Here is a 60,948-nt window from a genome sequence, read left to right as displayed (position 1 = left end):
TTTCCCTTCTTCTCTGGTTTTGTTTGGGTTTTGTTCTTGTTGTTTCCTTTGTGGTCGTTTTGTTCTTGTTTTGTTTTGTTTGGGTCCCGAATGGTCGACTCCTGGAACCTCCTGTGCTGCTTCCATAAGCAATATCTGGACAGGACATTTAGTCTGCAGGGGAAGAGGGATCCCAGGGGTCTTTGCACAAGCACATGCATAGCAGAGGGCCCAAGCTGGGAATGGGTGATGGGCAGGCCTCACACCTTTGAGAGTACTACCTGTAGGCATCCTCAGGCATGCCTGCATAGTACTGTTCCTGCTAAGCAGAGACCCATTCCAGAGGTGGGGCCTCTATCTGAGGGGCAGGGGAAGGAGCCTCTCAGTGGGATGTATGGAGGTGTGGTCGCCTGGGTGAAGTGGCAGGGTATCAACAGAGTCAGTCTTGAGCCTCTGATGTTGAGAAAGCACAATCAGCCTGGGGCCTCGGATCCTTTGGGGAGCAATGTGGGATCTTGAGGCAGAAGGGACCAGGTCTATCTGGGATGGGAGGTGTGGAAGACATCCCACCTGGTGATAAATTAGACCCGTGAGGGCAGTGGATGAAAGGGGTTCCAGGAGGGTGGCAAGTTTGAAGAGAGCTGGCTGTGACAGTGAAGTGGAGAAAAGGAAGTAGTGGCCTTCCACGTGTGCTCTGTGTATCCGATTAGGGTCCTCAGTGGACATCTGGGTCCTGGTTGTGTGCTGCCGTGGGCCTTGCCTCCCTCAACACAAATGCCTCTCTGTACGGGTAAGGGCCAGGACCCCTACAGGCCCAGGGTCCCCTTCACCAAAGGGCAACATCCCCTGTCCAAATCCCACAAGTACTAGTTGAAGCCACTTAACTCAGAGAGGACAAGTCTTCCCAACCAGTCTGAGAGATGTACACTGGGAGGTGGTGCCTACATAGGTATGACCTTCACCCCTCTGAGAAGCAGGAGGCTCCAAGGTTAGAAGTACCCTGGGTGGATGATTGGCTATTGAGGAACTCAGGTAAGAGTCACTCTGCTTGGGACAGGGCTCAGAGAGGTGCCTCACCTTATGCAATAGGGCTCAGAGAGGAACCTCAGCTTATGCAGTAGAACGATTGGATCACAGAGTAGTGGGTCCAAGGCAAACTGGTGAAGACACCCAGGAATTTCACTTTCTAAATGATATCAGACAAGGCCACAGAGGGCAAGGCTAGGGGCTGCAGAGATTAGGAGGGCTAAATGGGGCAGCATGTGAACTGTAAGACATGGCCTTAGTGACTGAGTAGGACATCAGCGAGTTAGAGTTCCCAACCAGACACCAGCCTTAGGTGCCTTGTTTTACAGGTATTGTATGTGTGTGGTGGTGGTGGTGGTGTTGGGAAACAGCAGAGGGTACTGATCTTGAGAGGTAGTGGGTCTGGAGCTCCAAGTCCAGTAGAGAAATGGGGCAGGTCAGGACATTGCTGGCATGCTCTTTTCCTCATTTTGCTCCAGCACAAGGACCAGGACACCAGGCCGGCCACACCCTGTGGAGTCTGGGTCCCTCTTGCCATTGCCATCTTACAGGTCTACCCGGCATTTCTACTTTCAGGAGTCCTATCTAACCCAAGAAGTTTCTAGCCATGTCAAGCAGGAAAAGGCAGGCCACTGCCAGTGCTGGCGGGCACCGAAGGATGGATCCAGATCTCTCCTCGAATGACAGCCAGGACCGAGGTGCAATCTCTGCAGGTACAAAGCAGAAAACAAAAACCAAACACACTAGCATCATAAAGCAACACAAACAGACTGTCCAGAGGAGCTGCTCCAGAGGAGCTGCTAGAGGGCTGTGTCCACCCCCAGGAGACATCCTAAAATCCCTTGGCAGGTGGAACCCTGAGTGAGTGTGGTGCATGGAAATTTTTTTCTCCCAACAGTAAGAGGTTTCAGATGCCATTAACTGTTGCTCAAGCTTGTTTGTGGCTTTCGCTTTCCCGACCTGATATTCCCACTCCTCATGAAACCTACAAGGCTCATAAGACAGTTCTTTCCAGGCAGTATGCAGTAGGCCTCTCTGGGAACACATGGGTCACATGTGGAAGGCACATGCAGGTGCCTACACAAGGTGATCCAAGACTCAAGCCTAATCACTTTTGTGTGTGTGTGTGTTTGTGTCTTTGCTTATGTGTGCACACTTCTGTGTCCCCCTGTAACACATTCTCTCCCCCCTTGTAGCTGGGTGTGTCTGTGTGTTTGTGGATGATTCCGAGTTCCGTGTGCCCCCCTCACACTGGTGTGTATTTGTGTGTGTGCTCTGTTTGTGCATGTACATGACTTCTTTTGAGACATAAGTTAGCATTGGTGGCTGTGGGATCCAGAAACCCCACAGTGAATCTGTTTTCTGTGAGGGGTGATGGGAGCAGCACACTTTGTCTCAAAATATTTTCCTCTATGTCTTTAATACAGCCGGCAAAGAAGTCCTTGATGCTGGCAGGGAGGACAGCATTTCCTCAGGAAGAGAAAGGAAGAGGGCCAGGTGATCACATTTCCTCCCCCCAACTCATAACACTCATTTAGAAAAGTCAGGCTGGAAAGATGGTTCAGTGAAAGAGTACCCAATGTACAAACACAAGAATCTGAGGTCATATCCTCAGCCCACATAGAAGAAGCTACACATGGCCACTAAATACCTTTGAGGCCCAGAACTGAGGGCTGAGGTGTGGCAGAGAAGTTCTTTCTGGAGACAGCCTAACAAAATTAAAGGAGATGTAAACAAACCAACGAGTGCAGTAGTTGTAAGGTGTGTGATCACAGGAGTGTGTTCGGTGCATTGAGCTAGAAGGCCTAACCATGTTCATGCTTCAACCCATCAGAATTCAGTGTGCTACAAAATGCAAGATGAAAATCATATGCCGACAGCTAACCTCAATTCCTGTCACACAACTTTTTTGATAGGAATGAGTTAAGGATAGGTAGAGGAGGACCCACCCCTACCCTGAACACTCACTCACTCACACACACACACACACACACACACACACACTTCTACCTCTTATGACAGCACATGTGTACACATGCATGTCTCTGGACATCTGGAAGAGTCAATATCTGCTCTTGAACTGTGAACTGCATATAGGCTGTTTGGCACTCTCCACTTCTGCTCAAGCAACAACGGTGGCCCTATGTACATGTTGAAGTAAAGAGTTAATGTGATTTCTTTGCAGGAGGAACAAACAGGATTTACTCCAACAATTTGAAGGTATGTTCTAGGAGACATTAGGAATCTGAGAAAATTGTTTGAGCCAAAGAATCCAAGGCAAGGGAGTTGTCACGTGGCAGACAAGAAAAGTGTGTTTACTGCCTTGTTCTCAAACACTTGGTTTCAAAATAGTATGTATTAGCTTGCCAAGTGTCTACTTCACCTTAATTGTCCATATGAGGAGTATGGCACCTGCAGTGTGACTATTCTTACCTACTCACGTTCAGATATTTTAAAATTAGATGAAATTACCTGTTTTCCAATTACACAAGTGATCTATCTTTTTCTCTGTTTTAATTTTATTTAGTTTTTAAAATTTGGATATTTTAAGTATTTACAATTCAAATGATTGTGCCTTTCCCGGTCTCCTTCACTCTCATTCCCCTTCCCCTTCTCCCTGCTTTTATGAAGATTCTCTTACTCCCACCCACCAACTCCCACCTCATATGCTTGGCATTCGCATACACTGAGGAAATGAGCCTTCATTGGACCAACGCCCTGCCCTTTCATTAATGACAGATGAGGCCATCCTCTGCTATACATGTAGCTGGAGCCATGGGTCCTGCCATGAGTACTCTTTGGTTGGTATTTTAGTTTCTGGGAACGCTGTGTGGGTGATTCGTTGATATTGTTGGTTCTGCCTATGGGGTTACAATCCACTTCAGCTCCTTCAGTCCTTTCCCTAGCTCTTCCATTGGGGACCACGTGCTCAGTCCAGCGGTTTGCTGCAAGCATTCTCATCTGTATCACTGAGGCTCTGGCAGAGCCTCTCAGGAGACAGCTATATCAGGCACCTACCTGTCTGCAAGCACTTCTTGCCTTCTGCAATAGTGTCTGGGTTTGATGGGTGCATACGAGATGGATCTCCAGGTGGGGCAGTCTCTGCATGACCATTTCTCAGTGTCTACTCCACTCTTTGTTTCTGTATTTCCTCCCGTGAGTATTTTGTTCCCCCTTCTAAGAAGAAGCAAAGCATCCACATTGTTTTTTGGCCTTCCGTCTTCTTGAGGTTCATATGGACTGTGAATTGTTTCTTGGGTATTGCTAGCTTACGGGCTAGTATCCACTCCATTGTGAGCACATGCCCTGTGTGTTCTTTTGTGATCACTCCACTCATTTATGTTCTAGTCTAGTTCTTCTTATTCGGGAGTGTGAGCTAGGAGAGGGCCACTCCTTTTTAAATACCTGCCCACAATTTATCTTGCAAAAAGCTAACACAAGATGTAGAAAGCTTAATTCAGTAGTGTTAGCCTCTGAATATAGTATGACCAGTTGAGTCCTGCATCCTGCATTTAGATCTGTCACAGGTTAGTCACATGAACTATTGAAATCAAATCACAAACTGTGTGCCAGCTGGGAGGTCTGCATGATTTTCTGATGGGGAGTTACACCTAGAAACTATTCAGGACTCAGCATAGGAAGCTAGTGTATCGTGGTGGACTGCATTTGCCTGGTGTGTTCAAGCTTCGGTCTACCATCCCCAATGCCACAGACTTTCCCATGAGCCAGTTTCCGTTTAAGTCATTCAGGGTATCTACCCTATCCAATTTGTCAAGAAGTCTCAATGGATACAGTAATTACAACATTTGTCATCTCGCTGTGCAGTGCTCTCTGAGCCTTTGTAGATTTTTGTAAATGGACCACTTTTGTGTCTTGCCACAAGCAGCCCAACAGTCACTCCTAACGTGTCTTTGAGCTGGAGCACACTAGGACATTGATCAAATTCATACTTTATAAATGACATCTAGAAGATGTAAAAAGAAATTTACACAGTGGCTTGATTCCCGTTTTGTAAGTCCCCTCTGTTATGTTTTCTATATAATATCGAGACACTGAAGTCCAACTCTTCAATTTCACAATAAGGTCAGAGCCCCTGAAATTCTTGGATGAAAGAAAGGAGGCAGATAACATTTGCATCTGTAGATCTTTTCTGTCTGTTGAGGGACTTTTGCACTAATGCTCAACAAGATGATGTTCCCTTCCAGAGCCAATGAAGAAGGTTCTTCAGGAAGACAGAGAAAGATTCTCAAGGATGGTTACATCATCTTTCCTAGCCATGGAGGTCAAAGTTAAGGACATTATACAAACCCACTGTGTACAAAGGTGAGGTCCTGACACTTTGTTTCCAGAGCTGTTGAAGGTTGTCTTGTGAGCTCCATAAAGGGGAATAAAGCAGTGACCAAGCTGGCTAGAGGCTTTCTTCCCAATTGTGTTTGCTTTGGTGTGGCAAGTGGATTTGCCTTGGTTTTTCTGTAGAACAGACTTTGTTTTTTCTCATAGCCTCTCATGGTAACTGAAGTCAGCTGTGTTTCCTAAGGATGAATTAAAATGTCTTTACACTGTTTTGACACTGGGCAGTTGAACCAGTGTGCCAGTAAGGAAGGCGTGTGTATTGTACAAAGGTCCTGGGTGCATGCAGCCTGCATTCGGGACATACAGCCTGCAGTCCATTGTCTCTTCAGTGCCAAATGGGATGAAAATTGCATGCCAAGTGTCACAGATTTCAAGAGCAGTGTTCACAATGCAGGTGTCCCAAAATCCTCACTGGAGAGTAAGATGGTGTCCACAGACTTCTCTGACTGTCCGGTGTGTCCATCCTCATTCTACCTCTCTTCATGAAGAGAAGAGAATGCACAAGCTGTGCCCATCAGAGAAGGATACTTGTGGAATGTTAGTACAGCAATGGTTCTTCTTGCAGAATTTTCTAGCACTAAGAGCTGTGAATTGATTTCTCTCTCAGACAAGACAGGACAGATACTGTCAGTGTGATATGAAATAACCCATGTAGTTTTCCGTTTCCCTGTCAGAATATTTTAGATGCCCTTTCCCAGTCCTCCATCGGTAGATTTAGTGAGGAGAGGTCAGTCAGGCCTTGAGTGAGCTTTCTTCATGTGGAGACAGAATATCACAGTGTTTACTGTTGTCTTCTACAGGCAGAGACTTTACCAAGACTATTCTCTTCAGGTTGCACATTTGAATAACAAGTTAATTGCGGATGCAAATGATGTCAGGAAAGAGGTGGAAAAACTCTCTGTGAGTATCAGGCTCAGCGTTGAAGGAGTCCATTGTGCCAGGACCAGGTAGCAGGAGAGGCTTCCTGCAGCAGGCCCACAGGGAAGGGACAGGACTTGAGCTCAGGGAGACAAGGAGGGTGGTTGATGCAGTGAAGAGAATTGGGCCATCCTCCCTGGTTTGTTCTTCTTCCCTCCTGTGCAGAGATGATAAGGGTAAGGGGGTTTAGGAGCCAGCATGGTGGGCGTATCAGTCAGGGGATGAGCAGGTCCTTACTGTCTGCAGAGTGCAGGGGAAGGTATGGGATTGTGTCCTGAGGGGGGACACTTCAGGATCCACAAGGTGCAGATGGCAAACAGTGGTAGGGCCCCAAGTAGCCTTCTGACACAGTGATCAGGGATGCAGAATGAGAGCAGTCCCTGTGGCTGTGGCGGAGCAGGTGGGGCCTTAGCTGTCCATGGTTGGAGTTCAGACCAGCCCTGTCCCAGAGGAGAAGAGGGAAAGGTCTCCATGCAGTGATGGAACGGTGATGGCAACCGAGTCACGGTTAACCTGGAGATGAGAATGGGGTTTTGGGGGCAGGTAGTGGACTCACTGCTGTCTCCAGGGTCCTAACAGTCCAGAGATTGCAGCAGATTTGGAGGCCTCTCGTAGGTAGGTTTTCCAGTCTTTGGTAATTAATAGCAATGTTTTGAGTACTGTCAAGTAGGAAAAGTTCCCAGTAAATGAGTGGGCTTCAAATTATGAAGGTTATTGTCCTACCATTAGGTTAATCTCGTAAATGTGGTCACTGTTTTCATTGAAAATCAGTACCTGTATTGCAGTCTGTCTGTCTTGCATATATACAGTACGAACTTGTATTTCTGTAAGCTTTGTGCTTTTGCCCCCTGGCCTTTTCTTACATCTGATATTGTCTTTGTAGAACATGTTTCTGGAGCAACATAAGTTTATTCATGAATCTCTCACTCTTCAGAAGAACAGAATGGAGGAATTTAAATCACTCTGTGAAGAATATTTGGAGGTCTGTTGAACATTTTTCAAAGCCACGTATACAGTGGGGAGTTTGTAGGGGCACACTAGATATCCTGGTATTCCTTCTGTACTTTGGATAACACCTTAGGAAAGTTACCTGCAAGCCCCTTTCAGCATTTTCCTCCTGCTCTATGTAAACCTAAGTACAAAGTCAATTTTTAGTTTTAGGATTCACTCCTGGTTAGGAGAATCATTCGAGGCAGGACGGGCTGCCTTGGTAATTTTGTGTGGAGCTGTTCATAATGTAAAGGGCAGGGCCATTATGCGTGTCGGATCATCCCCTCTTGCCTCACAATGCATTTTCCTTAAGGTATCTCGTGCACACATGCACACACGTGTGCCTGTCTGTGCGTGGTTGTTTAGAGGTCAGAGGTCTACCTTTACAGAAACTCCTCATCATATCTCTTTTTCCTTTAGCTTTACATTTGTGTGATTTTAATTTTGAGGCAAGGTCTCACTGTGTACCTTGGCTGCCCTGGAACTCACCATATAGACCAGTGTGGACTCACAGAGATCTGCCTCTCTGACTCTGACTCCTGAGTACCGGGATTATAGGCATGCACCAGCGTGCCAGACTCCATCATATCTTTTGGTAACATGATGCCTCACTAACAGTCCACCATGCCTCGACTGGCTGTTCACCGGGACCTAGGGATTGGCCTGTTCTGCTCCAGGTCTACTTGCCACCATGCCTGACTTTTAGTATGATTGCTGAAGAGCTAAGGTTCGCTTTTTGTGCTTGCAAAGCAACGTAATGGTGCATTTTTTTTCCGTCAAGAAATACTTTTACACACCAAAGCTGTCTTCTACACCCTCTGGATATGTTCTAAAGCAGAGTATTGACAAGAATATTTGTACTTCCTTAACTTGCTTGGTCCATTTACAATTCCAGTAATTGTTAGGACTGAAACATGACTTCATGTTAGAAGTATAAGACAGCTCCCAGTGAGAAAGTAAGTGCAAGGCATAGAGGTTGTGAATTGAGAGTTACCCTCCATAATAGTCTTTGTAAGTTCTTCCTAGGCACGTTGATTGGCCTATGCTGTCTTCAGGTTTTTAGCTCTCATACAAAGCAATTAAATACTGGATGTTCTACTTTTGTTCAGACTCAACGTGAATTGGATGGCTCAAGTTGCAGTTAAATTTTGTTTATCCAGAGTAATTCAGATGACCCGAAACTATGGAGTTGACAGAATTCATCCTTGCTTTGTTATGATTCTCTTCTACAACCACCCTCCCTGCCACACACCACACACCACACAGAAAGAGATAGAAAGACACACACACACACACAGAGAGAGAGAGAGAGAGAGAGAGAGAGAGAGAGAGAGAGAGAGAGAAAGGGGGAGGGTTCTGTCCCTGCTGAAATATCATTCTTTTACTACACAGTGGACCAGAAACCTGTTCGCCCTTTCCAAACTTGAGAGCTCTCTAAGGTTCCAGTTTCTGTGGTCACTGCATCACGAGACTCTGGAAGAAGTCCTGCAAAGTTTGTAATTTTCCCACAGTATTTAGCAAAGCCATTTAGATGTAGTGTGTGCCATTTCAATCAGGGATAAAGCGAATGTGAGCATGGAGGCTTTGGTTTTTAAGTTCCTGGTGCACAGTGGTCATTGTACAGGACAAGCTATTCCAGCTTGCAAATAGTTGGGTGAGTGGCCACGAATGGGCTCATGCTTCCTGTTCTCTGGTGTCATTTGGCTTTGTTGGCTTTCATCTGTCCTGTGCAGGGAGTCATACCAGGCTCTCAGGCATGGAAGACAAGCACCCTTCCCCTGGGCCACCTCTTCAGCTATTACCTCACAATCTGAATGTTTAGCAGTGGGTTGAGGAGTGGCAGAGACTGTGCCACATTGGTGGGTGTTTCGATCTTCATGTTGTACAGGGTACATGCTTCTTTTGGAGTCATTACACCATCTCTTTTGCCACATTTGGTCTCTTTGAAGTGTTGATGTTCGCATTTGTAAAGAAGATGAGCAGGGCTGATTTCTGCATGTGTCTTTCCCCTCAGAAATTCCAGGTGCTGAGGGATTCTCGGGGAAATTCCATTGCTGAGGAGCTGAGATGTCTCATAGTCACCCTGGAAAGAAAACTTCTGATGATGCATGTAAGTACCGAGCCTTTCACATCGAAAATGGGGGGAAGCCCAACCCCGGGGTGCCCTTTATCTCACACCCATTTAATGTTTTCTTTACTTAACAGAGCCAGCCAGAGACTGCTGCCACTCCCCAGTCTCTCCTGGATTTGTTATTCTCATAATACTTTGGAGCACAAAAGTCAGTATGAAGGGGACAGAAATCAGCTGGGTGAAGAAGCTACTTGTGGTGATGTTTGCAGCATCGTCGCCTAGATTTCTTGAGGTCTCTTCCTGTTCCTGGCGATGCCCCTTGGGTAGAAACAGCAGGCTTTCCTTAGTAAGATTGAAATTAAGGATTAGCACACACTGGAGTTGCCATGGGGGATTTTCATACCTGAGTATCATTTTTCCAAATGAGGAGGCACACAAGTGAACCATCCTTGTCATGTCCAGATAAATAAGTAAGAAGTTGCAGTCTTCTTTTATATCCTGTTCTTAAGTGTGTTCAGTGATGGAGCCTGTAGAATTGACTTTCAGCTTCCAAAGGGAGTATGCTCTTTCAAAGACTCTGCCACAGAAAGAGTTAAGCTAGTAGAATTCATCAAACTTCCCTAGAAAGAAAGATGCACCTAATGTGACCTGCATGTGTGGAAATGTCATTAACAGAAAACATTCACAAGGTCTTTCAATTAAATGTCGCTCTCAAAGTAAGATGTGATTCTGAACTGGAATACACCTTACCTGGCCAAGGGTTATTAATTTCCTCACTTCTGTGGATAGGAATACCTGGAAAGGTTTTCTCTTGAAATTTCCGGCACATGTAGTCTGAAATCATCAGGGACATATGACGTCTCCTCTACAGTTAAAGCTCCTGTCCTGTCATTTCCTGTATGTATATCCTGGGAAATCTTTACTTGGCAGCATTTGATTTAATAAGCATGAGATTGTTACAGACTTGTTGGGGTGAGTCGTTTTATTGTACTCTGTGGTTCTCTGACGTTCCTGACGTTTCACCCCCTAGCAGGCAGAAACGGCCCCGTGGGATAGTGGGAAGTGGAGGTGTGCTATCACCTGCGTGATCCTGCATGGACCCAGGTGTAGTCCAGGCCACTTGTCCCACTGTGTCCAGTTGAGGAGAAGCATTGAACACAGACTGGGTTCAGACTCTCCCATTTTCTACAAGTGGAACTGCATTCCTCCAGTGGGAATGAGGGCTTCCCTGCTTGGGTCACATTATTGTCTAAAATTATTCACACCCACTTCCCCCTTTGTGCAAACTGCCTATGAGCCTGCGGGCCTTTAGGATTATTTCTTTAATAAAAATAATAATAACAATAATTTTGTTTTTTATTGTGTAGTATTATTTTCAGGTATGAATGTCTCCTACTTGAGATATTGTACATATCCTTACCAGACCTGAATATCCTACATAGTGTTTTCCCAATGGTGACTCTGTTTCATTCCTCCGTGTGTGGGGGGGGGGATGGTGGGAATGTGAAATTCCTTTTGTGTGTGGTGCACAGAGGCACCTCCGTATGTAGGGGCCAGAGGTACTTCTGATACCTGGTTTATTTTATGGAACAAGGTCTGCCTCTCTGAAGGTGGAGCTCATCAACTGGCTTAGGGTGTTAGGTCATTGGGCTCCAGGGATCCACCTGTCTCTGCCCCCTAGTGCTGCTGGTCCACACACTCACTGCTGTGCTGAGATTTTCCTTTAAAGTTTTATTTTGGTTATTTTATCTATGTGGATCTGTATGTGTCTGTGTGTCTGTCTGTGCTTCTGCTGTCAGATGCCCACAGAGGGTGGCAGACACCTAGAGGGGGAGCGGTTGTGGGCCACACGATGGTTGTGGGGATTTGAACTCAAGTTTTCTACAGGAGCACCATGTGCTCTTAAGCTCTGACCCATGACCAAAGTCCCCGAGCTGGGGTTTTCAAGGGTATTCTTGGAATCTGAACTCAGAGTCTCATGCTTGTTCAGCAAGCATTTACCTGCTGAGCCTTGTCTCCCAGGCCCCATGGACATATTTCTTTCTTAGGCGTTTGAGCTCAGATATTTTTCTGTTGTTGTTGTGCCCTGTCCACAAGGGTTCTGCATACCTAATGTATTCTGTGACCCTTAGTATTACATTCTGCAGCATCTGAATGTGTGGCTGTCTGTCTGCCTGCCTGGGTACAGCGCAACTCCTATGACAGTGTCCGACTCTGCTGGGAGCACCAAGGTACTTCACCCACGGATCTCCAGGGAAATTGGAAGCCATAACAAGCAAGGTTCTCTTTTTAATAGAAAAGATGTCACAACGTGTCCTGTGATGCAGAGATTGAGAAACCGGTCGTGATCAAACAGCCTGGAGTTCTGAGCCAGCTGTTGCTCCTCCACATCTCCCACACGCAGGAACGGTGGTACCTGAGAGTCTAAATGATCCCAGCTCCCACCTCATGCCCAAAGGAAAGTATGGGGCACCCAGCATATGGGCCACTCTCACTGCAGTTCTGACCCCATTTCTCTTTCCATTCCTCCAACTGCATCCACAGAACCCTTGGAACCACCTGGTGGTGGGAATGAAAGAACAGCTCAGAGAAACCAGCCTGTGGGCCTCCTGCAAGTCAGCACCTAACACCTTCCTCAAGCCCATGTTCCTGCAACCAGGCACCCTTCACGCCCACCATCCAACCCCTTCCTCTGTCCAAAGGAAAACCTAGGGAGAACTAGCCTGTGGGCCATCCTCACCCAGCACCTAACACCTTCTTTCCCTCCATGTTCCAGCAACTAGGCCCACTTCCCCTCCTCCAACACTGCCACCATCATACCCACCCCAGGCCCCTTCCTGAGACCAAAGGAAACACTAGAGAAGCAAGCCTATGGGTTTCTCCAACAAAGATTTAATAAGAACACAAGTGGGGAAAGCAAGGAGCTATGATGCTGGACAGCCAGGCAGGGTCATCTGTGGGAAGGGTTGGGTGGGAAGGACTCATGGATGAAGTGTGATGCTTAGATGGGGCTGGCAGATGGGCCGGCCAGCAACACAGAGCCAGTCAGTGGCAACAGCAGCAGCAGCTAGCAGCTAGCGATGACAACGACTGTGAGGATTACTCTGAGCCCAGGCCACGTGGGAGATGGTGAGGAACTGGGACAGTTCTCTGAGCAGCACATGGTTGTAGACAGCCATGTCCAGCAGCTCCGGGATGATGAGCCTCTGGGCGCCTCAGCATTGTGTCTGATCCCTGCCAACTCCAGCAGCCTGTGGGTCAGGACCTCCAGGCTGGTGGTCAGGAAGATGGGTACCTTTTCTTTCAGCAGCAGGGGCATGGCCGCTCTCAGGAAGATGGTGCTAGACTAGGCTCACTGAGTTCAGACCGGCTCTGGAGGTGCAGCAGCAGCGAGATGATGAGGATGACTGTGGACTTCGAGGGCTGCTCAGCCTGGTCCTGGACATGCTGGGCTCCACCTGGCCGTGCTCATCTGTCCTGCTGGGCCTTGGACCTGGACTCTGACCCCTAGGCCCAGCGTCTTCCTCTGTGCCAGGCTGTGTATCATAGCAACCTTCCAGTGATCTCAAAACACTCTTGCCCTCCCATTGTGATTGATAATGTGAGTGAGTGTGGTGTGTGTGTGTGTGGGGGAGAGAGAGAGAGAGAGAGAGAGAGAGAGAGAGAGAGAGAGAGAGAGAGAGAGAGAGAGAGAGAGAGAGGTTAATGTGTTTGGTTTGTGTGTGCCTGTGTGTGAGTGTATAAGTGGGTGTTCTCATTACTATTGATGATTTGAATGTGTGTGTCAGGTGTGGGTATGTGAGAATCAATGGAATACACATGAAACACAATAAAAGACATTTGGGGAAAGAAGGGGAAGAGCTGGAAGGAGATCAGGTTTTATGAAGAGTGGCAAATAAGGAGTGGTGAATTAGAACAAAGAAGTTTGGAAATGCTCCAGTAAAATCAGTTACTTAACATGGTATGTCTTGGTCAATGTCCTATGGCTGTAAAGAGACACCAAAACCATAAAAACTCTTACAAGAGAAATCATTTATTTGGGGGGGTGGCTGGGATGTTGCTTATAGTTTAAAGGGTTTAAATCCATTGACAGCATGGTAAGAAGCTTGCAAGCAAACATGGAGCTGGAGAGGTAAACTGAAAGTTCTGCATCGGGATCTGCAGGCATCAGAAATAAATGCTGCAGAAGGCCTGTGTTGACCTTCTCTGATCTCAAGGCATACTGCTAGTGACACCCCTTTGGTCCAAATTAAACCCGAATCTGGCGTACTTTGTGTAACAACTAGGCCACATCTACTCCACCAAGGCCACATCTTCTGATCCTTTCCAATAGTGCCACTGCATAGTGTCCCAATATTCAAATCTGTTAGCATATGGAGGCCATTCTCATTCAAACCACCACAGTATCTGGTTTTTTTTTTTTGAAAAAGTCATCACACGATTCCCACAAACCTTTAGAATTTAATCTCTGTATTTCTTGAAATGCACAAACACAAACCCAGCAATAGCACATGGAAAAAATCCAGTAGTTGACTGAAGGATAACAGGGACTCTAGGGCATTATCAACAATGTATTATCTCATATTATCAGGATTTTTTTTAAAAAACAGGAGGACTTTTAAAAAGTAAACTGAACATGGGCTGGGTACGTGGGCAAAGTGCTTGTTTCACAAACATGAAGACAAATTCAGATATGCCAAACCCATGCAAAGCCGAGTATGGTGGCACACATCTGCAATCGTGTCACTCCTGTTGTCAGATGTAAGATGGAGAAAGGAGCTTTCCCAGAAGCTCATGGACCGTCTGTCCTGTCACACATGGAAATGAACAACAAAGAGATGCTCTTAAATAAGACGGGAGGCAAAATTGTCTTTTGATTACTGTGGGCCATGTTTACATAGGTTCTCCCACATGATGCACACACAGCATATACACAGAGGAATGCATATATATATATATATGCATTATATATATATATGCATTATATATATATATGCATTATATATATATATGCATTATATATATATATGCATTATATATATATGCATTATATATATATATGCATTATATATATATATGCATTATATATATATATATATATATATATATATATATATATATATATATATATATATATATATATATGTTCATAAACCCCAAAACATCTCCACAAACTAATAATGTGGAAGCACACACTCTGGAGTGGTGAGGTTGAAAAACTGAGTTTGCTGCTTGGAAGATGAAAACCCAAATTGGAGCTTTACAGGATATCAGGCACACAGTAAGATGTAGATTAGCAAAGAGTTGAAAATAAAAAAGCAAGAGCTGAAAATATTAATCACAAAACAGTCATTCATGGCTTTATTATGTGTTGAGAGGCTCACAAATTCATTTTGCAAGTATTGTTTAATTTTAAGCTTTTTCCAACTCTTCTGTTTGATTTGCAGGCTCCACACATATTCAGAACCAGACTATAAATGTTATCAATTTGTACAGAGAAAGAGAGAGAGAATTAAACAGGGAGTATGTAAAATCAGAACTCAAAAAGTGTTGTGGTAAATTTTGGAAAGGGAACCACCAACCCTCGCTGTCTCAGCATCGTAGAGCCAAATGGCTTTTGTGGGGTGTGGCAATGGGTTCCAGGGCACCATGCCACTCTACCCCAGCTACTCTGTCCCTCCCAGCAGCCTCTCTCCTGTGACACTCTGGTGACACTCTGCTGTGAACTCTGCTCCAATAGCCAGCAACCACCACAACTGTCACAATTGCCACTAGTTATTGTGACAATTCCCACTAGCCCGACAAAATCAAAACTCTAGAAACTTGCAATTTGTCAATCAGATTTATATCAGTAAATTCTCACTCCATAAAACATCCACACAATAACTGTGCATTCTTTCAATAATGTTGAGAATTAGAGTCTATTTTCTAAATTTTGCAGAAAAAGAGACAGACTTATAAGAGTTTTCTAAGTACCAGCATGAAGACTAGAATGTAAAAAAACCTGGATTGGGACCCAAAGATAACGGACCACGCCCACCCCCACCAAACACAATGGTGTTGGGAATACATGCCCTTAGTGGGGTTGGCTTCCTCTAATCCTATACTCTTGTAAGTTGAATTGGCCCATAGGATCTCAAGAGAGCTAATACTTGCGGCCAAAAGAATATCTTCTTATGGACTTGTTGTAGTAAAAATTAAAAAAAAAAAAAAAAAAAAAAAGACAGCAATAGGTTCCAGCCCACTATTGCTCCATGCTTCCCCCAGCTCTCTGACCTGAGCAGTCTCTCCTATGCGAGTTCCGGAGCTGAAGGTTTTTATAGAACTATCCTAAATTCATCTCGAAGAATGGCGGTCTCCCTCTTGTTAGTGTCTCTCCCGACTGCCCCTCTGGTAGCTGGGAAACCCAGGAACTCTACTCACATTCTCTGTGGCCACCCCTTGGACTCAGTGGTGGCTACCCTCTCACAATTCCCTTGGCATTGAGTCACCGCGTAAAGGAAAACACCACACAATAAATTCTGATCCAATTGGCATGGTTAAAATTTACCCACTTAAATAAGTACAATTCCCTCCCTTATAAAAAATTCATAACAACCTGTACGCATATAGAGATGTGCTGAGAGAAAAGACTAAGTCTGCTTCCTCAGCCCCTTCCTCCTCTCTCGTTCCTGGTCTTTTCCCTGCCTACCCTTCCTTCTCATTCAATGGTAGGCTCAACACACCTTGTTGTATAATGACATCATCCTACATGGACTGACGAACTAATCGCTAAATGTCACGGTTGCTATTAAAAAGGGCATTAAATACCACAAATCAGAAACATACCAAGTAGATGTAGTTAACTATTGTTTTCATTTTTACGTGCCTTCACGTGGTGAAGAATATTAATTTTTCCACTTCAGTAATGCTGATGACTCGATAGCTTGATATATTCAAAGCTACGTTGGTACCCAGAGAAAAATACGTATTATATATAAAAAGATAAAACAAAAACTATTAATTAAGAATATTAAACAAACAAACAGAATGAAAAGAGACCAAGAGAAGCACAAGAATCAGAGGCCCACGTGTTCATACACTCAGGAATCCCATAAGTACACTAAAGTGGAGGCCATAATATATACACAGAAGACCTGGTGCAGCCCCTGGCAGTCCCTGTGCGTGCTGCCTCCATCTTTGCAAGTTCATACGAGCTTCAATCCTAGTGATTTGGAGGGCCTTGTTTTCTTGGTGTCCTCTATCCAGAGCCTCTGGCTCTTACAGTCTTTCTGCTCCCTCTTCCACAAAATTCCCTAAGCCCTGAGTGGAGGAATTGTATGGAGACATATCATTTAGGACTGAGTGTTCCAAGGGCTCTCACTCTCTGAATAATGTCTGGCTGTGGGTCTTTGTATTTGTTCCCATCTCCGATAGGAGGAAACTTCTCTGGCAATGGCTGAGCAAGGCACTAATCTATGAGTAAAGCATTTAATGACGTTTTTGGTTGTGTGAGTATTTTGAGTTTTGATTTTGTTTGTGTGCTTTTAGAACAGTAGCACTCAGTTTGACCCTAGGAATCTGGGCTATCTAGTCTCAAGTCTGTGGTCACCCAGGCAGTGTCAGGTATGGGTTCCATCTGTGGTGTGTGCCTTATGTCAGACCAGATATTAGTTGGTTACTCCCACAGGCTTTGTGCCTCCCTTCCCCGAGTGTATGTGGTAGGCAGGACACCATTGTAGATCAAAGGGTATGTGGTTGGGTTGGTGTTTATACTCCTTTTAGTGGTGTGCAGGGTCGGTGTTTACATTTCCCATTCAGTAGTGTGCAGAACTGAAGAAACTAGAACGTAGGAGTGATGGGGTCTCCAGGTAGGCACCAACTCGAGTTTTTCATGTTCAGTGAGTTGTGTAGACATTGTCTTCAGCAGAACAGTCTTGCCATTAGTTTTTGCAGAACAACCTAGATATTCTTGGCAACAGCTTGGGTTGTTAGGGGATTTCCATGGGGCCCTTTTGTCCAACAACTCACTTAGACGTAACATAATCTGCGGACTCAAAGCTTCATTTGGTGGTCAGAGACATCCATGGTGGCTCTGTCCCCCACATTGTTTGATGATTTCATTGAGATATCCTTCCTATATGTATTTATTTTAGGAAGCTTGTACTGTATTAGTTTTCCATACTACCCCTCAAATGGCCCTTAATTAGAGTTCTCTCTTTTTCCACATTCACTCCTACATCCCTCTCCTACTCCTCCCCACTTGATCCTCTAATTCCAGCTAATGCATCCATCTGTAACTATTAATTTTATTTCCCTTTCCTAATGAAATCTCTCTGTACCTTGCCTCTCCCCAGTCTCTTACTCTATATGTAAACTCTGTGGTTCTATGAATTGTATAATTATATATCATATTTGTCTTTCTGGGTCTCCGGTACCGCACACACGATGATTTTTTTTATAGATCCATCAATTTACCCGCTAATTTCATGATTTCATCTTTAAAGACTGAGTGATAATTCATTGTGTGAACATATCATATTTTATTTATCCGATCTTACATTGAGGGACGTCACTAGGATCTTTCCAATCGCTCACTGTTAGATAGAGAGCAGCAATAATCATGGTTGGGCAGTTATCCCTGTGATAGACTGGGGCATCCTTTCGGTGTATGGATGGGCAATTATCCCTGTGATAGACTGAGGCATATGTTGGGTGTATGCCAAGAAGTGGTGGTATAGCTGGATCTCGAGGTAGATTTAGTCCCAATTTACTGAGAAACCTTCGGATTGCTTTCAAAGGCGGTTGAACACATTTTAATCCCACCATCAATGGAGGAGTGCTTTCTGTGTTCAACATCCTTGCCAGCATGAGCTGTCACTTGTGTTTTTGATCTTAGCCATTCTGACTAGTGTAAAATGGAATCTGGGGTTGTTTTGATTTGCATTTCCCTGATGGCCAATGATGCTGAACATTTAAGCACTTCTTAGCCATTTGAGTTCCTTCTAGTGAGAATTCTGGTTAGATCTGTACCATTGGGTTGTCTGTTTTCTAGATATCCAGGTTTGTTTGTTTGATTGATTCTTTATATATTTTGAATCTAGGCCATTGTGTGGGCACATACCTTACTAAACTGAAGAAAAGTCAATCTATCCACACTGACCGTTTAAGTGGGTAACACTCATAAGAGAAGATAACAACTCAGTATTATGAGAGGTTACAGAGAGGGTACAATCTGATAAACTGACTCAGGCAAGCCTATTCCCTCCTTCCCACAAGTAACCAGTGCTTTTCCTTTTCTTTTTAACAAAGTATTTATTGTATGCATACCTGAGCAAATGTATGTGCACCACATGTATGTAGGAGCCTGAGGAAGCTGGAAGAGGCATGGATCTCCTGAACTGAAATTACCGATTGTAGCACTTTGCCACGTGTGTGCTGGGAGCTGAACTCGCATGCTATATAATAGCTACAAGTGCTCTTAACTACTGGGTCATCTCTCCAGCTCAGGAAAGGGAGTTTTACGACAGGAGGACTAGGCGGGAAAGCCATTCCTCTGGCCAAAAGTGTGGATTAAAGGAAGATGCTAGAGAATCAACTTATCAATACAGAAGGAAGTGTGGTCTAGTCTTGTTTTATTCCTTGTCCTTGGGTCATTTGCCAAACTGAAGAGTCTGTGAAGACTTGTTATGGAAAACCTTGGTGGGTACTAGGCACGTAGTAAGGAAGGCATCAGCAATAGGGCAATCTCTCTACTGGGAGCGGGGCTTGAGCAGGCAAAGTTAAATCAGCCTCAAGCGCATGCGCACTGTTCCAGCCAATCAGAGACGCACATACGCCGGAAGGCGGGGCCTAAGCTACTAGCGGCTATTGGCTGTGAGGAAAAAGAGGTTCTGTGGAGAGGGTGAGGAAGCTTCAGAGGAAGGTGACTCAGAACTACGGACTCAGAAGTACTGACCCTAAGGCAGTGGTAAAGGACCCTGTGGGAAGAGGACTGAGGGTAGGGTTGATTCAAAGCTGTGGCAAAGGACCCCGGGGTAATGGAAGTGATGCTGCTGCCCTTGATTCGAGGCCGTTGAGGGCGGAGGCTGGGGATGGGGAGCAGGTGAGAAAGAGGCTAACCTGTGAGGTTATGTTCTGGAGTCTCACTACAACCTGGGACTGGACGAGGCCCCCGAGGATGTTGTGGAGAGGGACCTGAGGGATAAAGTCCCGGTAGGACTGAGCAGGAGTGTGTGGAGGGTGGCAGGTGAAGTGCTGGGTACCTACAGGCCGACCCTTTGCCTGCCACTAGCTTTCATGGGTCGCTGGATGCCCTGAGGTGCGCCTAGATTCTATTTGGGGAGTACACTCTCAAAGGAAGGTGCCGCCTACAGGCAGAAACAGTTCTTTTCATACAGTGACAGTGTTTCTGACCAGATACTAGCACCAAGTATCCGGAGAGAGGGGGTGGGACGCTGGCTTATGTCGCCTGAACTGTGAGGAGCAGAAGGAACTAAGGATGGGGTGGGGGTAGGGTAACTCCCCATTTCGCCCTTGGCCCAGGAAGGATGGGACTGAGGGGCTGGGACAGGAGACCCTTGCAGGTTTCCGGAGAGGGGGGTGTTGGATTCTGTTTTTGTTTGCTGACCCCTTCCTGTTCCTCCAACACAAGTAGAAAGGGACACTCAGGCCTAACTCCGTGGAAACCTGATACCCGTTCCCGTGGCTTTCATTTAACTTTTCCTGATACCTATAACGTATCTTTGCATATACAATGTTCATGATTCCTGTCTAGCATAGGGAGACTACGGTCATGGCATCCAAAATCAAGGGCAGACCTCCCAAGCAACCAAAGGTGACTCCTGACCTGCCATCTGAAGATGTACGGCAGCTACGTGAAGATAACCCAGGTACAACACAACAGGGTGGGGGCAGGGTGAGGGAGGAGGCACATAGAATGTAGATCAGTTGCTTAAGGAGCAAGAGGCTCTAGGTTCCTTTCCCAGCACTGCCTAAGACCAGATATGGTGGCCCAAGCCTCTAATCCACAGGAGGTGGGATCAGGAAGATCATAAGCACAGGGTCATCTTCACCTACACAGCAAGTTCAAGGCCAGCGTAGACCACAAGAGACCTCGTCGAAAAACCAGAAAAAGTCAGGATGCCAACAAGATAGTTCCTGCCCTGTCCTCAAAGTATATAGTCTGATGCAGTTAGGTGGAGTACGGGTCATTTATTGGGAAACACATGGCATTTCTAACATAAAAACTATTTTCAGAAAGCGTTTGTGGGACTTATGGTTCCCAAGTGGTGTTCTTACCCTTTAGGGGAGCTGCAAGGGCCATAGAGCTTCTCCTGGCCTGTGCAGTTGCTATACCCAACAGGTCTCAGTAAGGACATGGTTTACAATGATGTAAACCTGGAGGCCCTGTGCATAACTGTCACCAAGGTTTCCTTAATTGTATCTCACCCCCACATACACGATTCCGTTTATATGTGTTCTAGAAACTTTGATGTATACGTCTAGTGCAAACCCGCAGTGCAGGTATTTCTTCATGTAGGATGATCAAAATGACAGAAAATACTTGGAAGTTATTCTTTTTTCTTTCTTTCTTTCTTTCTTTTCTTTTCTTTTTTTTTTTTTTTTTTTTTTTTTTTTTTTTTTTTTTTTTTTTGTCTATGTAGGAAACACTCCAACCCTTGAAACTGAAGAGGAAAGCAGTTCTTCCCCTGAAATAGGCGGACCAAACCCAGGTGATATGTTAAAGGAATTTTCACGGTTGGTAATGTACTTCCACAAAGCACACTTTCTGTGTAAATTCTGAGGCAGAGGACACTCCTTTCCACAAGAGACATGGTGTTTTAACTACATTGGATTCAGATCCAGTAGGATTGCTTTCAGGCTAAAAATACAGACGATGGCAATAAAATATCCTGCTCTATCTTTAGGACCCATTAACAGTTTTATAAAGTTGTTTGCAATTAATGTACACCTATGCCAGGCGGTATTCACCAGTAGGTAATGGAAGTGCACTTCACAACTTGTTCTTGTACACTCCCCGTGACAGTGCTCTTTACTAATTCACTTTTATTTTTGATTGTGCATGTGACCTGAGGAGTATTGTGCTCACAAATGTTGGTTCTACTCTCTTTGTTTGCTTTGCTTTGCTTTGCTTTGGAGATCTCACCGTGTAGCCCTGGCTGGCTTCTAACTCAGTATCAGACCAGGCTGGCCTGCCTGTTGATTCACAGGGATCCATCGGCCTCTGCCCTGTAAGTGCAGGGTTAAGTTAAAGGCATGTACCACCAGGGCCAAAAGTGGTGGGATTTTGTTTTGTTTTGTTTCACTTATTTATATACTGTGAAATCTCAGAAAAGTGGATGAAATTATCCATATTCCAGATTTTGTCACAAATAAATGACAAAATACACACACACAATGCAGAATTAAAGTCAAATGTTAATGTGTGAGCACTGTATAATCAGAATGAGTCTGGCTCTGAGTTGCTATGTCAGATATTAGTCAGATGATCTGTGTTGAAGGTAAAACTCAGAAAAAGTCAGAACCCATTTATAGGTTTTGATATAATAGACCTCTGTTCAGAAGTTGTCCACGATTTATGACAGGGTTTTAGATGAGTGGGAAACAACTTGCCTAGTATGTTCATCCTGGTTTCCATCCTCAGGATGGCAATAGAGTTATGCATGAGTCCATTCCTTTTGTTCCTTAAACTCTTCAAACTGTGCAGATTTCTGTTCTGTTTTTCTAAAAACCCCAAAGACTACATTAAATACAGTGTTTCATCTCACCATGCAATCATCTCTGAACATTTGAAGCCTATGTAAATGAAATGCTCTCACATTTTTCATAAATCTTCCCATCAGTTCTGCTTTATGTGTCCTTGAACTGGAAGATACTTTGTACATTGATTAAACTTAGACTGTAAATGATTTCTTACCTAGAAATTAAACAATACTTTGGAAAATATTTGTGTACATTTTGGAAAAATCTCTTTAGCTATGTTTTACTTTTAAAGTGCATGTATCTTTTTTTTTTTCAAATTGCAGTGGTAGCTGCTATAAATTTCCAATGACAAGAAGGAGTGGCTTTTTAAAGGGTGGCTACATGTTGGTACCAAAGATTTCTCTAACAGGAGTGAAGTAGTATTTACCTTATTAACGTAACAATAAATATTTATAAGGATTTTTAATACAGGGAGTAGTAGGAAATCTCTGAAGGAAAGGAAGAGAAGCTGTGTGCTGAATGTAAGTAAAAGTGTCCACAACATTGAGTGGAAAATTAACCACTTCCTGAAAAGCCAGCATGAGCGAAGGTAAGACCCTTGGCTTTTCTAATTTATTCAGCTGTTAGTACCCGGGAATAAACCAGTTGCTAAGGACTAGCTGCTGTTTTACGTTTGTTGGAACCTCTAGTGAAATCTTCATATGTTTTGGGTATTTTTATAAAAAAAATAACTACTTTCAGACTACACTGCCACATTATAACAAGAGTATTGCTTAGCAGTCAGTAAAGATGACCTATTTTGTCTTGTCAAATTAGTACGATTGAATTTATTCACCATAAAGAATTTGTGTGTCACCCTTGAATGTAATGCCTGAGTTAACGTTGAGTATCCTAAAACACGTTCCATATAGCATATACTCAATTGTATGAGACAAAAAAACGAGATAAATCTTAGAGAAGAATAATCTATACACTTATGGAACCTAGTTGAGCCTTTAGTAAATTTAAAAATGCAAGAAAATATGTTGCAGCAAATATTAAAAATGGAAGGCATACCCCTGTACCAGCCCCCGTGCTCTCATTCTGAGGACACCGCTTTAGTGTAGAGACAAACGCACGGACTCTGTCACTCGGTCCACAATCCACCCTCTAATATATTTTCTTTCTTGGGCGGTCTTTCCATCCTGGGTGGATAAGAGCGCCCCGGTGTTTTCTTTCCTCCACCGCCCTGCACTAACATTACTCTAAAGCCTGATAGCTTTTCAAGTAGGTTTATATATTAAATTCTCAATCCACAAACCCTCTGCAGGATATGATTATACCCTAGGGACAAAGACACAAAGTGTCCTGCTATATAGATAAAAAGACCCATAGAATCCCGTAAGACTATTCATGTCTACTTATCACCATTCCAGTCACCAGGATACAGGTCTGCTTTCTCCAGCTCCATCTTGATTTCCTTTTCCTTTCTCTCCTCCCTTCTGGTTTTCTAGCCACCCCCACCCCTGCCTACCTCTCCACTGTCTAATCATGTATCGCCTTGACATAAATCTACAAAAATATGTTTTGCCCTAAGTGAGGAAGAGTGAGTAAGCCTCTGCAGAATTCTCTAATGCTCATGCATATGCATCCTCACCAAGCCAATTCTTCAGAAGAAGAAAAATAAAGGAGAAGTTGTGCTTGTTGGGAAGAGGAATACTTGTGGGATGTTAGCCAAATACCAATTATAATTCTCCCTAAGTTTTATAAACCTAAGGTATTTGAAGTGACTTCTTCCTAAGCCAGTGGGAAGCACTACTGTTAGGGTAAAACCACATAATGGGCCTCATCTTCCGTTTCCCTGTCAGAATATTTTAGATGCCCTTTCCCAGTCCTCCATCGGTAGATGTAGTGAGGAGAGGTCAGTCAGGCCTTGAGTGAGCTTTCTTCATGTGGAGACAGAATATCACAGTGTTCACTGTTGTCTTCTACAGGCAGAGACTTTACCAAGACTGTTCTCATCAGTTTTTGACTTTGGTTCTGATGTGGAATACAGATGTTGACCAAATCAAGAATCAGGCCGAAAAACTCTCTGTGAGTATCAGGCTCACCTTTGAAGGAGTCCATTGTGCCAGGACCAGGTAGCAGGAGAGGCTTCCTGCAGCAGGCCCACAGGGAAGGGACAGGACTTGAGCTCAGGGAGACAAGGAGGGTGGTTGATGCAGTGAAGAGAATTGGGCCATCCTCCCTGGTTTGTTCTTCTTCCCTCCTGTGCAGAGATGACAAGGGTAAGGGGGTTTAGGAGCCAGCATGGTGGGCGTATCAGTCAGGGGATGAGCAGGTCCTTACTGTCTGCAGAGTGCAGGGGAAGGTATGGGATTGTGTCCTGAGGGGGGACACTTCAGGATCCACAAGGTGCAGATGGCAAACAGTGGGAGGGCCCCAAGTAGCCTTCTGACACAGTGATCAGGGATGCAGAATGAGAGCAGTCCCTGTGGCTGTGGCGGAGCAGGTGGGGCCTTAGCTGTCCATGGTTGGAGTTCAGACCAGCCCTGTCCCAGAGGAGAAGAGGGAAAGGTCTCCATGCAGTGATGGAATGGTGATGGCAACCGAGTCACGGTTAACCTGGAGATGAGAATGGGGTTTTAGGGGCAGGTAGTGGACTCACTGCTGTCTCTGAGGCTCTTTCTTCCTGGGGGAGGATGGAGCAGCTCCGCCTGGAGATTCTAAGTTCCAAAGGTGGGAGAGCAGAGGTGGGAATACTGAGGGAGATGAAGATGCTGTCCTTCCCAGGTCAAGTCAGGAGCATGGTCTGTGGAATCCCACCCATTGGGTCCCATTCATGGTCTGAAGCATAACTTCAGAGTTAGTTATGCTAACTCTGAAAAGTAATTTACACCCGTGCCTCCATTTATTGGGAGAGGAAGGAGAGGGAGAAGTCCCTATTTCACAGAATGCTTTCAAAAGTCTCTTTTAGGTGTACATTCTGAAATTGGTCTGAAGTAAGACTTATAGAATATAACCCTGTTAGCATGGCACTGTGTGCAAATAGAGTGGGTTCTTTTGTGGGGACTTGACAAATTATGGGGACAACTCAAGGTAGGCTCTAAAAACCCTGAGAGTGAGGCAGATTTGGGGGCCTCTAGTAGGTAGGTTTTCCAGTCTTCGGGAACTAATCGCAATATTTTGAGTACTGTAAAACAATATTCCTAGGAAGCAACTGGAATGTCATAATGTCAAAAATACTTTTTTCAAACTATGGTGTCTAAATGAAATATTGAATTATTTTTGGCAAGCTGTTCATTCTAATGAAATGTTATGTATGGCTTTATGTTTGTAGAAAATTGTTGACGAGCAACAAAAGCTATTTGAACAATTTCAAAGAATTCAAAAGCGGAAAATAGAAGAATTTAAGGAGTTATGTGATCGACATGTGAAGGTGTGTTGGACATCTTGTTCAGAGGGAAAATAAAGATATTGGCTCTCTTTCCTTCCTTACTGACATAGGGATTATACCCATAAATTTCCTCGTTCTTTTTCTTTTCTACTTCTTCTTCTTCTCTTCTTCAACAGTGTTACCATGCCAGGTAAACCTAACTACTAAATGAGCATCTCCTTTCAGAACTCATTCATGGTGGTGGGTTCCTTTCAAAGAGAAGTTGGTACATTGGTTTCAACATTACCCAGAGTAATACTTACAGAGTTTGGGGAAACGCTGAATTTTATAGCATGGCTTTCTCCCATAATCAGATTCCATCTGCATAGTGACAAGTCAAGGTAGGGAGTCTGTACATCCTTTGTTTCTTGACTCCTTGTGCCTTTTTGCATTATTGGACTGTAATTACATTCTTTTCCTGTGGACAATTAGAATGGTAAGACAAAGCCCGCAAGCATGATGGAGCAAAACAAAAAGTGAAGGTAACAGTTAGCATGTTGAGAATTATCTACTGTTTTAAGTACATCCTATCAAATCCTTCTCAGCCTCATTGAACATGGCCAAGTACATTCATGTAGTTATTCTGGGATTAATGAATTCTTGTATGCTCAAATTCATTTTCTGAGTTGTTGTTTAATGCCTGCTGTTCCTGTTAAATTTCCTTCATCCAAGCTAATTGATATAGGTCCAAGCAGCCTTCCAAGAGTCACAAGAATTCACTCTATGTTTTATAATACTTGATGAACACTGGGATATGTGTGTGCAGAACAGCTAATTCAAAGTGCTTCTGAATAGTGGGTATCAGGCTGTATGTAGTCCTTCTGGCGGGGAGGCAAAGCTTTTCAAAAATCACACTGCAGGTTTGAGGTAGCTGTTAGTCTGATCCTCATTCAGGGCTGCACTTCCTGAGTACTCTCCATTCTCTAGGTATGATAACAGTGTGTACTACAGAGGCCTCTCATCCCTCATCCTGCCTTCCTCCCACTTTCTCTCCCTCCCCACTCTTCCTTTCTTGTCCTTCTCCTCTGTCATCATCTTTAACTTCATCGTATTGTCTTCCTTCCCCTCTTTCTCCCCGTACCCCCTTCAGTGTGTATGCATTTACTATTCTGCCTGTGACATTCAGTTATTATAGCCGGACTGCATATTATAGCATCCCCATACAGCTGTACTACTCCTGTCTCTTGCTTTCCTGCTGAAACACTAATCTTTCTAAGGAGACATAGGCATTAAACTTCATTTAACCTGCATAGCTCAGCAAGTTGGTCATAAGCTCTGATGCTAAAGTTTTGTGTTACTTCTGGTTCTGCGTTCACCTGAGTTACTAAAATATGAAAGACATCATTTAATAATGGTTTTATAATTTTTATACCATATATCACAAGAGTTTGTTTATAGACAGTATCTCTCTAAGTAGCCCCGGATATCCTGGAATTCACCATATAGTGGCTTTACTTGAACTCGTAGCAATCCTCCTGCTGCTAGTTTCGAGTGATGTAATTACAGGCACATATCACAAGGGCTCTCTGCTTAGTACAACAGTTTTGATGTAGTGTGTCCTAATCCATTCATTGCTGAACTTTCAGTCCTGGTCATAAACATAAACGTAGATATCATGATCACACAAAATTCTGTGTCTCCACTTGTCGCCATACTATACTCAGCAATTCAGTTCCATATTTCTGTGAAGGACATTTTGATTTCCATAGAGTATACAGTGTACTTTTAATATAGAATGATTAATACCTACGCCATTTATTGTAATACATACTGTTTTTGAAGTGTAACTGTTCCCAGGTGCGAACGGAGATGACCAGTGGTTGCTTCTACTTCAAACATGGCTTTTGGTTTTTAGAATCTACAGGCTATTAAGCGTTGTCGCCGAAAAGCTATTGTTGAGGAAGCCAGGAAACAAATGAACTCCTTGGAAAGGAAACTTACTGAAAAAACTGTAAGTAGAATAATTTTGAACTGGAGTGTTGGGATTAATTTGAACACTAAATGTTTCTCTCCTATGATGCATGTCACATCTACAAAAATATTAATTAGGCCTGTGATAACTTCAAGGTTCATGTAAACCAGCAGGAAGAAAAGGAGGGTGTTCAACCATCTCTTCTGTCCCTGCTATTCTCATAACGCCTTGAAGAAAGAAGCTCAACCGCCATAATCAAAACGTACGATAGGAATGTTTGCTTGACCTAAGGAGACATGAACCAGCAATTGCAGTGATTATAAATTCCTTGTTCACATCTGTGAGGTGTCAGAAAAACTTGACTGAGAATGTTTTGTTTTTGAAATTTCCGGCACATGTAGTCTGAAATCATCAGGGACATATGAGGTCTCCTGTACAGTTAAAGCTCCTGTCCTGTGATTTCCTGTATGTATATCCTGGGAAATCTTTACTTGGCAGCATTTGATTTAATAAGCATGAGATTGTTACTGACTTGTTGGGATGAGTCGTTTTATTGTACTCTGTGGTTCTCTGACGTTCCTGACGTTTCACCCCCTAGCAGGCAGAAACGGCCCCGTGGGATAGTGGGAAGTGGAGGTGTGCTATCACCTGCGTGATCCTGCATGGACCCAGGTGTAGTCCAGGCCACTTGTCCCACTGTGTCCAGTTGAGGAGAAGCATTGAACACAGACTGGGTTCAGACTCTCCCATTTTCTACAAGTGGAACTGCATTCCTCCAGTGGGAATGAGGGCTTCCCTGCTTGGGTCACGTTACTGTCTAAAATTATTCACACCCACTTCCCCCTTTGTGCAAACTGCCTATGAGCCTGCGGGCCTTTAGGATTATTTCTTTAATAAAAATAATAATAACAATAATTTTGTTTTTTGTTGTGTAGTATTATTTTCAGGTATGAATGTCTCCTACTTGAGATATTGTACGTATCCTTACCAGACCTTAATATCCTACATAGTGTTTTCCCAATGGTGAATCTGTTTCAAACCTCCGTGTGTGGGGGTGGGGGGAATGGTGGGAATGTGAAATTCCTTTTGTGTGTGGTGCACAGAGGCACCTCCGTATGTAGGGGCCAGAGGTACTTCTGATACCTGGTTTATTTTATGGAACAAGGTCTGCCTCTCTGAAGGTGGAGCTCATCAACTGGCTTAGGGTTGTTAGGTCATTGGGCTCCAGGGATCCACCTGTCTCTGCCCCCTAGTGCTGCTGGTCCACACACTCACTGCTGTGCTGAGATTTTCCTTTAAAGTTTTATTTTGGTTATTTTATCTATGTGGATCTGTATGTGTCTGTGTGTCTGTCTGTGCTTCTGCTGTCAGATGCCCACAGAGGGTGGCAGACACCTAGAGGGGGAGCGGTTGTGGGCCACACGATGGTTGTGGGGATTTGAACTCAAGTTTTCTACAGGAGCACCATGTGCTCTTAAGCTCTGACCCATGACCAAAGTCCCCGAGCTGGGGTTTTCAAGGGTATTCTTGGAATCTGAACTCAGAGTCTCATGCTTGTTCAGCAAGCATTTACCTGCTGAGCCTTGTCTCCCAGGCCCCATGGACATATTTCTTTCTTAGGCGTTTGAGCTCAGATATTTTTCTGTTGTTGTTGTGCCCTGTCCACAAGGGTTCTGCATACCTAATGTATTCTGTGACCCTTAGTATTACATTCTGCAGCATCTGAATGTGTGGCTGTCTGTCTGCCTGCCTGGGTACAGCGCAACTCCTATGACAGTGTCCGACTCTGCTGGGAGCACCAAGGTACTTCACCCACGGATCTCCAGGGAAATTGGAACCCATAACAAGCAAGGTTCTCTTTTTAATAGAAAAGATGTCACAACGTGTCCTGTGATGCAGAGATTGAGAAACTGGTCGTGATCAAACAGCCTGGAGTTCTGAGCCAGCTGTTGCTCCTCCACATCTCCCACACACAGGAACGGTGGTACCTGAGAGTCTAAACAACCCTTTCACTATACCCATACACTCAGGGACTCCTCACTTAGCTCCCTCAACCAGGACTGGAGATATCTAATTGTCTAAATGACCCTTTCACTACCTGCAGAGCCCCAGGCTCCCCCAAGCTGCCACAACCAGGACAGGAGACTCATAATAGCACAAGTGCACTGTAAGCTGTCTCTGTGGCTCAGCACAGGCCAGATCCTTCCCGAGGCCCTTAAGCTAGCACAGGTAGCCTGTCCTCAGAACCCATCTTCTTTGAGGCAATGATATGTGCCCTGGGTGGCACCTGCTGTAATTATTCTTCCTTGTGCACTGGAGTTTGTGGTCCATGAGGAAACTCTTTTCTGACTTGCACTGTTTTTAAATATATTGGCAATAAACTGCCTGGCATCAGACCCCCTGAAGTTCGATCCCAGCTGACAATGTTGACCTGTACCGAGTTTTTATTCTCACCTTTTTGCTGAGCACTGCTTGCGGGGACACCTACTGAGACCCCCTCACCACTGTCTGCTGTACAAGCCAGTCACACTGCATATCCAGAGGTAAAGTCACGGGCAGTTTGTGACTGACATGTGAGCTGGTGAGTTTTAGAGCTCACAACTGTCGCTAAAATATCTACTCAGTCATGAAGGTGAATTGTCTGAATGCCGGGCAGGTTGGGCACACAGCTGAATGTCATCCTTGTGTAGTGAGGCCACATCTGTCATACTTCACAGCGTAGCCCATAAGAAGAAGGGCTACAGCCCTTGGCCTTGCAGAGGATACAGACCAGGGATGTGCTCTTTTGCTCCTCCACAGAAGTAGGTTTTCAGGGAAATGATGCAGGAGTGGAACTGTTTGCACACAGGCCAAATATCTGTGTTAGAGGGGAACTATTGCTTCTCACTGAGCTCTCTTCTGTGCCTGCTGGATCTGCCCATCAACAGTGGTGTCGCCCTATTAGTACAGCAACGTAAGGGAAACTTCCTGGGAAACACGAGAATGCAGCAGTCAGCAGTATGGGAGTGTCAACTCTGCCATAGTAAGTGATCTGAGATGGAAAATGGGTGTGGGTTCCCTGCATATATATATATTGGAAGCACAATTGTTTTCTTTTGGGTTTTTTCAAAATACACTACAACCCCAGAGGTAGTTAAGGCTTCTAGCCCCCATCATTTCCAGTGGATGTGCCTAAAAATCACCATCACCATCCCATCAAGCCCGAGGTGGAGACATCTGTAGGTCAGAGGGGTTTTCTGGATGTGGGAGGCGATGGATGATGGGAAGCACAGGTTTATAGAAAGTGGGGTGAAGATTGGCTCTGTTGCCCTGCAATCTTGCCTTTGTCCTGTGCACTGAGGCTATGGGGTATGAGTCAGCTGAGTTTGAGCACTTTGGTTAGGCAATACACTGTCTGGTTCTTGTATGGTGGCCTCTTTTCCAGACCATGACTAGATGGCCTGAGCCTCCTGGGCACCAACTTCATTTGAAACCCTGAGAGCCATAGGAAAGGGGCAAATAGAATCAAATTTGCCCATTTATGGAACTTTTGATGTGTGTAATCTCATAAGGGTAGGAAGCACTGTTTTTGCAATAACTAGCAATTTGATATAGTTTGTTTTTTCACCGTCTTTCCGTTCACAAGATGTATGTACTTCATCAGGAAGTGCCAATTCACCTGTGTTTTTATTATACCGAGTGGCTAATGATACTGTCATGGCAAGATATTCAGGTCTCTTGTTGGTGGTTTTCATGTCAACCAATGAATACACATGTTTGCTTCAATACCGGTTAAAAGAAAATCATCTACTAAATGCTATTAGAAGTTTAGTCTTGCTCAGGAATACAAGGACTTAATCATGGTCATGCTATTGATTAGAATCATTTAGTATTCATTTTTGGTTGACTAAGTCTGTGTGTAAGTGTGTGCAGGTGCATTTGGATTCCCAAGTATGGCACAGGATGGCCTTGCAGTAACTTGGAATTGTAATTGCAGGGGATTGGGAGCCACATGAAGTGGGTGCTGAGAACTGAACTCTTGTATCCTGCAAGCTCTGTGAGTACTCTTAATTACAGAGCTATCTCCCCAGTTCCCAAACTATCAACCGAGTGTGTGTGTGTGTGTGTGTGTGTGTGTGTGTGTGTGTGTCTGTGTCTGTGTCTGTGTGTGAGATCGATTTAGCTCATTTGAAACCAAAAGTACATATGTGATATATCACTGCTCTATAGAAAAGGCTGTCATTTAAAAGAGGAATTAGCATACTGGCTTTTTTCAGAGGGAGGGAAGGAGAGAGGGAGGGAGAGGAGAGAGATCAAGTTATCGATGATTTTTAAAGTGATATATAGATGTCTTTATGTGTATGTTTGTTTTGCTGGGAAATGAAGTCAGGTCCTCTGCAAGAGCAACAGGTGCTCTTAACCAGTAAGCTTTCTCTCAAACCCCCACTTATGCGTTTAAATGATACGTCTTCATTGTGCGATACCTTTTGGGGGGGTGTTCAAGCTGAGAGTCAAAAAGTAACACAACCTTTACTTGTTGAGTATATTTGATTTTTGGATCACTAAATAGCAATGGATTGGCTTTTATGATTTGGAGGACAGGACCCAAGCTTATCACACCATGAAAAACTGAGGAAAAGACAAGAGGATTTGTGAAATGGAAGTTAGCTACTGTTGTGCATCTTGGCAAAGTATCTTCAGGCACATAGATCTCTACTAGGTGCAAATATATAATCCTTTACATATGAATTTAATAATGTACACTCCCCTCTTTGCAGTTATTACGGGCTTTGCTTGGGTTCTAATTAATCATTTGGCGTAATTGAGACAGTTCAAAATAAAGTAAAAGTAATTCCTTCTTTGTTTTTAAATACTTGGTATAAATTGAAACACTTGCACGCACACTAGTTAATTTAAAGTGCCTTTGAGTAGTGCTTGTCTTGCTAGAATATTTCATGAAGCTCTTTCAAAATCAATGTGCATGTGATTACAGATAGTCTTTTTTCCCCCTGAAATTATTCACAGTGTTCTCGTCGTGATAGGACCTAGACTGTAAGAGGGGGACAGTTCCTGGGTTCCCTTCTTAGTGCTTTCCCCATTGCCGTGATACCCTAACAAAAGCAATTTGCAGAAGGATTTATTTTGTCTCACAATTATAGTCTGCCACGTGGCAGATGATTTGTATGGGGAGTTTGAAGTAGCCTGATCACATTGCATACTGGAGTAAAGAGCAATGGATGCATTCCTGCTAGTGCTTGGCTCACATCACCTGCCTAGGGAATGGTATCACACACAGTGGGCAATAAGTAGGCTGGCATCACCTAACACAGTCTAGAAAACTGACCCCACATGGAGAGATGTCCAGAGGCCATCTCCCAGATAACTCTTAACTTCTGTAAAAACGACAGCCATCATAACAGGTCCCTTCCTTCATGTCACGCCACTTATACTTTCAGTGTGTGCCTCGTTAAGCTTCCTTAGCTCCAGTTTTTCCTTTCCTCCCACCCTGCAGGAGGGAGGGTGATCTCTCTGGAGGACCTGACAAGGATTTCACACTTTCTTAAGCTCATCCCCTACTAGACAACCCCACTCCCTTTCTCTCTTCTCCTACTGGAATATTTTTTGACAATATTCTTTTGACAACTCAGTAGATCTCAAGCTGTCTTCTTGCCTAAGCAGACGGGGTAACCTTCGTGTTGTTCTTAAAAGGTGGGGGTCGCCCAAGTGCCAATCAGCAGACGAGGGAATAAGTAAAATGACCTATGCGTGCAGTGGACTATTTTTCTAGTGTGGGGAGGGATGGGGGAGCACTAGTTCAAGCTGCTATTTGGGAGAGCCATAAGAATTTTCTTTATTGTGGGTGAAACATCTTGAATCGAGGATGCTAAGAGAAAGATACATATACTCAAGAGGCCACCACCTTTTACTGAGCGACTACCTATAGGGACTGTCCAGCCTAGACAGGAGCTGATGTGGCCAAAAGCAGATTAATGGCACAGAAACCTGTAGCTATCTGTGGGGCACTTGCTCGAGATGCTTGGGGCTCTGAGGTTGAGTCTCCACACACAAAACAGGAGAAAACCTTCAGGCTTACCTTGGTGCCTCCGGTACTGTGGTAAGGAACAAGGAGCATGTGCTTAATGTGTAGGGGTACCAAAAGCATCTCAGCAGCCTAAAATTGTGACTTTCACCAAAGCATCACTGAGTCGCTCCCCATTACATCTCATTTCCTAGAGGAAGGCTCCTTCAGCAGTGCAAGAAGGAAAGGGTGACAAAGCCACCCTAGCAAGGGCTGTCCAGAGGCCCACTGCACACTCACTCACATTATCAATCGCAATGGGAGGGCAAGAGTGTTCTGAGATCACTGGAAGGTTGCTAGGTTACACAGCCTGGCGCACAGGGGGACGCTGGGCCTTGGGGTCAGAGTCCAGGCCCAAGGCCTAGCAGGACAATTGAGCACGGCCAGGTGGAGCCCAGCATGTCCAGGACCAGGCTGAGCAGCCCTCGAAGTCCACAGTCATCCTCATCATCTCGCTGCTGCTGCACCTCCAGAGCCGGGCTGACCTCAGTGAGCCTGGCCTAGCACCATCTCCCTGAGAGCGGCCATGCCCCTGCTGCTGAGAGAAAAGGTACCCATCTTCCTGACCACCAGCCTGGAGGTCCTGACCCACAGGCTGCTGGAGTTGGCAGGGATCAGACACAATGCTGAGGCGCCCAGAGGCTCATCATCCCGGAGCTGCTGGACATGGCTGTCTACAACATTGTGCTGCTCAGAGAACTGTCCCAGTTCCTCACCACCTCCCAAGTGGCCTGGGCTCAGAGTAATCCTCACAGTCGTTGTCATCGCTAGCTGCTAGCTGCTGCTGCTGTTGCCACTGACTGAGTGGCTCTGTGTTGCTGGCCGGCCCATCTGCCAGCCCCATCTAAGCATCACACTTCATCCATGAGTCCTTCCCACCCAACCCTTCCCGCAGATGACCCTGCGTGGGTGTCCAGCATCATAGCTCCTTGCTTTCCCCACTTGTGTTCTTATTAAATCTTTGTTGGAGAAACCCATAGGCTTGCTTCTCTAGTGTTTCCTTTGGTCTCGGGAAGGGGCCTGGGGTGGGTATGATGGTGGCAGTGTTGGAGGGGAAGTGGGCCTAGTTGCTGGAACATGGAGGGGAAGAAGGTGTTAGGTGCTGGGTGAGGATGGCCCACAGGCTAGTTCTCCCTAGGTTTTCCTTTGGACAGAGGAAGGGGTTGGATGGCGGGCGAGAAGGGTGGGGTGGGCCTGGTTGCAGGAACATGGGCTTGAGGAAGGTGTTAGGTGCTGACTTGCAGGTGGCCCACAGGCTGGTTTCCCTGAGCTGTTCTTTCATTCCCACCACCAGGTGGGGCTGGAAGGTGGGTCCAAGGGTTAGGTGGATGTAGTTGGAAGGAAGGAAAGGGAAGTTGGGTAAGTGCTGCAGTAAGGGTGGCCCATATGTTGGCTGCGGGAGATTTCCTTTGGGCATCAGGTGGGAGTTTGGGCAGACGGGGAGCCTGGCCTAGTTGCAGGAACACAGTAGTGTTGGGGTGTAGGTGTGGAAGGCAGACTCAGTGAGGGATGCCCTCTTGTCTCTGAATCGGTGTGGGCCAGCCTAGCCAGCTGCATCAGAAAGATTGCTCTTCTCATAGGAGATGGCAGAGCAGAGGGCAAAGGTGGGCTTTGGGTTGGGAGTGCAGATGTGAACCGAACCATGGCAGGTAAGGTCCAAGACTATGAAAGGCTCACTCGTAGCTAGTTTTTGTCACGATTGGTCCTCAGATGGTCAGCTAACCTGCCAGGAGGCTCCCTTGGCAATGGTTGTACATAAGCTTGATGGCTTCCACCAGGCCAAGGCAAGTAGTATCTTTCCTAGGCAGTTTTTAAGTTTGTTGAGACTATGAGAATTTTAATCCTTAATCTGGCAGCAGAAAAACCCTTTGCATACTTGCCCTGACCTGCACAACAGTCAATGGGGAACCTGGGATCACCTAGGAGAGAGTGTGGGAACAAGAGGCACAAAGAAGGCCAGCAAGTCAAGGGGTCTAATCAAGCTGACATATTTTTTCACATGCTAGTTTTAGATAGGTAGAAGAAAGAAATAAGGCATGGGAAAGTAAGGTATCGAACTAAGGGAACTTTCCGGGTAAAGGATTTCTCACAATACCCTTTGTGGAGAATTATATGGGGAGAGGGGATACCTAGGTACAAGAGAGAATGTTCTGCCAAGCAGGATCTGTTGTCTGGGTGACAGTTCTACTCAGCTAGCTACCTGACCAAAGTGAGATCACCTAATTTCTGGGAAAAGGCATTCACTGTGGGAAACAGAAATCTAGGCTGAGATCTGTGTAAAATGGCATTACTCAGGCTAAGGGAATTTCTTAATTCTGTTAGCTCCTGTCATATACTTGACTGTGCCTTGTTCTTGCTCTCCCTTCTATGTGTGTCACTCAAGCCCAGCCCCCACAGATTGTTATTTCCTTAGTAACCGGTTGTGGTAGACACCTTTTTCTTTTGCTGGATTTTATGGCCGCCTGTATCCCTCCTGCATCAGCGTTTTGCGTTTCTTTATGGCTTTGGCAGAGCGCTGCGGCGTCTGAGGCGGAAGCGGAGGTGATGAATTGTGATGCTAGCACGGACCAGGCGCAGCCTAGTGATAGTCATAACTGTTCTCCTCAGCCCTCCCTCAACCGGAAGTAACGCAGCGCAGCTAGCCGGTCAACATGGCGGCTGGCTCCGCGTCCTCCCTGGGAGGCGGCGCCTGGCCAGGCTCTGAAACTGGGGACTTCTTGGCCCGCTACCGGCAGGTGTCCAACAAGCTCAAGAAGCGCTTCTTGCGGAAGCCGAACGTGGCCGAGGCCGGGGAGCAGTTCGCCCAGCTGGCCCGCGAGCTGCGCGCTCAGGAGTGCCTGCCTTACGCCGCCTGGTGTCAGCTGGCTGTGGCGCGCTGCCAGCAGGCGCTATTCCATGGGCCGGGGGAAGCGCTGGCCCTGACCGAGGCGGCCCGTCTTTTCCTACGGCAGGAGTGTGACGCGCGCCAACGCCTGGGCTGTCCTGCCGCTTACGGGGAGCCTCTGCAGGCGGCCGCCAGCGCCCTCGGCGCCGCAGTGCGCCTGCATCTCGAGCTGGGCCAGCCCGCTGCAGCTGCTGCCCTGTGCCTAGAACTGGCTGCCGCCCTTCGCGCTGTGGGCCAGCCAGCAGCCGCTGCCGGTCACTTTCAGCGTGCTGCCCAGCTGCACCTGCCCCTGATGCCACTGGCTGCGCTGCAGGCTCTTGGTGATGCTGCCTCCTGCCAGCTGCTGGCGCGGGATTACACCGGCGCCCTGGCGCTTTTTACACGCATGCAACGCCTAGCACGAGAGCATGGGGGCCACCCGGTACAGCAACCCGAGCTGCCGCAGCAGCCGCCTTCTGGGCCCCAGCCACCCCTGCCGGGACCTCAGCCGCGACCTGTGTTGGGCTCGACCTTGCCCCTCCCGCTGCCCCCGGATCATGCCCCAGGCTCTGTTGCGCCCTCACCTGGTACACTCGGTGCGTTCGCTGACGTCCTTGTCAGGTGTGAGGTGTCCAGGGTACTGCTCCTGCTGCTCCTGCAACCGCCACCTGCCAAGCTGCTGCCAGAGCATGCCCAGACCCTGGAGAAGTACTCCTGGGAAGCTTTTGATGGCCATGGCCAGGATAGCAGCGGCCAGCTTCCAGAGGAGCTGTTTTTGTTATTGCAGTCCCTGGTCATGGCTGCCCACGAAAAGGATACCGAAGGCATCAAGAAGCTGCAGGTGGAAATGTGGCCACTTCTAACTGCTGAGCAGAACCACCTCCTCCACCTCGTTCTGCAGGAAACCATCTCCCCCTCGGGACAGGGTGTCTGATAAGTCACCTTCCTACTAACTTGTTTTATCTTTGGGGACAAGTGATGAAACATGTGGTCTAGCTTCTGTTTTTTGCTTGTTTGGTTTTGTTTTGTTTCTATTGCCACTGTGGTAATTGAGCTTTCTGTGCCTAGCTGGTTACTTAAATTAGTGCCCTCCAGTTCAATCCATATTGCATCAAATGAGGTAACTTCATCCTTAAGGCTGAAGGAAACCCCACTGTGTAATCTGCTTTCTTTATGCATTGGTCAGTTGCTGGATACTGTGTTGATTCATTTTCCTGGCTGTTCTAGGTATAGTGCCAATAAACATGGGAGGACAGATGTTCCTTTGGCATATTGATTTCCTTTTGTTTTATTCCTGGTGTGGTTTGGATTCATTAAGAAATATTTAGAAAAGATTAGAAATGTTTGTGTCTTGAAAATTGTGAGAATTTGATAATTTGGGCATATTCCCTCTTGTAATACCATTATTGCCTGGTTTCCATATAAACTAGCACAGCAGTCTGGGGAGTAGAAAAGCACCAGATGACATTAAATCCATCTCTGTGAATCTGAACATGAGGACTATGCTGATAAGCAGAACTGGCATGTTCTGTAATACATTGCATATTTCTTTTATCTTCTGCATAGTCTGCTAGCCTGGGTTCTTCCTGATGGGGTGACCAAAACCTTTCTCCTGCGTAGCACGTGATCTTTTGGTGATCCTGCCTTTATTGAGTTGCAGCAACTTTCTATTATCCAGAAGTTTTTGGCAAGAGATTAGTCAAAGTCTTTCGAATAGGTCCTGTTTCCTAACCAGGGTTCCGATTGCTCCCATTGTGTAACATAACACAACTACCCTGTACAATTAAGATCTGTCTTCACAGTCTATATCTAGTGTTCTATTCTGCCTTTCATGTCAGTGTCCTGAGAAATCTAATTTCTTAAAACTATAATTGTATTCCTTTACATATTCTTGCCTTGAAACCTAGAGCTACTAAATTATGTAATTCAGTGCAGCTGGGGCAAGTAGCAAAGAAAAGTTTCTGACTAAGTATTAAGTGATACAAGGCCAATGCTTTCAGAAAGATGGTGTTATATATTGAACAATGGTTTAAGGCACCCAGCTCATCTGGAAGGGTAGCATCCCAAGTTTCCTAAATATTTTCCAACTATGTTGTCACCATATTTAAGCCTGAATTAGACCACCATTCTGTAAAGCCACCTACTAATTGCCAATGGGGTTTATGTACAAAACCAATGAATTTGATGAATTCAATGCCTTACTCTGGTTCTTTTTGCTAACAACACAATACTACACAATTGGTACGAGCTGTAAGAATAGGTTTCTTTTGGCATATGCTTCAGGTCCAAGGGCTGCTGGTGGCTTCCTTGCTCTCAGTATCTGAAAGTGGTACAAGATGGTGATGGCAAAAGACTGGGAGATTCGAAAGACCAGCTTTCCTACAGGATCCACTTTCAGAATAGTGTATCCTAAAGGTCACACCTCAGTCTAACCATACACCGTACTTTCTGATATCTGCCTGAAATAATGAGTGTGTAAACAATGCAGTTAGTGATTCTTAGGTAGTTACTAGAGATAGATATTTTTTTTCCAGTGCTGAGGACTGAACTCAAGGTACTGTAGTTGCTAAACAAATGCTTTGCCACTAAGCTAAAACCTTAATTCCAAAGTTAATCTTGAACATAGTTTATAAGCAAGATAAAGATCCTTTCTGGATTCAAACTCTTATGTCACTTGGGAATAGACTCTCACTCAGTACCACTGATACCAAGGATCACCAACTTAATGGTGAGGGAAAATTACCAACTATATGCATGGGAGAATGGCTCTGGGAAAGAAATCTTGCTCTGCAAGCACGAGAACATGAATGAGAATCCTTAGCACATTAAAAAAAAAAAAAAGCAGGGCATAGCTGTGCATAGCTGTGACTGCAACACTGGAGAAATGAGTGAATCAAAAACTGTGTGTGCAACCACCCTAATGAAAATGTTGAACTTCCAGTTCAGTGAGAGACCCCGCCTCAAGAAAACAAGCAGGATAGTGATGACCCCTTTTTAAAGGCAGTAAACCAGAGACTTTGAATCTGCCATGCTCTACAACTCACATATATGGTGTTTCCAGCAGTGGAGATTTACCAAGTTCTGAAGGGTGACAAAGATCAGTGGCAGTCTCCTGTATTGCTTGTGGGAAGCCACTGACCACACTGAAGGGAAGACCATCAAATTTGGAACTGAACTTATTGCTTAATAGATTATGTGATACCCAGTGCCTTAAGATTCCTAGCTATGAAAAAAACACATGATTAAAGAGCAAGTTGGGGAGGAAAGGGTTTATTTGGCATATACTTCCAGATCAATGTTCACAATTGAAGGAAGTAAACAAGAGTTCAAACAGGGCAGGAACCTAGACTCAGGAGCTGATGCAAAGGCCATGGAGGGGTGCTGCTTACTGGCTTGCTCCCCATGGCTTCCTTCAACTGCTTTCTTATAGAACTTAGAGCCACCAGCCCTGGGATAGCACCAACCACGATGGGCTGTGCACTCCCCTATAAATCACTGTCGTGGTATATATATATATATATATATATATATATATATATATATATATATGGCTGGCCATGGGAAGTGGTTAAGAAGTGGAGCCTTATTGGAGGAAGTGTATTACTGTGGGGATGGGCTTTGAAGTTCTGTATTCAAATTCTACATAGTGCAAAAGAAAGCCTCATCCTAGTTGACTGCAGAAGAGACTCCTGGCTGCCTAAGAATCAAAATGTACAACTGTCTCCTCCAGCACCATGCCTGCCTCGACGCTGCCATGCTTCCTGCCACCATGATAATGGACTGAACCTCTGAAACTGTAAGCAAGGTAGAGATAAATCCTTTTTCTGATGAGAGTTTCCATAGCCAGGGTGTCTCTATGAAGCCCTAGAACACTGACTAAGACACTTTCCATTCTTGCCACATTCACTAATCCAACCCCACGATTCCAGCTACCTGTGATGTATATTCAAGTTTTGAACACATTCTACCATATGTTCCCTTACACGATACCTGACATTGGGCTACTCCAACTTAAAAACAGGTATGTAAAGGGTCACAGCAAACTATGGTAAATATTCAGTAAATATCTTTCAAATCAGTCTAGAACTGGCCTTATATTGTGAGAAATCCTTTACCCGGAAAGTTCCCTTAGTTCGATACCTTACTTTCCCATGCCTTATTTCTTTCTTCTACCTATCTAAAACTAGCATGTGAAAAAATATGTCAGCTTGATTAGACCCCTTGACTTGCTGGCCTTCTTTGTGCCTCTTGTTCCCACACTCTCTCCTAGGTGATCCCAGGTTCCCCATTGACTGTTGTGCAGGTCAGGGCAAGTATGCAAAGGGTTTTTCTGCTGCCAGATTAAGGATTAAAATTCTCATAGTCTCAACAAACTTAAAAACTGCCTAGGAAAGATACTACTTGCCTTGGCCTGGTGGAAGCCATCAAGCTTATGTACAACCATTGCCAAGGGAGCCTCCTGGCAGGTTAGCTGACCATCTGAGGACCAATCGTGACAAAAACTAGCTACGAGTGAGCCTTTCATAGTCTTGGACCTTACCTGCCATGGTTCGGTTCACATCTGCACTCCCAACCCAAAGCCCACCTTTGCCCTCTGCTCTGCCATCTCCTATGAGAAGAGCAATCTTTCTGATGCAGCTGGCTAGGCTGGCCCACACCGATTCAGAGACAAGAGGGCATCCCTCACTGAGTCTGCCTTCCACACCTACACCCCAACACTACTGTGTTCCTGCAACTAGGCCAGGCTCCCCGTCTGCCCAAACTCCCACCTGATGCCCAAAGGAAATCTCCCGCAGCCAGCATATGGGCCACCCTTACTGCAGCACTTACCCAACTTCCCTTTCCTTCCTTCCAACTACATCCACCTAACCCTTGGACCCACCTTCCAGCCCCACCTGGTGGTGGGAATGAAAGAACAGCTCAGGGAAACCAGCCTGTGGGCCACCTGCAAGTCAGCACCTAACACCTTCCTCAAGCCCATGTTCCTGCAACCAGGCCCACCCCACCCTTCTCGCCCGCCATCCAACCCCTTCCTCTGTCCAAAGGAAAACCTAGGGAGAACTAGCCTGTGGGCCATCCTCACCCAGCACCTAACACCTTCTTCCCCTCCATGTTCCAGCAACTAGGCCCACTTCCCCTCCAACACTGCCACCATCATACCCACCCCAGGCCCCTTCCCGAGACCAAAGGAAACACTAGAGAAGCAAGCCTATGGGTTTCTCCAACAAAGATTTAATAAGAACACAAGTGGGGAAAGCAAGGAGCTATGATGCTGGACACCCACGCAGGGTCATCTGCGGGAAGGGTTGGGTGGGAAGGACTCATGGATGAAGTGTGATGCTTAGATGGGGCTGGCAGATGGGCCGGCCAGCAACACAGAGCCACTCAGTCAGTGGCAACAGCAGCAGCAGCTAGCAGCTAGCGATGACAACGACTGTGAGGATTACTCTGAGCCCAGGCCACTTGGGAGGTGGTGAGGAACTGGGACAGTTCTCTGAGCAGCACAATGTTGTAGACAGCCATGTCCAGCAGCTCCGGGATGATGAGCCTCTGGGCGCCTCAGCATTGTGTCTGATCCCTGCCAACTCCAGCAGCCTGTGGGTCAGGACCTCCAGGCTGGTGGTCAGGAAGATGGGTACCTTTTCTCTCAGCAGCAGGGGCATGGCCGCTCTCAGGGAGATGGTGCTAGGCCAGGCTCACTGAGGTCAGCCCGGCTCTGGAGGTGCAGCAGCAGCGAGATGATGAGGATGACTGTGGACTTCGAGGGCTGCTCAGCCTGGTCCTGGACATGCTGGGCTCCACCTGGCCGTGCTCAATTGTCCTGCTAGGCCTTGGGCCTGGACTCTGACCCCAAGGCCCAGCGTCCCCCTGTGCGCCAGGCTGTGTAACCTAGCAACCTTCCAGTGATCTCAGAACACTCTTGCCCTCCCATTGCGATTGATAATGTGAGTGAGTGTGCAGTGGGCCTCTGGACAGCCCTTGCTAGGGTGGCTTTGTCACCCTTTCCTTCTTGCACTGCTGAAGGAGCCTTCCTCTAGGAAATGAGATGTAATGGGGAGCGACTCAGTGATGCTTTGGTGAAAGTCACAATTTTAGGCTGCTGAGATGCTTTTGGTACCCCTACACATTAAGCACATGCTCCTTGTTCCTTACCACAGTACCGGAGGCACCAAGGTAAGCCTGAAGGTTTTCTCCTGTTTTGTGTGTGGAGACTCAACCTCAGAGCCCCAAGCATCTCGAGCAAGTGCCCCACAGATAGCTACAGGTTTCTGTGCCATTAATCTGCTTTTGGCCACATCAGCTCCTGTCTAGGCTGGACAGTCCCTATAGGTAGTCGCTCAGTAAAAGGTGGTGGCCTCTTGAGTATATGTATCTTTCTCTTAGCATCCTCGATTCAAGATGTTTCACCCACAATAAAGAAAATTCTTATGGCTCTCCCAAATAGCAGCTTGAACTAGTGCTCCCCCATCCCTCCCCACACTAGAAAAATAGTCCACTGCACGCATAGGTCATTTTACTTATTCCCTCGTCTGCTGATTGGCACTTGGGCGACCCCCACCTTTTAAGAACAACACGAAGGTTACCCCGTCTGCTTAGGCAAGAAGACAGCTTGAGATCTACTGAGTTGTCAAAAGAATATTGTCAAAAAATATTCCAGTAGGAGAAGAGAGAAAGGGAGTGGGGTTGTCTAGTAGGGGATGAGCTTAAGAAAGTGTGAAATCCTTGTCAGGTCCTCCAGAGAGATCACCCTCCCTCCTGCAGGGTGGGAGGAAAGGAAAAACTGGAGCTAAGGAAGCTTAACGAGGCACACACTGAAAGTATAAGTGGCGTGACATGAAGGAAGGGACCTGTTATGATGGCTGTCGTTTTTACAGAAGTTAAGAGTTATCTGGGAGATGGCCTCTGGACATCTCTCCATGTGGGGTCAGTTTTCTAGACTGTGTTAGGTGATGCCAGCCTACTTATTGCCCACTGTGTGTGATACCATTCCCTAGGCAGGTGATGTGAGCCAAGCACTAGCAGGAATGCATCCATTGCTCTTTACTCCAGTATGCAATGTGATCAGGCTACTTCAAACTCCCCATACAAATCATCTGCCACGTGGTAGACTATAATTGTGAGACAAAATAAATCCTTCTGCAAATTGCTTTTGTTAGGGTATCACGGCAATGGGGAAAGCACTAAGAAGGGAACCCAGGAACTGTCCCCCTCTTACAGTCTAGGTCCTATCACGACGAGAACACTGTGAATAATTTCAGGGGGAAAAAAGACTATCTGTAATCACATGCACATTGATTTTGAAAGAGCTTCATGAAATATTCTAGCAAGACAAGCACTACTCAAAGGCACTTTAAATTAACTAGTGTGCGTGCAAGTGTTTCAATTTATACCAAGTATTTAAAAACAAAGAAGGAATTCCTTTTACTTTATTTTGAACTGTCTCAATTACGCCAAATGATTAATTAGAACCCAAGCAAAGCCCGTAATAACTGCAAAGAGGGGAGTGTACATTATTAAATTCATATGTAAAGGATTATATATTTGCACCTAGTAGAGATCTATGTGCCTGAAGATACTTTGCCAAGATGCACAACAGTAGCTAACTTCCATTTCACAAATCCTCTTGTCTTTTCCTCAGTTTTTCATGGTGTGATAAGCTTGGGTCCTGTCCTCCAAATCATAAAAGCCAATCCATTGCTATTTAGTGATCCAAAAATCAAATATACTCAACAAGTAAAGGTTGTGTTACTTTTTGACTCTCAGCTTGAACACCCCCCCAAAAGGTATCGCACAATGAAGACGTATCATTTAAACGCATAAGTGGGGGTTTGAGAGAAAGCTTACTGGTTAAGAGCACCTGTTGCTCTTGCAGAGGACCTGACTTCATTTCCCAGCAAAACAAACATACACATAAAGACATCTATATATCACTTTAAAAATCATCGATAACTTGATCTCTCTCCTCTCCCTCCCTCTCTCCTTCCCTCCCTCTGAAAAAAGCCAGTATGCTAATTCCTCTTTTAAATGACAGCCTTTTCTATAGAGCAGTGATATATCACATATGTACTTTTGGTTTCAAATGAGCTAAATCGATCTCACACACAGACACAGACACAGACACACACACACACACACACACACACACACACACACACACACTCGGTTGATAGTTTGGGAACTGGGGAGATAGCTCTGTAATTAAGAGTACTCACAGAGCTTGCAGGATACAAGAGTTCAGTTCTCAGCACCCACTTCATGTGGCTCCCAATCCCCTGCAATTACAATTCCAAGTTACTGCAAGGCCATCCTGTGCCATACTTGGGAATCCAAATGCACCTGCACACACTTACACACAGACTTAGTCAACCAAAAATGAATACTAAATGATTCTAATCAATAGCATGACCATGATTAAGTCCTTGTATTCCTGAGCAAGACTAAACTTCTAATAGCATTTAGTAGATGATTTTCTTTTAACCGGTATTGAAGCAAACATGTGTATTCATTGGTTGACATGAAAACCACCAACAAGAGACCTGAATATCTTGCCATGACAGTATCATTAGCCACTCGGTATAATAAAAACACAGGTGAATTGGCACTTCCTGATGAAGTACATACATCTTGTGAACGGAAAGACGGTGAAAAAACAAACTATATCAAATTGCTAGTTATTGCAAAAACAGTGCTTCCTACCCTTATGAGATTACACACATCAAAAGTTCCATAAATGGGCAAATTTGATTCTATTTGCCCCTTTCCTATGGCTCTCAGGGTTTCAAATGAAGTTGGTGCCCAGGAGGCTCAGGCCATCTAGTCATGGTCTGGAAAAGAGGCCACCATACAAGAACCAGACAGTGTATTGCCTAACCAAAGTGCTCAAACTCAGCTGACTCATACCCCATAGCCTCAGTGCACAGGACAAAGGCAAGATTGCAGGGCAACAGAGCCAATCTTCACCCCACTTTCTATAAACCTGTGCTTCCCATCATCCATCGCCTCCCACATCCAGAAAACCCCTCTGACCTACAGATGTCTCCACCTCGGGCTTGATGGGATGGTGATGGTGATTTTTAGGCACATCCACTGGAAATGATGGGGGCTAGAAGCCTTAACTACCTCTGGGGTTGTAGTGTATTTTGAAAAAACCCAAAAGAAAACAATTGTGCTTCCAATATATATATATGCAGGGAACCCACACCCATTTTCCATCTCAGATCACTTACTATGGCAGAGTTGACACTCCCATACTGCTGACTGCTGCATTCTCGTGTTTCCCAGGAAGTTTCCCTTACGTTGCTGTACTAATAGGGCGACACCACTGTTGATGGGCAGATCCAGCAGGCACAGAAGAGAGCTCAGTGAGAAGCAATAGTTCCCCTCTAACACAGATATTCGGCCTGTGTGCAAACAGTTCCACTCCTGCATCATTTCCCTGAAAACCTACTTCTGTGGAGGAGCAAAAGAGCACATCCCTGGTCTGTATCCTCTGCAAGGCCAAGGGCTGTAGCCCTTCTTCTTATGGGCTACGCTGTGAAGTATGACAGATGTGGCCTCACTACACAAGGATGACATTCAGCTGTGTGCCCAACCTGCCCGGCATTCAGACAATTCACCTTCATGACTGAGTAGATATTTTAGCGACAGTTGTGAGCTCTAAAACTCACCAGCTCACATGTCAGTCACAAACTGCCCGTGACTTTACCTCTGGATATGCAGTGTGACTGGCTTGTACAGCAGACAGTGGTGAGGGGGTCTCAGTAGGTGTCCCCGCAAGCAGTGCTCAGCAAAAAGGTGAGAATAAAAACTCGGTACAGGTCAACATTGTCAGCTGGGATCGAACTTCAGGGGGTCTGATGCCAGGCAGTTTATTGCCAATATATTTAAAAACAGTGCAAGTCAGAAAAGAGTTTCCTCATGGACCACAAACTCCAGTGCACAAGGAAGAATAATTACAGCAGGTGCCACCCAGGGCACATATCATTGCCTCAAAGAAGATGGGTTCTGAGGACAGGCTACCTGTGCTAGCTTAAGGGCCTCGGGAAGGATCTGGCCTGTGCTGAGCCACAGAGACAGCTTACAGTGCACTTGTGCTATTATGAGTCTCCTGTCCTGGTTGTGGCAGCTTGGGGGAGCCTGGGGCTCTGCAGGTAGTGAAAGGGTCATTTAGACAATTAGATATCTCCAGTCCTGGTTGAGGGAGCTAAGTGAGGAGTCCCTGAGTGTATGGGTATAGTGAAAGGGTTGTTTAGACTCTCAGGTACCACCGTTCCTGTGTGTGGGAGATGTGGAGGAGCAACAGCTGGCTCAGAACTCCAGGCTGTTTGATCACGACCAGTTTCTCAATCTCTGCATCACAGGACACGTTGTGACATCTTTTCTATTAAAAAGAGAACCTTGCTTGTTATGGGTTCCAATTTCCCTGGAGATCCGTGGGTGAAGTACCTTGGTGCTCCCAGCAGAGTGGGACACTGTCATAGGAGTTGCGCTGTACCCAGGCAGGCAGACAGACAGCCACACATTCAGATGCTGCAGAATGTAATACTAAGGGTCACAGAATACATTAGGTATGCAGAACCCTTGTGGACAGGGCACAACAACAACAGAAAAATATCTGAGCTCAAACGCCTAAGAAAGAAATATGTCCATGGGGCCTGGGAGACAAGGCTCAGCAGGTAAATGCTTGCTGAACAAGCATGAGACTCTGAGTTCAGATTCCAAGAATACCCTTGAAAACCCCAGCTCGGGGACTTTGGTCATGGGTCAGAGCTTAAGAGCACATGGTGCTCCTGTAGAAAACTTGAGTTCAAATCCCCACAACCATCGTGTGGCCCACAACCGCTCCCCCTCTAGGTGTCTGCCACCCTCTGTGGGCATCTGACAGCAGAAGCACAGACAGACACACAGACACATACAGATCCACATAGATAAAATAACCAAAATAAAACTTTAAAGGAAAATCTCAGCACAGCAGTGAGTGTGTGGACCAGCAGCACTAGGGGGCAGAGACAGGTGGATCCCTGGAGCCCAATGACCTAACAACCCTAAGCCAGTTGATGAGCTCCACCTTCAGAGAGGCAGACCTTGTTCCATAAAATAAACCAGGTATCAGAAGTACCTCTGGCCCCTACATACGGAGGTGCCTCTGTGCACCACACACAAAAGGAATTTCACATTCCCACCATTCCCCCCACCCCCACACACGGAGGTTTGAAACAGATTCACCATTGGGAAAACACTATGTAGGATATTAAGGTCTGGTAAGGATACGTACAATATCTCAAGTAGGAGACATTCATACCTGAAAATAATACTACACAACAAAAAACAAAATTATTGTTATTATTATTTTTATTAAAGAAATAATCCTAAAGGCCCGCAGGCTCATAGGCAGTTTGCACAAAGGGGGAAGTGGGTGTGAATAATTTTAGACAGTAACGTGACCCAAGCAGGGAAGCCCTCATTCCCACTGGAGGAATGCAGTTCCACTTGTAGAAAATGGGAGAGTCTGAACCCAGTCTGTGTTCAATGCTTCTCCTCAACTGGACACAGTGGGACAAGTGGCCTGGACTACACCTGGGTCCATGCAGGATCACGCAGGTGATAGCACACCTCCACTTCCCACTATCCCACGGGGCCGTTTCTGCCTGCTAGGGGGTGAAACGTCAGGAACGTCAGAGAACCACAGAGTACAATAAAACGACTCATCCCAACAAGTCAGTAACAATCTCATGCTTATTAAATCAAATGCTGCCAAGTAAAGATTTCCCAGGATATACATACAGGAAATCACAGGACAGGAGCTTTAACTGTACAGGAGACCTCATATGTCCCTGATGATTTCAGACTACATGTGCCGGAAATTTCAAAAACAAAACATTCTCAGTCAAGTTTTTCTGACACCTCACAGATGTGAACAAGGAATTTATAATCACTGCAATTGCTGGTTCATGTCTCCTTAGGTCAAGCAAACATTCCTATCGTACGTTTTGATTATGGCGGTTGAGCTTCTTTCTTCAAGGCGTTATGAGAATAGCAGGGACAGAAGAGATGGTTGAACACCCTCCTTTTCTTCCTGCTGGTTTACATGAACCTTGAAGTTATCACAGGCCTAATTAATATTTTTGTAGATGTGACATGCATCATAGGAGAGAAACATTTAGTGTTCAAATTAATCCCAACACTCCAGTTCAAAATTATTCTACTTACAGTTTTTTCAGTAAGTTTCCTTTCCAAGGAGTTCATTTGTTTCCTGGCTTCCTCAACAATAGCTTTTCGGCGACAACGCTTAATAGCCTGTAGATTCTAAAAACCAAAAGCCATGTTTGAAGTAGAAGCAACCACTGGTCATCTCCGTTCGCACCTGGGAACAGTTACACTTCAAAAACAGTATGTATTACAATAAATGGCGTAGGTATTAATCATTCTATATTAAAAGTACACTGTATACTCTATGGAAATCAAAATGTCCTTCACAGAAATATGGAACTGAATTGCTGAGTATAGTATGGCGACAAGTGGAGACACAGAATTTTGTGTGATCATGATATCTACGTTTATGTTTATGACCAGGACTGAAAGTTCAGCAATGAATGGATTAGGACACACTACATCAAAACTGTTGTACTAAGCAGAGAGCCCTTGTGATATGTGCCTGTAATTACATCACTCGAAACTAGCAGCAGGAGGATTGCTACGAGTTCAAGTAAAGCCACTATATGGTGAATTCCAGGATATCCGGGGCTACTTAGAGAGATACTGTCTATAAACAAACTCTTGTGATATATGGTATAAAAATTATAAAACCATTATTAAATGATGTCTTTCATATTTTAGTAACTCAGGTGAACGCAGAACCAGAAGTAACACAAAACTTTAGCATCAGAGCTTATGACCAACTTGCTGAGCTATGCAGGTTAAATGAAGTTTAATGCCTATGTCTCCTTAGAAAGATTAGTGTTTCAGCAGGAAAGCAAGAGACAGGAGTAGTACAGCTGTATGGGGATGCTATAATATGCAGTCCGGCTATAATAACTGAATGTCACAGGCAGAATAGTAAATGCATACACACTGAAGGGGGTACGGGGAGAAAGAGGGGAAGGAAGACAATACGATGAAGTTAAAGATGATGACAGAGGAGAAGGACAAGAAAGGAAGAGTGGGGAGGGAGAGAAAGTGGGAGGAAGGCAGGATGAGGGATGAGAGGCCTCTGTAGTACACACTGTTATCATACCTAGAGAATGGAGAGTACTCAGGAAGTGCAGCCCTGAATGAGGATCAGACTAACAGCTACCTCAAACCTGCAGTGTGATTTTTGAAAAGCTTTGCCTCCCCGCCAGAAGGACTACATACAGCCTGATACCCACTATTCAGAAGCACTTTGAATTAGCTGTTCTGCACACACATATCCCAGTGTTCATCAAGTATTATAAAACATAGAGTGAATTCTTGTGACTCTTGGAAGGCTGCTTGGACCTATATCAATTAGCTTGGATGAAGGAAATTTAACAGGAACAGCAGGCATTAAACAACAACTCAGAAAATGAATTTGAGCATACAAGAATTCATTAATCCCAGAATAACTACATGAATGTACTTGGCCATGTTCAATGAGGCTGAGAAGGATTTGATAGGATGTACTTAAAACAGTAGATAATTCTCAACATGCTAACTGTTACCTTCACTTTTTGTTTTGCTCCATCATGCTTGCGGGCTTTGTCTTACCATTCTAATTGTCCACAGGAAAAGAATGTAATTACAGTCCAATAATGCAAAAAGGCACAAGGAGTCAAGAAACAAAGGATGTACAGACTCCCTACCTTGACTTGTCACTATGCAGATGGAATCTGATTATGGGAGAAAGCCATGCTATAAAATTCAGCGTTTCCCCAAACTCTGTAAGTATTACTCTGGGTAATGTTGAAACCAATGTACCAACTTCTCTTTGAAAGGAACCCACCACCATGAATGAGTTCTGAAAGGAGATGCTCATTTAGTAGTTAGGTTTACCTGGCATGGTAACACTGTTGAAGAAGAGAAGAAGAAGAAGTAGAAAAGAAAAAGAACGAGGAAATTTATGGGTATAATCCCTATGTCAGTAAGGAAGGAAAGAGAGCCAATATCTTTATTTTCCCTCTGAACAAGATGTCCAACACACCTTCACATGTCGATCACATAACTCCTTAAATTCTTCTATTTTCCGCTTTTGAATTCTTTGAAATTGTTCAAATAGCTTTTGTTGCTCGTCAACAATTTTCTACAAACATAAAGCCATACATAACATTTCATTAGAATGAACAGCTTGCCAAAAATAATTCAATATTTCATTTAGACACCATAGTTTGAAAAAAGTATTTTTGACATTATGACATTCCAGTTGCTTCCTAGGAATATTGTTTTACAGTACTCAAAATATTGCGATTAGTTCCCGAAGACTGGAAAACCTACCTACTAGAGGCCCCCAAATCTGCCTCACTCTCAGGGTTTTTAGAGCCTACCTTGAGTTGTCCCCATAATTTGTCAAGTCCCCACAAAAGAACCCACTCTATTTGCACACAGTGCCATGCTAACAGGGTTATATTCTATAAGTCTTACTTCAGACCAATTTCAGAATGTACACCTAAAAGAGACTTTTGAAAGCATTCTGTGAAATAGGGACTTCTCCCTCTCCTTCCTCTCCCAATAAATGGAGGCACGGGTGTAAATTACTTTTCAGAGTTAGCATAACTAACTCTGAAGTTATGCTTCAGACCATGAATGGGACCCAATGGGTGGGATTCCACAGACCATGCTCCTGACTTGACCTGGGAAGGACAGCATCTTCATCTCCCTCAGTATTCCCACCTCTGCTCTCCCACCTTTGGAACTTAGAATCTCCAGGCGGAGCTGCTCCATCCTCCCCCAGGAAGAAAGAGCCTCAGAGACAGCAGTGAGTCCACTACCTGCCCCTAAAACCCCATTCTCATCTCCAGGTTAACCGTGACTCGGTTGCCATCACCATTCCATCACTGCATGGAGACCTTTCCCTCTTCTCCTCTGGGACAGGGCTGGTCTGAACTCCAACCATGGACAGCTAAGGCCCCACCTGCTCCGCCACAGCCACAGGGACTGCTCTCATTCTGCATCCCTGATCACTGTGTCAGAAGGCTACTTGGGGCCCTCCCACTGTTTGCCATCTGCACCTTGTGGATCCTGAAGTGTCCCCCCTCAGGACACAATCCCATACCTTCCCCTGCACTCTGCAGACAGTAAGGACCTGCTCATCCCCTGACTGATACGCCCACCATGCTGGCTCCTAAACCCCCTTACCCTTGTCATCTCTGCACAGGAGGGAAGAAGAACAAACCAGGGAGGATGGCCCAATTCTCTTCACTGCATCAACCACCCTCCTTGTCTCCCTGAGCTCAAGTCCTGTCCCTTCCCTGTGGGCCTGCTGCAGGAAGCCTCTCCTGCTACCTGGTCCTGGCACAATGGACTCCTTCAAAGGTGAGCCTGATACTCACAGAGAGTTTTTCGGCCTGATTCTTGATTTGGTCAACATCTGTATTCCACATCAGAACCAAAGTCAAAAACTGATGAGAACAGTCTTGGTAAAGTCTCTGCCTGTAGAAGACAACAGTGAACACTGTGATATTCTGTCTCCACATGAAGAAAGCTCACTCAAGGCCTGACTGACCTCTCCTCACTACATCTACCGATGGAGGACTGGGAAAGGGCATCTAAAATATTCTGACAGGGAAACGGAAGATGAGGCCCATTATGTGGTTTTACCCTAACAGTAGTGCTTCCCACTGGCTTAGGAAGAAGTCACTTCAAATACCTTAGGTTTATAAAACTTAGGGAGAATTATAATTGGTATTTGGCTAACATCCCACAAGTATTCCTCTTCCCAACAAGCACAACTTCTCCTTTATTTTTCTTCTTCTGAAGAATTGGCTTGGTGAGGATGCATATGCATGAGCATTAGAGAATTCTGCAGAGGCTTACTCACTCTTCCTCACTTAGGGCAAAACATATTTTTGTAGATTTATGTCAAGGCGATACATGATTAGACAGTGGAGAGGTAGGCAGGGGTGGGGGTGGCTAGAAAACCAGAAGGGAGGAGAGAAAGGAAAAGGAAATCAAGATGGAGTTGGACAAAGCAGACCTGTATCCTGGTGGCTGGAATGGTGATAAGTAGATATGAATAGTCTTACGGGATTCTATGGGTCTTTTTATCTATATAGCAGGACACTTTGTGTCTTTGTCCCTAGGGTATAATCATATCCTGCAGAGGGATTGTGGATTGAGAATTTAATATATAAACCTACTTGAAAAGCTATCAGGCTTTAGAGTAATGTTAGTGCAGGGCGGTGGAGGAAAGAAAACACCGGGGCGCTCTTATCCACCCAGGATGGAAAGACCGCCCAAGAAAGAAAATATATTAGAGGGTGGATTGTGGACCGAGTGACAGAGTCCGTGCGTTTGTCTCCACACTAAAGCGGTGTCCTCAGAATGAGAGCACGGGGGCTGGTACAGGGGTATGCCTTCCATTTTTAATATTTGCTGCAACATATTTTTTTTTTGCATTTTTAAGTTTACTAAAGGCTCAACTAGGTTCCATAAGTGTATAGATTATTCTTCTCTAAGATTTATCTCGTTTTTTTGTCTCATACAATTGAGTATATGCTATATGGAACGTGTTTTAGGATACTCAACGTTAACTCAGGCATTACATTCAAGGGTGACACACAAATTCTTTATGGTGAATAAATTCAATCGAACTAATTTGACAAGACAAAATAGGTCATCTTTACTGACTGCTAAGCAATACTCTGGTTATAATGTGGCAGTGTAGTCTGAAAGTAGTTATTTTTTTTATAAAAATACCCAAAACATATGAAGATTTCACTAGAGGTTCCAACAAACGTAAAACAGCAGCTAGTCCTTAGCAACTGGTTTATTCCCGGGTACTAACAGCTGAATAAATTAGAAAAGCCAAGGGTCTTACCTTCGCTCATGCTGGCTTTTCAGGAAGTGGTTAATTTTCCACTCAATGTTGTGGACACTTTTACTTACATTCAGCACACAGCTTCTCTTCCTTTCCTTCAGAGATTTCCTACTACTCCCTGTATTAAAAATCCTTATAAATATTTATTGTTACGTTAATAAGGTAAATACTACTTCACTCCTGTTAGAGAAATCTTTGGTACCAACATGTAGCCACCCTTTAAAAAGCCACTCCTTCTTGTCATTGGAAATTTATAGCAGCTACCACTGCAATTTGAAAAAAAAAAAAGATACATGCACTTTAAAAGTAAAACATAGCTAAAGAGATTTTTCCAAAATGTACACAAATATTTTCCAAAGTATTGTTTAATTTCTAGGTAAGAAATCATTTACAGTCTAAGTTTAATCAATGTACAAAGTATCTTCCAGTTCAAGGACACATAAAGCAGAACTGATGGGAAGATTTATGAAAAATGTGAGAGCATTTCATTTACATAGGCTTCAAATGTTCAGAGATGATTGCATGGTGAGATGAAACACTGTATTTAATGTAGTCTTTGGGGTTTTTAGAAAAACAGAACAGAAATCTGCACAGTTTGAAGAGTTTAAGGAACAAAAGGAATGGACTCATGCATAACTCTATTGCCATCCTGAGGATGGAAACCAGGATGAACATACTAGGCAAGTTGTTTCCCACTCATCTAAAACCCTGTCATAAATCGTGGACAACTTCTGAACAGAGGTCTATTATATCAAAACCTATAAATGGGTTCTGACTTTTTCTGAGTTTTACCTTCAACACAGATCATCTGACTAATATCTGACATAGCAACTCAGAGCCAGACTCATTCTGATTATACAGTGCTTACACATTAACATTTGACTTTAATTCTGCATTGTGTGTGTGTATTTTGTCATTTATTTGTGACAAAATCTGGAATATGGATAATTTCATCCACTTTTCTGAGATTTCACAGTATATAAATAAGTGAAACAAAACAAAACAAAATCCCACCATTTTTGGCCCTGGTGGTACATGCCTTTAACTTAACCCTGCACTTACAGGGCAGAGGCCGATGGATCCCTGTGAATCAACAGGCAGGCCAGCCTGGTCTGATACTGAGTTAGAAGCCAGCCAGGGCTACACGGTGAGATCTCCAAAGCAAAGCAAAGCAAAGCAAACAAAGAGAGTAGAACCAACATTTGTGAGCACAATACTCCTCAGGTCACATGCACAATCAAAAATGAAAGTGAATTAGTAAAGAGCACTGTCACGGGGAGTGTACAAGAACAAGTTGTGAAGTGCACTTCCATTACCTACTGGTGAATACCGCCTGGCATAGGTGTACATTAATTGCAAACAACTTTATAAAACTGTTAATGGGTCCTAAAGATAGAGCAGGATATTTTATTGCCATCGTCTGTATTTTTAGCCTGAAAGCAATCCTACTGGATCTGAATCCAATGTAGTTAAAACACCATGTCTCTTGTGGAAAGGAGTGTCCTCTGCCTCAGAATTTACACAGAAAGTGTGCTTTGTGGAAGTACATTACCAACCGTGAAAATTCCTTTAACATATCACCTGGGTTTGGTCCGCCTATTTCAGGGGAAGAACTGCTTTCCTCTTCAGTTTCAAGGGTTGGAGTGTTTCCTACATTGACAAAAAAAAAAAAAAAAAAAAAAAAAAAAAAAAAAAGAAAAGAAAAGAAAAGAAAGAAAGAAAGAAAGAAAAAAGAATAACTTCCAAGTATTTTCTGTCATTTTGATCATCCTACATGAAGAAATACCTGCACTGCGGGTTTGCACTAGACGTATACATCAAAGTTTCTAGAACACATATAAACGGAATCGTGTGTGTGGGGGTGAGATACAATTAAGGAAACCTTGGTGACAGTTATGCACAGGGCCTCCAGGTTTACATCATTGTAAACCATGTCCTTACTGAGACCTGTTGGGTATAGCAACTGCACAGGCCAGGAGAAGCTCTATGGCCCTTGCAGCTCCCCTAAAGGGTAAGAACACCACTTGGGAACCATAAGTCCCACAAACGCTTTCTGAAAATAGTTTTTATGTTAGAAATGCCATGTGTTTCCCAATAAATGACCCGTACTCCACCTAACTGCATCAGACTATATACTTTGAGGACAGGGCAGGAACTATCTTGTTGGCATCCTGACTTTTTCTGGTTTTTCGACGAGGTCTCTTGTGGTCTACGCTGGCCTTGAACTTGCTGTGTAGGTGAAGATGACCCTGTGCTTCTGATCTTCCTGATCCCACCTCCTGTGGATTAGAGGCTTGGGCCACCATATCTGGTCTTAGGCAGTGCTGGGAAAGGAACCTAGAGCCTCTTGCTCCTTAAGCAACTGATCTACATTCTGGGTGCCTCCTCCCTCACCCCGCCCCCACCCTGTTGTGTTGTACCTGGGTTATCTTCACGTAGCTGCCGTATATCTTCAGATGGCAGGTCAGGAGTCACCTTTGGTTGCTTGGGAGGTCTGCCCTTGATTTTGGATGCCATGACCGTAGTCTCCCTATGCTAGACAGGAATCATGAACATTGTATGTGCAAAGATACGTTATAGGTATCAGGAAAAGTTAAATGAAAGCCACGGGAACGGGTATCAGGTTTCCACGGAGTTAGGCCTGAGTGTCCCTTTCTACTTGTGTTGGAGGAACAGGAAGGGGTCAACAAACAAAAACAGAATCCAACACCCCCCTCTCCCGAAACCTGCAAGGGTCTCCTGTCCCAGCCCCTCAGTCCCATCCTTCCTGGGCCAAGGGCGAAATGGGGGGTTACCCTACCCCCACCCCATCCTTAGTTCCTTCTGCTCCTCACAGTTCAGGCGACATAAGCCAGCGTCCCACCCCCTCTCTCCGGATACTTGGTGCTAGTATCTGGTCAGAAACACTGTCACTGTATGAAAAGAACTGTTTCTGCCTGTAGGCGGCACCTTCCTTTGAGAGTGTACTCCCCAAATAGAATCTAGGCGCACCTCAGGGCATCCAGCGACCCATGAAAGCTAGTGGCAGGCAAAGGGTCGGCCTGTAGGTACCCAGCACTTCACCTGCCACCCTCCACACACTCCTGCTCAGTCCTACCGGGACTTTATCCCTCAGGTCCCTCTCCACAACATCCTCGGGGGCCTCGTCCAGTCCCAGGTTGTAGTGAGACTCCAGAACATAACCTCACAGGTTAGCCTCTTTCTCACCTGCTCCCCATCCCCAGCCTCCTCCCTCAACGGCCTCGAATCAAGGGCAGCAGCATCACTTCCATTACCCCGGGGTCCTTTGCCACAGCTTTGAATCAACCCTACCCTCAGTCCTCTTCCCACAGGGTCCTTTACCACTGCCTTAGGGTCAGTACTTCTGAGTCCGTAGTTCTGAGTCACCTTCCTCTGAAGCTTCCTCACCCTCTCCACAGAACCTCTTTTTCCTCACAGCCAATAGCCGCTAGTAGCTTAGGCCCCGCCTTCCGGCGTATGTGCGTCTCTGATTGGCTGGAACAGTGCGCATGCGCTTGAGGCTGATTTAACTTTGCCTGCTCAAGCCCCGCTCCCAGTAGAGAGATTGCCCTATTGCTGATGCCTTCCTTACTACGTGCCTAGTACCCACCAAGGTTTTCCGTAACAAGTCTTCACAGACTCTTCAGTTTGGCAAATGACCCAAAGACAAGGAATAAAACAAGACTAGACCACACTTCCTTCTGTATTGATAAGTTGATTCTCTAGCATCTTCCTTCAATCCACACTTTTGGCCAGAGGAATGGCTTTCCCGCCTAGTCCTCCTGTCGTAAAACTCCCTTTCCTGAGCTGGAGAGATGACCCAGTAGTTAAGAGCACTTGTAGCTATTATATAGCATGCGAGTTCAGCTCCCAGCACCCACGTGGCAAAGTGCTACAATCGGTAATTTCAGTTCAGGAGATCCATGCCTCTTCCAGCTTCCTCAGGCTCCTACATACATGTGGTGCACATACATTTGCTCAGGTATGCATACAATAAATACTTTGTTAAAAAGAAAAGGAAAAGCACTGGTTACTTGTGGGAAGGAGGGAATAGGCTTGCCTGAGTCAGTTTATCAGATTGTACCCTCTCTGTAACCTCTCATAATACTGAGTTGTTATCTTCTCTTATGAGTGTTACCCACTTAAACGGTCAGTGTGGATAGATTGACTTTTCTTCAATTTAGGAAGGTATGTGCCCACCCAATGGCCTAGATTCAAAATATATAAAGAATCAATCAAACAAACAAACCTGGATATCTAGAAAACAGACAACCCAATGGTACAGATCTAACCAGAATTCTCACTAGAAGGAACTCAAATGGCTAAGAAGTGCTTAAATGTTCAGCATCATTGGCCATCAGGGAAATGCAAATCAAAACAACCCCAGATTCCATTTTACACTAGTCAGAATGGCTAAGATCAAAAACACAAGTGACAGCTCATGCTGGCAAGGATGTTGAACACAGGGAGCACTCCTCCATTGATGGTGGGATTAAAATGTGTTCAACCGCCTTTGAAAGCAATCCGAAGGTTTCTCAGTAAATTAGGACTAAATCTACCTCGAGATCCAGCTATACCACCACTTCTTGGCATACACCCAACATATGCCTCAGTCTATCACAGGGATAATTGCCCATCCATACACCGAAAGGATGCCCCAGTCTATCACAGGGATAACTGCCCATCCATGATTATTGCTGCTCTCTATCTAACAGTGAGCGATTGGAAAGATCCTAGTGACGTCCCTCAATGTAAGATCGGATAAATAAAATATGATACGTTCACACAATGAATTATCACTCAGTCTTTAAAGATGAAATCATGAAATTAGCGGGTAAATTGATGGATCTATAAAAAAAAAAACATCGTGTGTGCGGTACCGGAGACCCAGAAAGACAAATATGATATATAATTATACAATTCATAGAACCACAGAGTTTACATATAGAGTAAGAGACTGGGGAGGGGCAAGGTACAGAGAGATTTCATTAGGAAAGGGAAATAAAATTAATAGTTACAGATGGATGCATTAGCTGGAATTAGAGGATCAAGTGGGGAGGAGTAGGAGAGGGATGTAGGAGTGAATGTGGAAAATGAGAGAACTCTAATTAAGGGCCATTTGAGGGGTAGTATGGAAAACTAATACAGTACAAGCTTCCTAAAATAAATACGTATAGGAAGGATATCTCAATGAAATCATCAAACAATGTGGGAGACAGAGCCACCATGGATGTCTCTGACCACCAAATGAAGCTTTGAGTCCCCAGATTATGTTACGTCTAAGTGAGTTGTTGGACAAAAAGGCCCCATGGAAATCCCCTAACAACCCAAGCTGTTGCCAAGAATATCTAGGTTGTTCTGCAAAAACTAATGGCAAGACCGTTCTGCTGAAGACAATGTCTACACAACTCACTGAACATGAAACACTCGAGTTGGTGCCTACCTGGAGACCCCATCACTCCTACGTTCTAGTTTCTTCAGTTCTGCACACTACTGAATGGGAAATGTAAACACCGACCCTGCACACCACTAAAAAGAGTATAAACACCAACCCAACCACATACCCTTTGATCTACAATGGTGTCCTGCCTACCACATACACTCGGGGAAGGGAGGCACAAAGCCTGTGGGAGTAACCAACTAATATCTGATCTGACTTAAGGCACACACCACAGATGGAACCCATACCTGACACTGCCTGGGTGACCACAGACTTGAGACTAGATAGCCCAGATTCCTAGGGTCAAACTGAGTGCTACTGTTCTAAAAGCACACAAACAAAATCAAAACTCAAAATACACACACAACCAAAAACATGTCATTAAATGCTTTACTCATAGATTAGTGCCTTGCTCAGCCATTGCCAGAGAAGTTTCCTCCTATCGGAGATGGGAACAAATACAAAGACCCACAGCCAGACATTATTCAGAGAGTGAGAGCCCTTGGAACACTCAGTCCTAAATGATATGTCTCCATACAATTCCTCCACTCAGGGCTTAGGGAATTTTGTGGAAGAGGGAGCAGAAAGACTGTAAGAGCCAGAGGCTCTGGATAGAGGACACCAAGAAAACAAGGCCCTCCAAATCACTAGGATTGAAGCTCGTATGAACTTGCAAAGATGGAGGCAGCACGCACAGGGACTGCCAGGGGCTGCACCAGGTCTTCTGTGTATATATTATGGCCTCCACTTTAGTGTACTTATGGGATTCCTGAGTGTATGAACACGTGGGCCTCTGATTCTTGTGCTTCTCTTGGTCTCTTTTCATTCTGTTTGTTTGTTTAATATTCTTAATTAATAGTTTTTGTTTTATCTTTTTATATATAATACGTATTTTTCTCTGGGTACCAACGTAGCTTTGAATATATCAAGCTATCGAGTCATCAGCATTACTGAAGTGGAAAAATTAATATTCTTCACCACGTGAAGGCACGTAAAAATGAAAACAATAGTTAACTACATCTACTTGGTATGTTTCTGATTTGTGGTATTTAATGCCCTTTTTAATAGCAACCGTGACATTTAGCGATTAGTTCGTCAGTCCATGTAGGATGATGTCATTATACAACAAGGTGTGTTGAGCCTACCATTGAATGAGAAGGAAGGGTAGGCAGGGAAAAGACCAGGAACGAGAGAGGAGGAAGGGGCTGAGGAAGCAGACTTAGTCTTTTCTCTCAGCACATCTCTATATGCGTACAGGTTGTTATGAATTTTTTATAAGGGAGGGAATTGTACTTATTTAAGTGGGTAAATTTTAACCATGCCAATTGGATCAGAATTTATTGTGTGGTGTTTTCCTTTACGCGGTGACTCAATGCCAAGGGAATTGTGAGAGGGTAGCCACCACTGAGTCCAAGGGGTGGCCACAGAGAATGTGAGTAGAGTTCCTGGGTTTCCCAGCTACCAGAGGGGCAGTCGGGAGAGACACTAACAAGAGGGAGACCGCCATTCTTCGAGATGAATTTAGGATAGTTCTATAAAAACCTTCAGCTCCGGAACTCGCATAGGAGAGACTGCTCAGGTCAGAGAGCTGGGGGAAGCATGGAGCAATAGTGGGCTGGAACCTATTGCTGTCTTTTTTTTTTTTTTTTTTTTTTTAATTTTTACTACAACAAGTCCATAAGAAGATATTCTTTTGGCCGCAAGTATTAGCTCTCTTGAGATCCTATGTGCCAATTCAACTTACAAGAGTATAGGATTAGAGGAAGCCAACCCCACTAAGGGCATGTATTCCCAACACCATTGTGTTTGGTGGGGGTGGGCGTGGTCCGTTATCTTTGGGTCCCAATCCAGGTTTTTTTACATTCTAGTCTTCATGCTGGTACTTAGAAAACTCTTATAAGTCTGTCTCTTTTTCTGCAAAATTTAGAAAATAGACTCTAATTCTCAACATTATTGAAAGAATGCACAGTTATTGTGTGGATGTTTTATGGAGTGAGAATTTACTGATATAAATCTGATTGACAAATTGCAAGTTTCTAGAGTTTTGATTTTGTCGGGCTAGTGGGAATTGTCACAATAACAAGTGGCAATTGTGACAGTTGTGGTGGTTGCTGGCTATTGGAGCAGAGTTCACAGCAGAGTGTCACCAGAGTGTCACAGGAGAGAGGCTGCTGGGAGGGACAGAGTAGCTGGGGTAGAGTGGCATGGTGCCCTGGAACCCATCGCCA

General features: G+C 44.9%; 4 protein-coding genes across 4 annotated transcripts; 3 read left to right on the top strand and 1 right to left on the bottom strand.

The window, feature by feature from the left end:
* Nucleotides 1–1,612: 1,612 nt before the first annotated feature.
* LOC308415275 (X-linked lymphocyte-regulated protein 3C-like) lies at nucleotides 1,613–9,528 on the top strand (the record flags this gene model as incomplete). Its single annotated transcript, XM_080910264.1, has 6 exons — nucleotides 1,613–1,718; nucleotides 5,211–5,328; nucleotides 6,159–6,258; nucleotides 7,160–7,258; nucleotides 9,281–9,376; nucleotides 9,472–9,528. The coding sequence occupies 6 exons, from the start codon at nucleotides 1,613–1,615 to the stop codon at nucleotides 9,526–9,528; spliced, it is 576 nt and encodes a 191-aa protein (XP_080766390.1).
* Nucleotides 9,529–20,111: 10,583 nt separating this feature from the next.
* On the top strand, nucleotides 20,112–27,593 carry LOC308415274 (X-linked lymphocyte-regulated protein 3A-like; the record flags this gene model as incomplete). The annotated part of the gene is made up of 6 exons (XM_080910263.1): nucleotides 20,112–20,208; nucleotides 22,514–22,631; nucleotides 24,016–24,115; nucleotides 25,362–25,460; nucleotides 27,313–27,408; nucleotides 27,525–27,593. 6 exons carry the CDS (start codon nucleotides 20,112–20,114, stop codon nucleotides 27,591–27,593), a joined length of 579 nt encoding a protein of 192 aa, XP_080766389.1.
* Nucleotides 27,594–36,065: 8,472 nt separating this feature from the next.
* Nucleotides 36,066–37,533, top strand: LOC308415518 (40-kDa huntingtin-associated protein). The gene has a single exon (XM_080910557.1). The coding sequence runs from the start codon at nucleotides 36,079–36,081 to the stop codon at nucleotides 37,222–37,224; it is 1,146 nt and encodes a 381-aa protein (XP_080766683.1). The 5' UTR covers nucleotides 36,066–36,078; the 3' UTR covers nucleotides 37,225–37,533.
* A 10,782-nt stretch (nucleotides 37,534–48,315) lies between these two features.
* LOC308415273 (X-linked lymphocyte-regulated protein 3A-like) lies at nucleotides 48,316–55,797 on the bottom strand (the record flags this gene model as incomplete). Its single annotated transcript, XM_080910262.1, has 6 exons — nucleotides 48,316–48,384; nucleotides 48,501–48,596; nucleotides 50,449–50,547; nucleotides 51,794–51,893; nucleotides 53,281–53,398; nucleotides 55,701–55,797. 6 exons carry the CDS (start codon nucleotides 55,795–55,797, stop codon nucleotides 48,316–48,318), a joined length of 579 nt encoding a protein of 192 aa, XP_080766388.1.
* Between the last annotated feature and the right edge of the window lie 5,151 nt (nucleotides 55,798–60,948).

The sequence above is a fragment of the Micromys minutus genome (genome assembly GCF_963924665.1).
Source record: "Micromys minutus genome assembly, chromosome: X".
Lineage (NCBI taxonomy): Eukaryota > Metazoa > Chordata > Mammalia > Rodentia > Muridae > Micromys > Micromys minutus.
This window is presented reverse-complemented; position numbering and strand designations above follow the sequence as displayed.

Coding starts and splice junctions, on each gene's coding strand:
- LOC308415518 (XM_080910557.1), top strand. CDS start 36,079: ATGGCGGCTGGCTCCGCGTCCTCCCTGGGAGGCGGCGCCTGGCCAGGC.